This window comes from Mus caroli, unplaced genomic scaffold (assembly GCF_978045245.1).
Source record: "Mus caroli unplaced genomic scaffold, Mus_caroli_1 scaffold_2, whole genome shotgun sequence".
In the NCBI taxonomy this organism is placed as follows: domain Eukaryota; kingdom Metazoa; phylum Chordata; class Mammalia; order Rodentia; family Muridae; genus Mus; species Mus caroli.
In genome coordinates this window covers 52718371-52779528 of record NW_028227257.1, presented here as the reverse complement: position 1 = coordinate 52779528, position 61158 = coordinate 52718371, and the positions used below count along the sequence as shown (strand labels likewise).

Here is a 61158-nt window from a genome sequence, read left to right as displayed (position 1 = left end):
GTGTCTGCTCAGTCTGTTGTACGGTTGAGCTGAGCATGTCAACTTCAGGTTGGGAAAGAGAGTTTCCAGAGCACTGTGGCTGTCCTCAGATACTACTGTATCTGTACTGTATGTGGAAGTCTTAGATACTACTGTATCTGTACTGTATGTGGAAGTCTTAGATACTACTGTATCTGTACTGTATGTGGAAGTCTTAGATACTACTGTATCTGTGCTGTATGTGGAAGTCTCAGATACTACTGTATCTGTACTGTATGTGGAAGTCTTAGATACTACTGTATCTGTGCTGTATGTGGAAGTCTTAGATACTACTGTATGGTACTGTATGTGGAAGTCTTAGATACTACTGTATGGTACTGTATGTGGAAGTCTTAGATACTACTGTATCTGTACTGTATGTGGAAGTCTCAGATACTACTGTATGGTACTGTATGTGGAAGTCTTAGATACTACTGTATCTGTGCTGTATGTGGAAGTCTCAGATACTACTGTATCTGTACTGTATGTGGAAGTCTTAGATACTACTGTATCTGTACTGTATGTGGAAGTCTTAGATACTACTGTATCTGTGCTGTATGTGGAAGTCTTAGATACTACTGTATCTGTACTGTATGTGGAAGTCTTAGATACTACTGTATCTGTACTGTATGTGGAAGTCTTAGATACTACTGTATCTGTACTGTATGTGGAAGTCTTAGATACTACTGTATCTGTGCTGTATGTGGAAGTCTTAGATACTACTGTATGGTACTGTATGTGGAAGTCTTAGATACTACTGTATGGTACTGTATGTGGAAGTCTTAGATACTACTGTATCTGTACTGTATGTGGAAGTCTCAGATACTACTGTATGGTACTGTATGTGGAAGTCTTAGATACTACTGTATCTGTACTGTATGTGGAAGTCTTAGATACTACTGTATCTGTGCTGTATGTGGAAGTCTTAGATACTACTGTATGGTGCTGTATGTGGAAGTCTTAGATACTACTGTATCTGTACTGTATGGTGCTGTATGTGGAAGTCTTAGATACTACTGTATGGTGCTGTATGTGGAAGTCTTAGATACTACTGTATCTGTGCTGTATGTGGAAGTCTTAGATACTACTGTATGGTACTGTATGTGGAAGTCTTAGATACTACTGTATGGTACTGTATGTGGAAGTCTCAGATACTACTGTATGGTACTGTATGTGGAAGTCTCAGATACTACTGTATCTGTGCTGTATGTGGAAGTCTCAGATACTACTGTATGGTACTGTATGTGGAAGTCTTAGATACTACTGTATGGTACTGTATGTGGAAGTCTTAGATACTACTGTATCTGTGCTGTATGTGGAAGTCTTAGATACTACTGTATCTGTGCTGTATGTGGAAGTCTTAGATACTACTGTATGGTACTGTATGTGGAAGTCTTAGATACTACTGTATGGTACTGTATGTGGAAGTCTTAGATACTACTGTATGGTACTGTATGTGGAAGTCTTAGATACTACTGTATGGTACTGTATGTGGAAGTCTTAGATACTACTGTATCTGTGCTGTATGTGGAAGTCTTAGATACTACTGTATGGTACTGTATGTGGAAGTCTTAGATACTACTGTATCTGTACTGTATGTGGAAGTCTTAGATACTACTGTATCTGTGCTGTATGTGGAAGTCTTAGATACTACTGTATGGTACTGTATGTGGAAGTCTTAGATACTACTGTATGGTACTGTATGTGGAAGTCTTAGATACTACTGTATCTGTACTGTATGTGGAAGTCTTAGATACTACTGTATCTGTGCTGTATGTGGAAGTCTTAGATACTACTGTATCTGTGCTGTATGTGGAAGTCTTAGATACTACTGTATCTGTACTGTATGTGGAAGTCTCAGATACTACTGTATGGTGCTGTATGTGGAAGTCTTAGATACTACTGTATCTGTACTGTATGTGGAAGTCTTAGATACTACTGTATCTGTACTGTATGTGGAAGTCTTAGATACTACTGTATCTGTGCTGTATGTGGAAGTCTTAGATACTACTGTATCTGTACTGTATGTGGAAGTCTTAGATACTACTGTATGGTGCTGTATGTGGAAGTCTTAGATACTACTGTATCTGTACTGTATGTGGAAGTCTTAGATACTACTGTATCTGTGCTGTATGTGGAAGTCTTAGATACTACTGTATCTGTGCTGTATGTGGAAGTCTTAGATACTACTGTATCTGTACTGTATGTGGAAGTCTCAGATACTACTGTATGGTGCTGTATGTGGAAGTCTTAGATACTACTGTATGGTGCTGTATGTGGAAGTCTTAGATACTACTGTATCTGTACTGTATGTGGAAGTCTTAGATACTACTGTATGGTGCTGTATGTGGAAGTCTTAGATACTACTGTATCTGTACTGTATGTGGAAGTCTTAGATACTACTGTATCTGTGCTGTATGTGGAAGTCTTAGATACTACTGTATCTGTACTGTATGTGGAAGTCTTAGATACTACTGTATGGTGCTGTATGTGGAAGTCTTAGATACTACTGTATGGTGCTGTATGTGGAAGTTTGCTAAAGGCAGTGTAGGCTCCTCAGCTGTACCCATGCATCCTGTACTGTTAAAACCACTGCCCCTGGGCTGGTGAGATGGCTCAGTGGGTAAGAGCACCAGAATGCTCTTCCGAAGTCCAGAGTTCAAATCCCAGCAACCACATGGTGGCTCACAACCATCCGTAATGAGATCTGGCGCCCTCTTCTGGAGTGTCTGAAGACAGCTACAGTGTACTTACATATAATAAATAAATAAATCTTAAAAAAAAAAAAACACTGCCCCATCTTAGAGTCACAATCTGACTGATTTTGTAATGCCAGTGTATTGGTCATTTCAACAATGACCCACAAAATTCCACAGACCTCAAAATATCCATGCATTTGCTAGTTTCAATACCATTAAAGTTTGTTGAAACACGTTTTCAGAAATTCTGTTTTTTAAACATTTACCATCAGCAGTGAACACTATCAGTGAAAGGTTCAGTATGTTCATTTTTCAGGAACACAGCTAAATATACAAGCCTAAATGCTAATCTTCTAGTTCTGACTTTAAAAATACATGCCATGAATAGCTAACTTGGCTTGTAGCAACTGTCTAACTGTTTTTCCTCAAGACTATCTTCATTTCAGAGGGGCTAGGTGGGACTTTCTCATTTGTCAGTATCAGAAATGTTCTCAATGTCAATTTTAAGTCATGTTTGTTGTCTTGAGTGAAGCTGGCTCCATTCTCACTGTGAAGAAGATAGAGAAGACAGATAGCTACTTAACTGGTGCCATTCCTTGATCATGATACAGTGTTGACCCTGAATGGGTCCTAAGATTCCCAGGAATCTACAGACCACTAGTCAACACTATGTCTCCACTGTCTGCAAAAATCTAAGGTCACAGTTGTACAGTGTAAAAAATAAGTGAAGGCTCCAACTCACACCCAAACCTGTAAGCATCTCTCACTGTCTAATCAGCATTCTCCTAAAAGGCTAATTGGACACCTTAACTATTCTTGGCCCTGAAAAACACCAAAGATTTGATTTTTGGTTTTTCTATGGTCACTGTCTCCCTAGCTGTCTTGGAACTCACTTTGTAGATGTTTTATGTCCCTCACTGAAAACCTCCTCTTTATAGGAGTTCATTTCTTTTCATATCCTCAGAAGCCCACAGCATAATGTCTCAAGAGGCATGTGAGGGTTTCTAAGGAAAAGCAGAGGTGTCCTTTTACTATGAACAAACTTACATTTTTGGGGGGAAATTCCTCTGGTTTTGAATGTCTTTGTTTTTTGAGAAAAGGGTCTCATATCCCAGGCTGGCTTCAAACTTACTATGCAGCCAAGTATAGCCCGTCTTTGCTGATTGAGTGCTAGGAAAACACTACAGCTAGCTTGCATGTTTTAAATGCAAGAACTGCTCTAGAGTTGGGACGGTGGAGCCCATTCCAAATAGTTAAGTTACAAGAAACGATAAATGACCTTACTTATAAAACAGGAAGTGGAGCACAGATGGATTATGTCTATAAAGATCACAATTTCAAAAGCTCTTACTCATTCATATATATTGATTATAAATGTATTTTACCCCCAAAATGTAACACCATGCCCTAAATCAAGCAAAACTTTAATACAATATACTGCTGTTCTGTGGCTCTCTCCAATGGCTTCCTCATATCAAGGAAGGGAAACAGTGAATAGTCCTGAGCAAAATGAAGGTCAAGGATGCTTCAGGTCTTCTTGACGATTAGAAGTCTTAGGACATTTTCTGTGGGAATCAAGACTCCCAAGTCAAGCTATAGCTCAGAGACCTGCAGGCTGGTGATACTCCCAGAAGGCTACCTCCCCATCATCACTACAAGAGGCCAGGAGCCCTGGCTCCTTGGGATTCCAAGCCACACAGTTGACATCCTGGGAATGGGCCTGACGAAGATGGGCTGTCAGAGAGAAGGTAGGCTGCTGTGGGTCTGAGCCTGGGTCTTCCTCAAACACTCGGATGGCATCATCTCCACAAGCTGTAGCCAGGGCCCCTGTCAGCTGACACCTGAGAGAGGAACATACAAGTCAGGGGGTAGCCGATGACTCCTGCCTCTCCAACCTGGCAAATTACAGGTGTTCAACAGTCCCTGGCCTAGTTTCTTCCTAAACCTCAGGCCTCAGCTAAGTGTCTTAGAAAAGCTTTCCTAACTAAGATCCACCACATCTACAAAGGCTCTTCCTCCTACTCCCACCTGTTTACTCCAGCTATAGATGAGACTGAGTCATTTTCCCTGCCGGCACATGCAGTCAGTTGGCTATGTCACGGCATCCTTAAACCTCTCCTTTTTCTTTCTTTCTTCCTTTTCCTTTTTTTTTTTTTAAAGATCTATTTAATTTATGAGTGTTCTATCTGCATGGACACCTGTATATCAGAAGAGGGAATCAGAATTTATGATCATATCAGGATGATCCAAAGGTAGGTGAATCCTAAGGGCTGGTACTGCCAAAGCCTGGGATCTTATTCCAGACACAGTCAACATCCTGCTCCTACAACCCCAGGCCAGACACTTACAAGCCAGCATGGGAGGCTTAATATGGAGAAATGCAGAGCAGCACAGGCCGTGCCATCTCTAAAATCCCTGCTACGGGGATGGGATCAAGTCTTACCAAGCAACGTCGTAAATGGTCCTGGTGTGGAAGCCCGACAAAGTGCAGATGCATTTCCAGCTGGGGTCAGAGCCACTGCATGCCACCCCTGTGTGACAGACTTTTCTTAAACCCGAGACATCCTATGTGCTGAGTAGCTGCATTATTACAAAGGAGACCCTAACGTGCCCTTCCTCATCCCCGTGCCAATCAGAGTCCTTGTACCAACTGTGTTCCCACGCTGCTTATCTGCCTTGCACACGGGAACCTTCCAAGGAGAAAGGACCTGTTCCATTGCAGGCCAGACCTTACCAACTAAGCTGCCTTTTCAGGCCACCCACTAGCCGACCCAACCCATCGGCTTCACTCCTCCCTTCCAATCCTGTCTTGCCTCAAGGAATCCCACTCTTCACATTCAGTTTGGATATTCCTACCATTAGCCAGCTCATCAACTCATGCTGCTGGGTGTTCGTTTTTTGAGTCAGGATCTCACTATGCAGCCCTGGAACTCGGGTTGGCCTTCAACTCACAAAGATTCAGTTGCCTTACTCTCCAAGTACAGAGATTAAAGCCATGCACCACCATGGTCAGCTTTTTATTTATTTTTTTTAGAGACAGGGTTTCTTTGTATAGCCAGCCCACCCTGTCCTAGAACATGATGTAAACCAGGCTGGCCTCAAAGTGGCCACCTGCCTCTTGTCCCACAAAGCTATCCCTGGTTCTTTCAGTGCTTCTCTGGGGACTGACAAACTGAATCCAATTTGTGATTCATGGCAGACTGCATCTTTTAGATCATATATCTGGCAAACTAAAAACCTCTACGAAAAGGAGTTTCCTTTAACTCCTAGACCCTCACCTTGTTCATTGCCCGGTAGATACTGGCGCCAGATGCGTACAGTTCGGTCATCACTGCAAGATGCCAGCCGCTGGCCGCTGGGATCAAAGGCTATGCTCCAAACAGTGGACTCATGACCTTCGAGGGTGGCACAGCAGACCCAGTCATCCCCTTCTTCCTGGTATAGCTTCACTGTGTCATCATAGCTAGCAGAAGCTAAAAGCTGAAAGAGAAAGGGGACCCAGAATCTACCTGTATGGTCCAGGAGGTGCCTGGGGTTTGAATATGTTCAGCTCGGGGAGTGGCACTATTAGGAGGTGTGGCCTTGTTGGAGGGAATATGTCACTTCATGGGTAGACTTTGAGATCCTCTCCTAGCAGCCTGGATCAAGATGCAGAACTCTCAGCTCCCTCTCCAGCACCATGTCTGCCTGCACGCTGCCATGCTTCCTGCTATGATGAAAGTGGACTAAACCTCTGAATCTGTAAGCCAGACTCAATTAAATGTTTCCCTTTATAAGAGTTGTCTTGGTCATGGTGTCTCTTCACAACAATAAAACCCAAACTAAGATACAATGGTTCCCATATCAAACCCGGTCAGAGCAGGACAGTCCCAGCAATCCCTCTAAGAATGAGAGTGGTTCTGAAGAGTGGAGGAAGGCTGGGCACAGACCTCCATAGCAGGTTCTTTCCCACCCTGTCTCACTCTTACCTCCTGGCTCGGGTGCCACACCACGTGCTTAACGTCCTGTGTATGAGAGCTGAGGACACTGACACATTCATACTCATCCTCTTCATCAACTGTGGGAGGAACAAATTAGACCCAGAGATGACCAGTCAGAGACAAAGCTGAAAGCCAGCGAGCTGCTTTCCTGCTGTACCCAGAGGCACCTAGACTCACCTTCCCAGACCCACACGCTCTTATCTCTGCTGCAGGTAGCCAAGAGGTTGCCAGATGGGGCCCAAGCCACTGACTTGACCTCATTTTCATGGCCCTCAAGAGTGGTCACACACTGGAAAGGGAAAGGATATTGAGTTAATGGCAGCTAAGAGTCCTAGGCCCTAGTAAAATATCTAAGAGAGCAGTTTTGTTGTTGTTTGAGAAAGGGTTTCATTCTGTAGCAGGATGACCTTGGTGGACTTACGGCAATCCTCCTGCTTCAGTGTCCCAAATGCTGGCATTACAGTCATGAACTACCATACTCAGCTACCATTTCTATAGTGTAAAAATTAAGTTAAGGCTGTAACTGATATGACCAAGCCCTGGGGTGCAAACAGGTAATAAACTGCTCCCATCCACCCTGTTTACCTCAAAGTCATCCTGGTTCTTCTTCCAAATACAAGTGGTAGCATCAAAGCTGGCAGATGCCAGGTAATTTCCACACGGGGACCAGGCCACTTTCCTAACGGTGCGCTGATGGCCTTCAGAAAGGACAGACTTGCAAATCCAGCTGTCACCTGCAAGCAGAGAACAGGCTAGGCTTTGGAGAGCCATCGATGCCATTCACTAAGTAGTACTTTAAGTGGGACCTTGTTGCTGGGACAAAGTCAGTCACCATTATTACTACGATGCAACCGACAGCTTCCTCTGGAAGGGGTCCTGAAACTGTTAAACTGCTCTTCAGGCGACTTTCCTCATTTTTCTACCGCAGCAAATATCCCAGTTCCCGCAACATTTCCAGCCTCTGTTGACGCTGGCACACTCCTTCCCCGACACTTTTCAGAGTAGTGTTTTCCTCGGCACCAGGGCCACAAAGCCAAGCCAGGCCTTACCCTCGGTGCCCCAGATGCGAATTTTACGGTCGCCTCCGCAGGAAGCCAACAGGGTCCCCGAGGGGTTCCAGGCCAGGAACCAGCAGCGGGAATCCGGGTGCGCCGGGACTCGGCTCTGCAGTACCAGAGAATCTTTCATGGCGACTGTTTTAGGGTGAGGAAAGCACACCGAGAGAAGCAACGCGCCAAACGCGCTGGGCACTATAGAACCCTGAGACCGTCAGATGTACAGCTTCTGCAAAATATGTCGCCCTAGGAATTGACGTACCCGCTGTTGACGCCGCGTGACCTTCTGGGACTTGTAGTCACTCCCCTCATCCTCCGTAACTGGAAGCCTCGCGGGACAGTCCGGAACTACCAGTACCCTGATGCCCTGCGCAAGAACAAGCGGCGCGCGCACACAGTGACGCGCACGGAGGGCAGGGCGGAGGGCTGGAGAAGAAGGAGGCGGGGGTGGGGTGGGGTTGGAGGAAGCCGGAAGTGCATCGGCCAGGGTCCGTCTGGGCGTTGCGGGTTTGGGGCCTGGGATCGTTTGGCCCGGGCAGCTAAGAAGCCTGTGACCCGGCGGAGCGGCGCCATCCCAGCCCTGAGGCCTGCTGACCGGTGAGGAGCAGGGACTAGAGTAGGGAGGGTTACTGAGGCTTAGGTCGCACCCCAAAGTGCGGATTCCCGATCTCGGCGGCCCAGCCGCATCCTCCGCCCCTCAGCACCCCTCTGTCTGATAACCCTGGTCCAAGTCTCCTCCGGTCCCCTTGCCAGTAGCCGATCCCCTCCCCCGGCCCCCAGTACCTCCGCCCGTTCATCCTGGCATGTCTACAGCCAATGTAGTCCCCTGCCCTCTCCGAGCCCTGATCCAGCACCCCTCATCCAGAGCCCTCGGTCCCCGCCCCCCGAATTCCCGCAGTCCTTTGGTCTGTGCTCAGCCCTGGGTCCCACCCCGCAGTCTCTGGTGCGGGCCCTGACAGCTCTGGGCCAGCCGCCCATTGCATTGCTCTATACCTGGGTACAGACAGGCTCTGCGCGCCCCGCTGAGGTCGGCGGCCACCACCAACGACCGCAGAGCTACAGCGGGCAGCCCCGGGCATGTATGCCCCTGGAGGTGCCGGGCTGCCGGGAGGGCGCCGGCGGAGAAGCCCGGGAAGCAGCGCTCTTCCCAAGCAGCCGGAGCGGAGCCTGGCCTCGGCCCTGCCTGGCGCCCTGTCCATCACAGCGTTGTGCACTGCCCTCGCGGAGCCCGCTTGGTTGCACATCCATGGAGGCACCTGTTCCCGCCAGGAGCTGGGGGTCTCGGACGTGCTGGGCTATGTAAACCCGGATCTGCTAAAAGGTGAGAGCGCTGAGCTCCTGCTCTCTTGGCTTGAGGGGCGGTGCAGAACAGATATGAGGCTGGCTTAAGTATAGATAACCAGAGGAGTCATTTGTCAAAGGAAACAGCCCCATTCTTGCTTGGTGTCCATGCCCACCAGGTGGCTCTGTTTGGGGGTCTAGCCTCTCATTAATTTTGATGTTATTCAGCCAAGCACCTACTCCTCACCGTCATGCTAATCCAAACTGCTGCTATTTTAGGCTTCTGCCAGAGGTAGGTAGAAGAAAAAAGGGTGTTTGTCAGGTATTACAATTAGCCTCCCCTTTCTAACGGACATGTGAGATGCAGAAAAGTTGTTTGGGGCAGCTTGATCGATGGAGAAATCAGAACTGTTAATGTGACCAATTGTAAAAGACATTTTAGTATTCTGTGATAATTGGGCTTACAATAGAGGGGACTTGTGGCATCCCAGGTCATCAGATACCAGTTCTATTAACACCTTCAACAGTTGGAACTTGGTTTTCCATGCCTTTACAGGTATGCCTGATTAAGACGGTTGCTTTATTCATCAGCGGATTTCCCAGACTAGCAGGCAGAAGAAAGCATCTGGTCTGTTTATTGGATGAGATAGGAGTCTAGGGCTTAGAGGAGGGCCTGACTCAGGAGCCTCCTAGCTACTCCTCAGTTTCTAGGAGTGAGGAGAAAGGCTGTGCAGTATGAAAGCAGAAATGTCCTTCCTGATTTTTAACATAAAAGTGGTCAGTGGGACCCAATGGTCACATCTTGTTGCCTTCAAGTCCTTTGAACTAGCCTCAAAAGTCCTCACCTTTCTTCTTTGACACTCTTTAGTTCTAGTATGTTCCTGTTAGATATGTGCAAGGTGTCTCATGAAGGGCTCAGGCCCTAGGATTTGGTGCAAAGGTCAGCGCCCCCCTCTGCATTGAAATAAAAACCCTGCTGTAGGTCTAGGCTGAGAAGCCCTCTCCTGTCACTGGTGTTGTCTTTTGAGGTGAGTTCTTGAACAACTTGCTTCTCTTTGCATATTTGCACATTCAAGGCTTTAGGATGGTTTTTTTTATAGAAAACAGGATGAAAGCTTCTGGTTGAGATATTTTTTACCCTCTTCCTGAGTTTGGCTCTTTAAGACCAAGATTATACGCTGGATGGAGGTCTTCTTTAGCATATACCTGATGGCACAAAAGCTGTGGAGTTTGAATCTGGATGCCTTTCCATTTCTTTGTGCTCACCTTCATTCAGGCCTTGTGGATTTGATACCATGGTGTTTCTGTTTCAGGAGCTGAGTGTCACCACAAACTGGGAAAGAGTTTATGATGCTTGTCCTTTGCAAGTCATCCCTGGGATGGGAGGGTCATAGCATTCAAGTGGTGGAGAGAGGCAGTCTGATTTCATCCTTGTTTCAGAGATCCAGGAAGAAAAGAGAAGCGAGCTCTCCAGGCTTGCCCTGCAGGGTGGCATCACTGATACTGCCTCCTATCAGTGGATGCCAGAATCCTTAATTATGTTTATCTTTTGTTTTTCTTCATCTGTTGTAAAGAAGGATATCATGACACCCTGCCTGGGTGTACATTGCCATCAGAGGCATGTTAAAAGAAAGTCAGTTCTTGTGTAAGTCTTTGTTTGTTCACAGATATATTTGCCCTAAGAAATTATCCAGACCTTCTCAAACATGTTGTCTTAACCATTCCATTGCATTTGCTACATGTTTTGATCTCTTAGCCTGTGTGCAGTTTGCCTTCTCTGTCCACCTCCTTGGCCATGGAAGCCAGGATCACTTGGCTCCTGTCTATAAATAGGAGCATTGGCAGTGGGGCCTTGTGAGCCATTGCAGAAGGCAAGGAGTCTGGTCTCTTGGAGCTTTGGTCTTCTGCTCTCTACCTCTGTGTTTTGGGTGTCTAATAGACCTTCAGGTATGTGGTATCCTGTGTGACTGTTGATTTTTAGGCCGACCAGATAATCTACCCTGAGAGTCTGGAATAGTCCAGTTCCAGAAAGGAGTAGTAGAGCTGTGCTGGGCAAATATGGTATTTATTGATCCTTGCAGAGAGGCTCTCCCTGCCAGGACTCTGCAGGTAACAGAGTGAGGTGGGCTAGAAGGCTCCAATTCGAGCAGTACCAGGCATAGAGCTAAGCACACTTCACATTTGCCTTAATTTCTTATTCACAAATGCTCATGTTTAAGTAAATCTACTCAGAGACACAGCCTATCCAAGTGGTGACTCTGATGTCCACACTCTTATGTGCCCTCTGAGTTTCTTTTCCTTTCTGTTAGAACTATGTTCAATTTACCATTTACTGTTCATTGGTTTTTGTTTTGTGTGTGTGTGTGGGGGGGTTGTTTTGTTTTTGTTTTGTTTTGTTTTTTGCCAGTAAAGAAAAGCTTTTATTAGGACTGAGGAAATGCACACACACAACAAGGCACACACACAAAAAAAGGCCCTTTTCAAAGCACAAAGGAGGTTTGGGAAGCTGAAGCTGCTCCTGTTAGTTTTTATCACAAGCCCAGACAGAGCTGTGTTTTTTAGCCCCCACACTGTCTCTCAAGTTTCAACCTGGTGAACCTGAGGCAGAACCACTCACTCTTGCCATGTGACCAGATCCGTGAAGGCTTTAGGAAGAGCCAGCTCAGCAGATTCCTTTCTGAATCTTCTCACACAGCTTCTCTGGGCTTAGGTCCAGAGAAAGCTTAGAAATACCCAGACGCTTGGTGTCAGGAACAGAGACCCTGGAAGCCCTCTCTGCCTCTCTAGTGTGGCCAGCAAAGGGCAGCCCCACTACCAGCTTCAGGAGCACTTTTAGAGAATGAGGAAGCTTGGGATTTAATGTCAAGTGACTCAAGGCTGACAACAGCCACTGGAGAACCAAGGATCTTCCAGGGAGGGCCTGTGCACCTGATGGGTGGTGACAGATACTGTTGCCATCACCAGGCCCTTGGGGGATGTTCTCAGGTGGCTTGGCCAACAGCATTGACATCTGTAAGATGTCATCTGGACACTAGAGCAAGCTGTTGGTGGTCCATGTCAGGTTTGGCTGAAAGCCAAGAGTTGCAGTGAGGGGATGCCAAGCTGGGAGAAGGTGCTCAGAGGGACTGGGGCAGTGGCCATTCCTCTAGCCCACTTGAACCCCCTTGAAGGAGGAAAGGAAGAACAGTAGGAAGCTGGTCTGAAACCACCTTAGCTTTACTGCCTTCAGCACACATGGGTCAGGAGGAGGTCAGACACTGACAGGTAGACAGGAAGAGACAGAGCATTCAAAACAAATCCAGCCCTGTGACTCACCAATGACCTTGGCCAAAGTCAGTTCCTTAGGATCTTATTACATAGCAGCTGCCTTCTGCGATGACTAGAAGGGGTAGTCAAGCAGTGTTTACCAAAATAAACAGGCCAGAACACAACTGGAGGGAAGACACAGCATGCTGTGAAATGTAGTGTACCAAACTACTGGTTAAACGTAAAGTCAAGCCCCAGCCTCACACGGCCTTTCTCTCTTCCACAAGAAGTCAAGTGTGTCTACCTACCTGGCCTTTGGGGACTTTTGTGTCTCTGTCCAGATATACTCAGATGCCCTTGGAGCTGCAGAGGCTTAAACACCATATGAAGCCAGTTTTGTCTTAAGTCCCTGTATGATCCCTCAGTGATCCACACTTTTCATGCCTTTTTGTTACTGTTGCTGCTCCTGCTGCTGCTAGAGTGGGTTTGAGTCCTTACACCACTTTTTCATGAGCTCAGCAGCTGCTGTCTTGGACAGCATTCATACTAGTTAGTCCATCTGACCTTTTTTATTTTTCAATATACCTCCTTAGAGTTTGATTGATTATTTCCATCAAGGAAATAAGAAAAGCTGCCAGTGAGTGCTTAGCGGTTTCCAAGCAGCACAGTGCAGTGTCTGCGGGTCACTGTGTGATCTGGAGGAAGTCATCTAACCTTCTGGAGCCTCTGACTCCTCATTTGAGCTGTATGATGCAGTGTCTGGGGGTCACTGTGTGACCTGAAGGAAGTCATTTAATCTTCTGAAGCCTCTGACGCTTTATTTGAAGAATCACATGATGATTTCCAGGGTGGCAGTCAGGCTTAGCAAAGATAATGCTTGACCATCTGTGTGCACAGGCTCCTGTACCTTCAGCCATGTTTGCATTTGGGAAGGGCAGACGAAGGGGTGTCTTTCTTGAAGCTCTCTATCAATGTACATATCTTGTCTATTACAATAAAAGTGTTTTAAAATTGAAAAGCACGCCGGGCGGTGGTGGCGAACACCTTTAATCCCAGCACTTGGGAGGCAGAGGCAGGCGGATTTCTGAGTTCGAGGCCAGCCTGGTCTACAAAGTGAGCTCCAGGACAGCCAGGGCTAGGACAGAGAAACCCTGTCTCGAAAATCCAAAATAAATAAATAAATAAAATAAAGAATTGAAAAGCACATAGGTGTGGATACATATTTTTAAGGATAATAAAAAGAACATCCTGTATTCAGCCATCATCAAAAACTAGTCTTTAAAAGGTATTCTGCCCTCTTCTTTACACAGTGCCTGGTAAAACTGAGTAATGCAAGTGAACTGCTGCAAAGTGGCCTGTGACGTCAGCCCTTATACCCTGCCTCTGGCAGGGATTCTTGGTGGTACTAGAATACTTAAGTTTTGCCACAGTATTCCCACATGCCATGCAGACCCCCAAAAGAACTGTTCGGTTTTCAATAATGTTTAAATCAGAACCAGGAATCAGCCCTTCATTTTTCAAGCCTTTCTTCCTAGGCCCCTTTAGAATTTCCCTGAGTTTGAAGTAGGCAGTGCTAGATACAGTGATAGTTGATGCTGGCTTCTGGCAGAACTCATGGACAGGCAAGCTGCATGGCAGTAGGTAATCACCCAAGCTGGATGGTTGGTCCCAAACACATGCTCGGCAGTTATGATCATAACCGATAGCTCTGAAGGTAGCCAGATGGAGCCATCTGAGTCTTGTCTGGGCCTAGCCAGCATCTACCTGGAAAATTCTGAGTCTGAGGCTATAAACATATCAGTCACAAAATGCTCGGCATCTCCCGCTGCCCAAGATCCCATGATAGCCTGCATCTGCTGGGTTGAATCTTTTTTGTTGGCAATGGGTCTACCACTTAGCTCCTTGGACTTTCTTCCATCTGTCTACATTCTTGTGGTGTTTGGGAGCCAAGTGCATGATTGCAGCAGCACCTCGGCGATCAGGATGTATGTATACTAGAAATTGAAAATTGTTACCTTCAGATTCTGAATTTGACATTAAAGCTCAACAAAGGAGTCTGTAGCCTGTAAACTTGATCAGCTCAAAGGAAAACACTTGGCAATAAAACCCACCCTGCCTTTGGCTCCTTTTTGTATCAGCCTTATTCTCTTCTATGCTTCGGAAGCCATCACAGTTTGCATACCTTCAAAGGAGACTGACAGTATTATTTAATTGAAAAAAATTTAGAAAGGTATTTAAATGCTGTAAGGAGATACAAGTTGTTCTGTTTTGGTGCATGTTTGTCACCCTGGGGACTCCTGAATGTTGTCTCTCCTGTTTTAGCATTTTTCCTTGGTTTCCTCCCCTTTTTGGTAGCATATACGTGCTGTTGTTTCTGAATCTTCCAGGGCCTTGTGGTAAGACTTCCTAGCTTTTCCACGGCTGACTTGCATTTCAGCTGTCTAGTACTAACCGAATCTTCTCTCCCTCTTTTGTGGGGGCGCTTCTAGAAGTGGGGATTGAAACAGGGTCTTGTGAAGTTCAGGCTGGCCTCAGGTTTGTGAGTAAAAGAAACTGGCCTTGAACTCCAGAACCTCCTGGCAACACCTCCCAAGTGCTGTGATGACAAGGGTGAGCCAGTGGCCAGCTCAGCAGTATGGATTCACATCCTTGTTAGTCTTCACCACTGTCTAGTTCCAGAACCTCTTCATGATCCCAAGCTGAAAACCCACAGCTAACACACTGCTTCCCTTTCTCCAGCTCCTGGCAGCCATCAGCTCTCTGTGTCAATGACTCTGACTTCTTGGCATCTCCTGAACATAATCATATAATCTTTGGCCTTCTGTGTTTGACTTAGCTTACTTCACTACCTTAGTATTCCAAGTTCAATATCTGATTTGGAATGAAAAAGGAAGGAAGGAGTGAATAAGTGGAGGATGAGCAGTTACAGTTACAGAGGATGAGCAGTGGAGGATGAAACAGCTCTCTCTGGCTGTTTCAGCTCAGAAATCACCGTCTGGCCTAAAGCATCCTTTAGCAAAATAGCTTAATGTGCCAGTTTAATTGTCAGGATCTTGAAAAAAATGGCTTTAAGTTAGGTCTGGTGGCACACGCCTGTACTTCTAGTACTCGGGAGGCTGAGGCAAAGTTTGAAGCCAGCCTAGGCTGCACAATGAGACTATCTCAAAAGCAAAAGGGGTGTGGGAGTGGGCACTGTCAGTCTGGAGACAGTCGGGCATACAGGAAGTCCTTTGGTTGGTGCCATAAAGTTATGTGTGGTGGTGCATGCCTGTAATTCTAGCCCCTCAGAGGTTGAGACAGGAAGGTCACAAGTTCAAGGTCATCTCCCATCCCTGCTCAGCAAGGTTGAGGTCAGCCTTGGATACATGAGATCCTGCCTCACAATGGCTCAGTGGTTAAGAGTGCCGACTGCTCTTCCAAAGGTCCTGAGTTCAAATCCCAGCAACCACATGGTGGCTCACAACTATCTGTAACAAAACCTGATGCTCTCTTCTGGAGTGTCTGAAGACAGCTACAGTGTACTTACATATAATAAATAAATAAATAAATAAATAAATACATACATACATACATAGAAATTAACTAGGCTTGTTGGAAATGGACTTGAGGTGTACAGATAACTCCAGTTTTCAGCAGGGTGGCAGGAGCACATACTATGCACTCCAGGGCTTCTGTCTCCCAGAGAACCCGGGGGGATGGGAACCAAAATCCTTTCAGGTACATTGCTTGCCTCAGGGTGTTTTTTGGGATGAAGCCACCATTCTCTGTCCACAGATTTCTGCATGAACCCCCAGACAGTGCTGCTCCTGAGGGTCATCGCTGCTTTCTGCTTCCTGGGCATCCTGTGTAGTCTCTCTGCATTCCTTTTGGATGTCTTTGGGCCCAAGCATCCAGCTCTGAAGATTACTCGTCGGTATGCCTTTGCTCACATCCTCACTGGTAAGCCCAGGGTCTACTTACAGGGGAGAGGATCTGCCCTGAAGCAGGGTGGTACATGGGACTGTTTCTCTGTGGAAAGCTTGCCCGGTAAGCTTTAGCTTTTCAGGGCCTGGGGTGCCTTAGTGTTAGTGTCTATCATTTGTGAGTAACTTGCCCAGTATTAGAGGGAATGTTAGAACTCCACAGGAGTCTCATGACTCTAAAAATGACAATTTAAGTTGATAGGTATTCAGGGCTTGATGTAATCATGGAAGGAGTTGGGCTATCTGCCTGGAGTATGCCAGCAGAGTGTGTCTGGTGTGCATCGTCAACTTCTCCCCACTCCTTGCCAGGCCTCTTCCTCTGCTGCGTCCAGCCACTTTCCTCAGTCAGGCCTGGGCCGATGTGTTTTTTTGGCTTTTGATAGTGATTGACTTCAGTCCTGGCTCAATTTCTAAAACTTCACGATCTTGTCTGTTCCTTCTTGGTGCCCAGAACCATCCAGGAGCTTTATCTAGTTGTATTCTTTCTTCTTTTTCTTTTTTTGGGGTCATGGGGTGGTGCTGGAGACTGAACCCAGAGCCTTGTGTATGTTAAGCAAGCTGTCTACCATTGAACAGTAATTCTTAAGATAGACCCTATCTACTCAGGATGGGTCAGAGAACTGTCCATGGCAAAAGTCATATAGCTAAGAAAGCTCTTAGGGTCCTGGCTGGGCAAATCCTTTGAGACCTGGTGAGAGGTTATAATTCGCTCCTTAAGCATCCTATCTGCTGACCCTCATCTGTGCTGTCTCTCTGTCTCCCAGTCCTACAGTGTGCTACCGTCATTGGCTTTTCCTATTGGGCTTCTGAGCTCATCCTGGCCCAGCAGCAACAGCATAAGAAGTACCACGGCTCCCAAGTCTATGTCACCTTTGCTGTTAGCTTCTACTTAGTGGCAGGAGCTGGCGGAGCCTCAATCCTGGCTACTGCAGCTAACCTCCTGCGCCACTATCCAACAGAGGAAGAAGAACAAGCACTGGAGCTACTCTCTGAGATGGAGGAGAATGACCCCTACCCAGCAGAGTATGAGGTCATCAACCAATTCCAGCCACCCCCTGCCTATACACCCTAATGCCAGCCGGGGCTCTCTTCCTCAGCAGCCCTTCCCCCAGTGCCACAGCTCCTCTTACACCCAGAGGAGCCACTTCCCCCAGCAGGTCTCACCGGTAGGACCCTGACCATCTTCACCAAATCTTCCCCAGGAGACACTCTGCCTTTAGGTTTGTCCATGCGTCCCTGCTCTGCAGAGCCGGGACTCTGATTTCATATAATGTACTCTTTCCCCTCCCAGTACCCTCTGCTCCTTTCCTATTCACTAGCTCCTTCCAAGCAGGGATGGTCAGATACGTCTCCTCTCTCTGTGGGCCATGTCTCTGGGACTGGGACTTTCCTTGGGTTGCTGCTGGTAGTGGTCAGTCCCTGAGAGAGGTACCAACAGAGCACAAGGGGAAGGGACTATGCCATGCAAGTTCACTTTGCCAGGCCCAGCATTTGTGCCACTTGTGTATCTCTGGGCTGACCCTCATTCCTTCTAGAGTGCCCAGGCCCAGCTGTCCACATTGTGGATTCTCTGCACTTTAGTCTCCAGGCACTCCTCATACATGTTCTGGTTTTCTGGAGAGAAGGAATCACTGCTGGGGAGCAATGCAACTGTTCTCCTGCCCTGCCCTGGCTTCCTGTGGTTAGAACCAGGCAAGGAAGCAGAACCAGACAAGAGACTGCTCCTATAAAGGACCCCAGTGAAGGGGACTGAGTGCCCTAGCCCCTTCACCGTTTAATGTGAGTGGTTTTGAAAGGAAAAAACAAAACCAAGCAATAGCAGCCATACTCTTTCTAAAATAGGGATAAGGCTGTTGTTGTTCAGAAATGTAGCCCATCCCTTATGGCTCTGCAATATTTTGGACCATAGCACCCTCTGAGCCTATAGTCACGCCTTCCCAGTTTCCAACAGAATGCAGGCTTTCTGTCCTGGCTCCTTCTTCCAGGCAGCTGTGACTCCCTGGGGCCTTTCTGTGGAACTAGGGCCACATGGCCCCCACGGGGCTGAGAACTATGGCCTGCTGGCTGGCCAGCGTGGTGCTCCTCAGAACTATGGCACTGAGATGTAACCTGGCCTCAGTTCAGGGACAGGGGCCAAGCAGGGCAGGACCCTCCACTCTCCACATAGGTACTCCACCCAGAGGCCCACCAGGTTGGTGTCAGGGCCCTGTCAGATGTGCAGGCCTGGCTGTAGCCTTCAGAGTCAATGTGGCCCTAGACTGTGACTTGGGGCTACAGCTTGCTGCATGCCCCTCTTCCGTTTTGGAATGTATGCTGGTCTTGTGGTGTGCTACTGGGCTGTTACTCTAGGTATTCTGTTTGCCTTGGGTCCAGTTTTTTTTGGTGGGGGGAGGGGGTGTTGGGTTTTTTTTTTTCCCTGGTGATCTGGGGCACAAGGTAGGTAAGACCTGAGAGGCCTGCAGCATGGATCCAGGTAGGCAAGCTGTTCTTGTTCCGTTATGAGCATCTCTGGAGTAATAGTCTAGTGCTAGCTGAAGGGAAGATGAATTCCAATCTCTTCCCTCCCATAAGACAACAAACATTTTGAACAAGAATGGAGAATGAATACAGTTGTTGACCTGTGACTACAAGAAGACTGTCAACTCCCCATTCTTTGGCCAGAAAGAATGGTGAATATGTGGACAAATGCCTATGCAGATGAAGACCAAGTGTGCCCATAAGAAAGCATCTGCTTGGAGTTCCCTGCTGTAATGCCAAAGTGTGCCCCAGTATGACTCTCCCATTCTCCCAGACCCCTCTCGGAGGCAAGAAAGGCTGCCAAGTGATGCCTGAGCACAAAGTCAAGGAGCTAAATTAAGGCTACCTTTCTGTGAAGTTCTGAGCTCATCGTTGGCAGGTTGCTGAAGTGTGTAGCCAGCTCCCTCTAACATGGCACCTGAGGGAGCAGGCCAGAAGATTAGGCACCAAACATGCATGCCAAAGTGAATGAGGACTTGATCCTGTGGACCGTTCCTTGTGATTTGGAACCCACTTTTTACTAGCTTCCTGTTCCTGGGCCTTTCTTCCTCCTTTCCCTGCCATTCTGACACTGATAGTTTGTCATATAAATGTCCCTGGTTGTGTTTCCCCCCCAAGGGGAAAAATTAAAAGGCAAAACAAAAACCAGGAACTACAAATAAGAACGCAAATGCCAGTGGCTGCCTGTCATTTCTGTTACAATTCTCCAGATGTTTGTTTTCTTCCTCCCAGAGAAGCAGAAGGCATTCACTGACAAAGCTTGTAATAGGGAGCAAAGTGAGGAGGGACTTGGCATGCGCCTGCACCACGCACATTTGGATCCTTGGGAGCCTCCCACTCCTGGCACCTTTCACAGAGGAAGTTCTCAAAGCCCACAGCTAGATATAGTAGGTTGCTCTGCCCCAAATCTCAACTACAGACCTTGAGCCGCCTCTCTCTCTGCATGTCCTGATTAGCTGCAGAAGAGCTATTTCAGACCTCTGCTGGTACTTACTGGGGAGAAGCCTGAAAATAAAAATGAGCAAGACCTGCAGAGTCGCTCTTCCAGGCAGTTGATGGGTGATACCTTGATGGCTACCCACAGTCTTAGTTCATTCATTCTCAACCCATACACTGGACCCCAAGTGTATGAAAGCATTTAGGGCTCTCTTTGGGAAATATTCCATTCCTAGCAGGATGCATGTCTTTCCTGGAAACTGATAATCTTCTCAATACATGTTCGTTCGCACACTTATATGAAGGGTCCATTGGATTATGCACAAAATGAAATTATGAGCCCCATGAAAGAAATAGGGTGCCTGACAAGACCTCTCTCCTAGGATTGTCTTTCCTTAGCTCAGGAGATGGACTCAGCCACAAGGAAACAGTGAAATGAGTCGTCTCCTGGACACTTTGGGAAATCCTGTGCTAGAAATGGGAGGCTGGATCTAACCAGAAAAATTACCAACGTCTTCCAGGTGGGAAGCTGATGGAGCTGGGTTGGTGTGTGAGGACATTTCAGGGAGGGGCTGTTCCCTCTGAGGGAATGGCAGTAGTGGTCAGGTTGTAGTGTGAAGTGGGATGCTGAAGGCCTATCTGATATTTCTCAAAACAATGGGAAGCCATGGGAGGGTGCTAAAAAAAAAGATCCAGTTTTATGGTGATGTGGAGGGGCTATTGATATTAAGTAAAGTACCTGAGTGTGAAAATTGGGGGGACAGGTATACATCGTGTGGAGGACCCTCAGGCCTGGTAGAAGGAGAGAATGATCACTGCCAGGTGCTGGGTTAGAGAGCCCAGGAACTCCATCCTTGTCATATGCACTAGAAGATGGGATCAGCCTTGTAGCTCAAGTGTGCCTCAAAAGAGAGCTATGTTGGATAAGGATAGCAGAGAGAGGCCTCTGAAAACACAAAGTGGCTGTTGTATCTGGAGGAAAGGTCATTCTCTCTAGATGACTCCAAAATCTTCAGCTGGTTTCTTACTCAGAGGTACCTGGGCCAGGACAGTATGGAATACAAGGTTCTGTGGGGAGGGAAAAAAAGAACTAATAAACTTTATAGCCTTTGTTTTCAAATAGCCTGTAGTCTTCCTGTGCCTTTCTTGTGGGAGTACCATTGTAACTAGCTCAGGCAGAACATACAGAGAAGATGACTCCAATCTGGATGAGTGTGCTTGAAGTGAGACAAACTCTTTGGGGATATCAGTTCCTTATGAGCTGTGGGAATGCCAGACTTCAGTACTGGAAGAGGGGCTCTTTCTTCAGAAGAGACTCAGAGTAGACTGGCTTGTCCATTATACTGAGTGGAAAACCCAAGCCTGGTGAGGTGCCTTTTCCAAAGATGCTGAAGGGGAGGTAGAGGCCATCTCTGCCCAATCATGTGTCTGAGGGGTTAGTTAATAAAAGAACTTTCAAAGAGGCTGTTTCTGGTCTACTCTTTACATGGCTCTCTCAGAGTGCAGGACCTGTAGGTGTCTTCATTTGAACTATCTTGTCCTGACTATCCCTAAAAAATGGCAACCCGCTTCCTAAGAGAACACCTTGTGGGGAGGTAGACCATGTACCCCATATGTTTGTCTGTTCTGCTGCCTTCTTGGAGATGGCATCTCTAACTGCACTATTTTTGTGGGGGTTTTCTTTTGTAAAAACCTCAGGGTGATGGGTAGCCTTTTGTGTGAACAATATGGATGCCCCTTATTCTTCCCATAATTTGTCCCCTTACAGTCTAACATAAGGGCAAAGAAAATTTGCACATGCATACATACATATTTCTATTTTGTTGACAGGCTTAAGTGTTAATTTCACTAGGCCAGAAGGTCATACTTTTGGAGGGTTTTTGTTTTGTTTGGTTTTGGTTTTGGTTTTTTGAGACAGGGTTTCTCTGTATATCCCTGGCTGTCCTGGAACTCACTCTGTAGACCAGGCTGGCCTCGAACTCAGAAATCCACCTGCCTCTGCCTCCCGAGTGCTGGGATTAAAGGGGTGCGCCACCACCGCCCGGCCTCTTTGGTTCATTTTTGATGCAGGGTTTCGATGTGTAACAGCCCTGGCTATCCTGGAACTCAGTAAGTAGACCAAGTAGGTTTTGAATTCAGAAATCTCCCTGCCTTTACCTCTTGAGTGCTATGAATTAAAGGCATGCACCACCACCACCTGGCTTTTGGGAAGGGTTCCATATATTTTTCTGTTCTGTTGTTTATTACTATTTTTTAAAGCATTTCATGTAGTCCAGGTAGGCATCCTACTGGCTATAGAAGGGTTGACCATAAACTCCTGATCCATCTGCCTCCACTTCTGAGTGCTGGGATTATAGGCTATTTAAGTGGGTGGTACTGAGATCAAATCCAGGACTTTGTGCATGCTAGGCTGCTAGGCAAGCATTCTACCAACTGAGCTATGTTCTCCACCTTTTTTTTTTCCCTGTAGATAGGATGTTGCTAGTAAACTCTGGCTAGAAGTCACTTTGTAGACTAGACTGACTTCAAACTTACTGAGATTCACCCACCTAAGCCTACCCATGTTTGACTCTTTTATTTTTTGTTAATATTAACATCAGCAAATACTTGAACCCAAAGTGTTTTGTGGAGGATACTAAAATATTAACACATAGGCTAGGTATATAGCTGGTAGAATGCTTGCCTTTGCATGGACAAAGCCTTAGGTTTGAGTTACAGTACCACAAAGATGTTAACCCATTCAGTTCTTGCCCTGAAGGCTTAGACCAGCATCCAGGAAAGGGAAAACCTGATGAGATTGAAACCTGACAGTCCAGGAAAGCTCAACCCAGTATAGTGACTCAGCCCTGTGTCCCCAGCACTCAGAAAGGAGGCTGAGGCAGGAGGATTGCTATAAGTTTGAAAGCAGCCTGGGCTATATAGGTTTCCAGTACAATCTAGGCTATATGGTGAGGCAATATCAAAAGAGAAAAGATAAATAAAAAGGGAAGGCTTGGGGGCTGGTGAGATGGCTCAGTGGGTAAGAGCACCCGACTGCTCTTCCGAAGGTCAGGAGTTCAAATCCCAGCAACCACATGGTGGCTCACAACCATCTGTAACGAGATCTGGCGCCCTCTTCTGGAGTGTCTGAAGACAGCTACAGTTTACTTACATATAATAAATAAATAAATCTTAAAAAAAAAAAAAAAGGGAAGGCTTCTTGAAGGAAAGGGCACTTCAAGTTGGGACAAATGACTAAGCTTGGTGAGAGATGACAGGCTGGACCACAGTTGAAAGCCACTGTGTAGGTGCTGAAACTGAACTCTGGTCCTCGGCTCTGAAAGAACAGCAAGTGCTGTTAACCCTGAGCTATCCCTCTAGTCCTCTCTTTTTTTCTACTTAAGAGGGAGAGAGGACTGGAGAGATGGCTCAGCAGTTAAAAGCACTGGCTGCTCTTTCAGAGGTCCTGCGTTCAATTCCCAGAGACCACATGGTGGCTTACAACCACCTATAAGGGGATCTGATACCCTTTTCTGGCCTGCAAATGTATATGAAGCAGAACACTCATACATTAAATACATATATTTAAAAAGAATGGCGGGAGAGAAGGAGGTGAGTAAAGGTAGCCATTATTCCATATATCCTCTTTACAATGTACTTTAAAATGTATTGAGAGTATGTGTCAGGCTGGAGAGATGGCTCAGTGGTTAGGAGCACTGACTGCTCTTCCAGAGGTTCTGTATTCAACTCCCAGCAACCACGTGGTAGCTCACAACAATCTGTAATGCATTCAGTTCCCTCTTCTGATATATCTAAAGGCAGCTACACTGTACTCATATACATAAAATGAACAAATATATCTTTAAAAATTTTTTTTTAAAAAGAGTGTATGTGTCTGTGTGCAAGTAGCTGCCATGTGAGTGCAGGTACCCTTAGAGGCCTGAAGTCATATCCCCTGGAGCTGGAATTACTGGAGGTTTGCCACAGACCCTCTGGGTCCCTTTGCGTGGAACGAGTCTCTGGGGCAGGTGGGCAAGGCGTTGGCGAGTGACAGATAGACCAACATGCAAGATTGTGTAGAATCTGAATGTAATGTCACAAAGTGAACACCAGTCTAATATAGTACAAAAAATACAAAGGGTCAGAAGTCACAGCAGGCGAAGTACATTGAGGTTACCCTGATACAAAACAAAGGAATGACTTTCAAAAGGATTTACAGGAACCAGGTAGATGTTTACAGTAAAGATAAAGCAGTCCTGCCTAGGGTCAGCTTAGTGACAGGCAAGGATTTCACACTCTAGTGTTATACCTTTGAACCTTGTGAAGGCCAGCACCAGGAGGTTCTGCTCTTGGCAGGCCTCATGAATACTGCAATATCACAACACCCCTAATTCCTAGGCCTTGCTAAATTCTTATATGAGTGTAACTTTTAAATAGCTGGAGAATCTCCATTTGTCAGAAGAATTTACCAACTTGCTTCTAATATGCAATGTAGCCTGTACTGAAGATTTCTATCTCAGTGGGATTCCCTGGCTCTTTCATGGTAGTCCCTTGATTGGGTGCGATTTGCTACTGTCCTTAGTAGACCAGCTCTGAGCTACTGGCTCAGTCTTTTGTAATGCTTAATTAGTTACTGAATAGGTTAACTTCCTTACTGCATTCTTACAGGATTCTAAGCTCCCAGGCTTCTGGGACCTTGGAACACTGGGGAGACTTAACTATAACAGATTTTTTCCATACACCAGACTAACTCGGGAACAGGGTATGAGTATGTGGGTAAATAAGAATGCCGCCATCAATGGAAAGAGAGGCCCATTGGACTTGCAAACTTTATATGCCCCAATATAGGGGAATGCCAGGGCCAAAAGAATGGGAATGGGTGGGTAGGGAAGTGGGGGGCGCTATGGGGGACTTTTGGGATAGCATTGGAAATGTAATTGAGGAAAATATGTAATAAAAATATTAAAAATCAAAAAAAAAAAAAAAGAATGCCAAAGCTCCAGGAGGTGAGTTTCCTTGAAACTCTTTTCTTTCTTTCTTTTTTTTCTTTTTTAAAATTTTTAATATTTTTTATTACGTATTTTCTGGGATTTTGGTTTCTTTAAAAAATACAAAATTATTCTAAGAAGGTTCTTCCATTGTAACCCAGGTGTGGGATGTAAGGCTGCTTCAGATTGCCCATGGCAGCTGACATTTGGAATTCTGGGAACTTTTCAGCGAGTATATAAATTGGAGGGCCTTGAGAAATGTGGTAGGTGGTTGTTGGTCATTTAGGAAGGCTTGTTGTTGTTTGGTAGTAGCTGTGGTCAAAGAAGAAATGAAAAGAAAGAAATTAGATTCAGGGATCTCTTCTTCTTTCCTTCCCCCCCAGCCCCCATCCTTGTTTTCTCTCCTATCTAGTTTCAGAGAGTGAAACCTGTGGGGATAAAGAGTGGGAAAAAGAAGAACCCACAAACTAGCAAAGACCAGCTACAGATGTTCTTTCAGAGGATCCAGGTTCAGTTCCCCTCAGTTCCCAGACTCATATCAGGCCACTCTTAACCTCTGCCACGCCCTCCGGTCAAGTCTGCTTGGTGGCTCACAACCATCCGTAACAAGATCTGGCACCCTCTTCTGGAGTGTCTGAAGACAGCTACAGTGTACTTACATATAATAAATAAATAAATCTAAAAAAAAAAGTAAACCAACATGGACACTACCATACCTGGCAAGCACTATGTTTAAGGTGGGAGCTTATGGCTCCTTCCATGTGTCCCTTTGCTCCTGCTAGCTGGCCCAGATCTCAGAAATGGAGTGGATTATCAGTTACGTAGGTCATAATCTAATTGCAGCAATGGTTCCAAATGTGGTTTGGTTGTTGGAGCAAGTCAGTGCATCCCCTAATCAATGTGTGGTTAGTGATATGATTTGCCCTCCACAGCTTCTAGTCAAGACCATCAAGAACTGTTTATTCATGATCCTCCTGCCTCTACCTCCTGGTTCAGAGGTTAAGAGCACTGACTGCTGTCCCAAGGGACGTGGGTTCAATTCCCAGTACCCATGTGGCAGCTCATAACTGTCTGTAGGACATCCTAGGGGATTATACTCTCACACAGAAATAATGTAGGCAAAACACACAAAATAAAAATGAAAAACAAACAAACAGTTTGCTCCTTGCAACTGTCAGGACTGAAAGGTTCCTTCTCAACTCTTTTCAACCCCTGTACCTGTCACAGCCATATCTCCAAGATGCCTTGTTCTTCTCTGTCCCACACTGGTCTATCACACTGGTAACAGGCTGATTGGAATTAGCAACTATTCCAGCTACCTTGATGAGAGACTGAAAGGGGAACTTCCTCCACAAGACTTCTAGGGTCCTAATGGTCCAGGGCAGCGGTTCTCAACCTTCCGAGTGCTGCGACCCTTTTAATACAGTTCCTCAGGCTGTGGTGATCCCCAACCATAAAATTACTTTTGTTGCTACTTCATAACTGTAACTTTGCTACTGTTGTGAATTATAATGTAAATCTCTGTGTTTTCCTATGGTCTTAGTGAGCTCTGTGAAAGGGCCATTTTGACACACAGGTTAAGAACCACTGGTCGTAGTAGAGTGTAGTAAGCTATCCCTTTCTTTCACATTTTTATTATTTTTGTGTGAGGGTGGTACACGCACCATATGACGTTAGAGGATAACGTTCATGAGTCAGTTTTCTCCTTTCACCTTTTGGGTCCTGGGCATTGAATTCATGTCACTGGGCTTGGTAGGAGGTGTCCATAGCCAACAAGCCATCTGTTTTGTTTTGTTTGTTTTGTTTTTCAAGGGTTTCTGTGCAACCCTGGCTGTCCTGGAACTTGCTTTGTCGACCAGGCTGGCCTCAAACTTACATAGATTCACCTGCCTCTGCCTTCCAGGTTTTGGGACTAAAGTGCACTTTTGGACAACATCCGGCCTCTCCAAGTCATCTTGACGGCCTAATCTATCCCTTTCAAGGCAAAGGACAGGCTACCGTGGTCCACTCCTACCACTAAAAAAGAGGCACACTGCAAGTTATGGTTCTGAGTAGGTCCCCAAACAGAAGGTGGCATTCTCAAAAATCTGCCTGCCCAGCAAGCCACCTGGTCACTACTATTTCATATGCATGTGTGTTTTACCTGCAGGTATGTATGTGTACCGTGTGCATGTCTGCTTCCCAAGGAAGCCAGAGGAGGGTGTCAGATCCCCTGGATAGGGGTGACAGGTGTGAGCTACCATGTGGGTGCTGGGAACTGAACCTGGAAGAGCAGCCAGTGCTTTTATCTGCTGAGCCCCTCTCCAGTCTCTCACTTTGTGACTGTTTGTTTAATTTTGTGTCTGTATGAGAATATGCCACATGTGTACAAGTGCCCCAGAAACCATCAGATGGCATTAGATCTCCTGGAGCTGGAGTTACAGGTTGTAAGCCGCCTAATATGGTGAAAATGAACTCTGCAAGACCAGCAAGCATTCTTTTTTTTTTTTGGGGGGGGGTGTTTGTTTGTTTTTTGATATTTTCAAGACAGGGTTTCTCTGTGTAGCCCTGGCTGTCCTGGAACTCACTCTGTAGACCAGGCTGGCCTCAAACTCAGAAATCCGCCTGCCTCTGCCTCCCAAGTGCTGGGATTAAAGGTGTGCGCCACCATCACCTGGCAAATTATCCAGTCTTAATGAAGCCCTCGATGCTATGTTCTAGAGGTAAATACACTCACAATTTGCTAGTTGCAGTTTCTGTGTTCTCGTGACCTCAACTGTAAAAATCTTGACTCCTCATAACACTCTATTTTCCTAGAAAACATCAAAGCTGATGATGTGGGAGGTTTTCAGAGAAGACAGCTATGTCCTTTCAGAAGACAATTCCTACATCCTGCTTTATAAGGCAGATAGCAACCCCAAACCATTCATAGGCAAAGACCTCACCGGCTCAGGAAGCAGTTAGCAGTGAAGTACAACCCTCTCATTGCTCAAGAGGCCAGCACTATCTTCTATTGCTTACACATTTCTCTCAAGAAGAAATAAACACATTACCAATCTCTACACTAAATTCTGCCTGGATGGAGCAGGAGAAGCCTAAATTTCAGTCACCAGAAATTATCCTTCCCTTTGAACCTTTGGAGAAAAATTTGTTTTAGTACAAATATCTAAGATGGCACACACTAGTGAGGGTATCCGTAAAATTCTAAATCCTCTGTAAGGAAGTTTCTTGCTGACAGGCAGAGAGAGACTGCTGCTTCCTACTGGCAGCAGAGTAGACTAGAAAGGTCCTTCTAGAGTAGACTTTGTTCATTGTCCCATTCAATTCTCAGCTTCGAGGCTGTGCTCTCCAACAGCTTTGTTTTGCATCTTTTGCAACAGGGTCTCACACTGTATCCCAGAATGGCCTAGGACAGGAAGTAGTCCTCCTGAGTGCTGGGGTTGGTTACAGGCAGGAGCCACCACACCAGACCTCTCTGATGTTTTAAAATTCGTTCTGTGTGAAAAGGCATGAGTGGGCACTGCAGGAATGTGCCCAGCTCCAGATGGAATGGCAAGTCTCTCCAGTATAATTATGCACAAGTCCCCCTCCCCAGCCCCAGTTTCCTTGTTTAAAGAAACTGCTTTGGGAGCTATCTGCAGGTTCTCCTTGTTAGAAACGCTTAGGGTCAAAAAGTAAAAGACTGCCCCTCCAATTGAAGTGTCTAGACAAGGCAACCTAGGAAGTGCACTTGGTTTTTCTTCTAACTCAGATGGTAGCTGTGTCTTTTCCCATTGGCTGAGGGCCAAGCTCACGCTCTTGCTTTGTTCACCAGACTGGCCTCATACTCACAGAGAGCCAATCTGCCTTTGCCTCTGGAGTGCTGGTTAGGTTTGTGCCACTATGCCCTGCTAAGATTCTTTTTTTTTTTTTTTTTTGGTTTTTCGAGACAGGGTTTCTCTGTATAGCCCTGGCTGTCCTGGAACTCACTTTGTAGACCAGGATGGCCTCGAACTCAGAAATCCGCCTGCCTCTGCCTCCCAAGTGCTGGGATTAAAGGCGTGCGCCACCTCCGCCCGGCTGCTGCTAAGATTCTTAAGTTAAAAAAAAAAAAAAGAAGAAGAAGAAGAAGAAGAAACAATTTACTGTAAAGCTTCTTGTGTTAATAGCAAACATGGGAAGAGTAAGACCACTGACCCAAATCAGCATGGTTAAATTAATTCATGTATGAGGGCTCCCTCTCTCTAAGGTGGGGTTCCAGAGATCAGCCTTGGATGTGAGGAAGACAAGGCTTTTATAGGTCAGTGGTAGGGGGTTTCCAAATGGGGGATTTGGTGGGTAAAATGGGCCGGGTCACAGAGGCCCACTGTAAGCAGAACAAGTTAGGTTTACAAGGTCCCTAAAACAAAGGCACGGTTGCAAGGGTTGCAAGGGGGGCATAACAAGGTGGTCACAGGTGGCTGTATAGCCTTTTGAAATAGAGGTAGGGTTGCAAGATGGTTATACACAACTTTTTGAAACCAAGAAATGACTATGATTTTAGGAAGAGACAGTACAGAACTATTTGTGGTTAAGGTTATAGGTGGGGCATAGTTCAATCCTTGAGAAACAGGTTTAATCATAAAAAGGAGTGAACTGGCTTGTCTTTACTATCTATACGATGACTTTTAAGACTAAAATGGAGGCAGACTGATTCTTCACTTAAGGGGCGGCTATTATTTCCATCTTATAACTGGACAGAGAAGTTTTATTTATTTATTTATTTTTGAGACACACTGTTGCTCAGGCTGGCAATGCTCCTGCCTCAGCCTCTGGAGTGCTGGGATTACAGACATGAGCCACCCGGCCTGGCTTAGAATACTGATGTATCCTGAGACTCCATGTAGTAACCATTAGGTTACATACACGTGGCCAGACAGGTTTTGGGAAACCTGGTTACTCTCCTACCTTGTTGCCTCCTCCGAGTCAAGAGACTGCTCAGGCCTAACGCATTTTCAGAGAGCAACGGGTCATCCGCCCTCGAGTTCTCTGCAAGGTGTTCCTTGGCCCTAAGGATGGGCCACCGGTACTCTCTCGGAGCCGGAACCCAGAACCGCGTCCCTGCCGCAGATACTCAGGAGGGCTCCGGGAATCAGGGCAAGGGGACCAAGGAAGCTGCCCCTGGGCTGAGATAGGTGCGGGGTCACGCAGGGCGTGCACCGCCCTCCACCCAGCACAAGCCCGCCCCTCCTGGGAGTGTAGAGAACAGGGAAACAGGCGGGGCCTCTCAGCACAACGGAACGCCACCGCACCTGACCGTGCCTCTCCTCCGGACGGGGTGGGACGTCCCTAAATGGCTGCACCGCCGGGGTCCGAGGGTCACTCTCCAGGCGCCCTTGACAGGCCCTCCCGCCACGCCACCTAGCTTGCTAACAGGCAGCCCGGAGCAAGGGCGGAGGAGCACTTTGGCTTAGCCAATGAGCGCCCAGGGTTCTGAGATGCGTCCAATCAGAGTGCGGACAGGACAAACAGGTTAGGTTGCGCGCACTCGGCGCGAGAGGCGGACACGGGCGCACGGGGCCGCTTCTGCTGTGGCCTGGGACGGCCACCGCTCTGCTTCCCGCGCCCCGGCCGCGGGGGCCCCGCGAGTTCCCGCCGTACACACAGACGGGCGGGCCGTCGGGACCGAGAGGGCCTCGTGCAGAGGCGCTCTCCTCGGAAGCCACTCTACCTCAGCCGCTTCTGCAAAAAGGCATGAGGGACGGCTCCTGGCTTCTGGAGCGTGAGGTGGCCTCGGGGTCAACCCGTTAAGGGGACTGCGCGGACGGCCCGGCACGCCTTCCCCCAGCCCTTCCTCTCCCGGGCCCAGCGGCAGGCGCGGGAATCCACAGAGGCCGACATGTTCCCGAGGAGGCCGCCGGCCACCCTGGCCGCCTGGCTGGCGGGCGCGCGGGGCGGGGGCCTGCTGGCCGCGCTGGCCAATCAGTGCCGCTTCGTGACGGGCCTGCGCGTGCGGCGAGCGCAGCAGATCGCGCAGCTCTACGGCCGCCTGTATTCCGAGAGCTCGCGCTGCGCCCTGCTCGGACGCTTCTGGCGCCGGCTGCGCGGCCGCCCCGGCCATGCCTCTGTTTTGATGGCGGCGCTCTCCGGTGTTTTCGTATGGGACGAGGAGAGGATCCAGGAGGAGGAGTTGCAGAGGTGAGCCTCTTGGCTGCAGCTGGCGTTCCTGTTCGGTAGAGAGGGGTGGGCCTGGGCGGGAGGTTGGTGGGCACCTTGGGGCTTGAGCTGTTGACAGTGCCGGTTTGCACAGTGGTCTTTTGAGTACGATGCAGTAGATTGAACCCATTTTAGCACTCCGTGTTACTGCCCCCATGCCTGTTAAATCCACTTGTCAGGTTAAAAATAACCACAAGAGAGACGACTTCGAATGGGTAGTATGACACTAAAGAAAATATTCCAAAACCAAATTAGATATCTGAGGTATACAGGTGATTTTTCGGGTAATCAATGTACCCAGAAAAGTGCAAATTCAAAATAGGGCTTAAAATAAGCCCAAGGGTGTGTGTGATGTAGCATGCCATTTATAAAATGACTGCGATCCAGATGGAACTCGGGCTTTGCGCGGACAGCCCACTGTCATTGTGACTTGTGTCTTGGCACATTCAAGAAGCTGGGAGGGATCTTGTCTGTTTGCACAAAGCAGTGGCCTGGATATTCTAACCTGTAAGAGTTAGGTTAGGGTTTTGTTGTTGTTGTTGTTTTGTTTTGTTTTTGTTTGTTTTTTTTTTACTGCTTTAGAACTCTTCGAATACTGTACCATTAGGTTTTGTCTGTGGAAAAGCCCATTGGCATTGATTTATTTTTGTTAACCTGTAGTTCTGAGACTTTATATTTTTTAGATAATCTTAGAAGGAAAGTGCTTTTACATTACAATGTTTCTATATTCCTTTTAAACAGTCTCAAATTGTGCTTCTTACCCCTCCACCCCACACCCTCCATTCTAAACCGTAGTTTCAGGAACCAACACCAGCTTCTTCTAGATATTTCTTAGGGAGAGAACCTGTTTTACATTTTTTTGGTTTTGATCTTAACGTTACAAATGAGAGCAGAGCAGAGCATGGTGGCTCATACCTTAAACCTACCTACCTCATACCTTTGGGAAGTAGAAGGAGGCAGAGTTCAAGGCCTGCCTGGTCTACAAAGAGAGTTTCAGGACTACACAGAGAAATCCTGTATTGAAAAACAAACAAGGCCAGGCAGTGGTGGCCCATGCCTTTAATCCCAGCACTTGGGAGGCAGAGGCAGGTGGATTTCTGAGTTCAAGGCCAGCCTGGTCTACAGAGTGAGTTCCAGGACAGCCAGGGCTACACAGAGAAACCCTGTCTCGAAAAACCAAAACCAAACAAACAAAAACTGAGAATAGAGTAAAGTTTATATTGTGACCTATTTGCTATTAATATCCATATGGTAAGTTTCAAATTGTGCAATACTGATTTGAAAACTTGTCTCATGCTAGAAAAAAAGAACTGGGACTATCTTCCTAGTAAGAAAAATGTCTTTTAACATGGTCGAGGGTGTTGAGGGTAGTATGGCTGCAGAAAAAAAAAGAAGACTTTTTGTTTTGTTTTGTTGTTGGGGGGGGGTGTTTGTTTTTTGTTTTTTGGCTTTTCGAGACAGGGTTTCTCTGTGTAGCCCTGACTGTCCTGGAACTCACTTTGTAGCCCAGGCTGGCCTCAAACTCAGAAATCCGTCTGCCTCTGCCCCCCAGGTGCTGGGATTAAAGGCGTGCGCCACCACTGCCAGCAAAAGAAGACTTTAAAACAACATATTAAAGTCATAACCACAGGCAGTCCTTTTACGCAAACGTTAAAGCATGAAAGCTGTTTGGTAATTTTTTTTTCCCAGAGCTGAGGACCAAACCCAGGGCCTTGTGCTTGCTAGGCAAGCGCTCTACCCCTGGGCTAAATCCCCAACCCCTGTTTGGTAATTCTGAGTGTTCTTTTCTGTTCAGTCTTTTGTGCTCCCTCTCCCTCAGATTTTTGAGGTAGGACCTGTCCATTATTTGGCCAGGTTAGCCTTGAACTTGTAGTTCTCCTGCCTTGGCCTCCCCAGTGCTGGGATTTCAGTTGTGTACCATGACACTGTAGTTTCTTGTTGGAGAGGAAGCTAGGATGCAGGTGTGTGCAGTCAAGCTGGAGCTGCAGAGTGTGCTTTTCTCAAGGGCTCCGCATTCCATGCAGTGAGAAGATTATAGTTTTGCTTTTTAGCCTTTTGGTGCTTAAGAACATTTCACAGGCTGGGTGTGGTGGCGCTTGCCTTTAACCAAACACTCAGGGGGCAGAGGCAGGAAGATCGCTGAGTTTGAGCCAACCTGGTCTACATAGTAAGATCTTAAAAAGCCAGAACTACATAGAGAGACTATGTCTCAAAAGAAAAGAGTGTATGAATGTACATGTATCAAGTACAATCTAACTAATCTTATTTAACCTTACAAAATAATTTTGAATAATTGGTGCATTAGCTATAGAAATAATTTTGTTAGTCTCCCCCACCCCCCTGCAAGTCAGGTTCTTACTCTATAGCCTAGGCTGGCTGGAAACTCATTATATAACTTACACTAGCCTCAAACTAGGACCACTCCCTCTGAGTGCTGGGATTACAGGCAAGAGAAATTAGATCTTTCTCAGTTTATATTTTTATTACATTTATTTATGTGGTGAGTGTTGCTTTTGAACACTACAACCTTTGGCGATCAAAGAACAATCTGTAGTTGTTTCTTCTGGCATGTGGGAACCTGGGATCAAACTCAGGCCCTCAGGCTTAGAGGCAAATGTGTGGTGGTTCTCTCCCCTCCCCTCAACATCTCTCAATACCTGTCTAGAATTTTTATCCAGTTGGCTTCTTTTTTATTTGTTTGTTATTGTTTTTGTTTTTGTTTTTGTTTTCCGAGACAGGGTTTCTCTGCATAGCCCTGGCTGTCCTGGAACTCACTCTGTAGACCAGGCTGGCCTCGAACTCAGAAATCCTGCCTCTCCCTCCCAAGTGCTGGGATTAATGGCGTGCGCCACCACCGCCCGGCCCAGTTGGCTTCTTAAGCAAAATAATTTTGCTGACTATTATTGGTGCTAGCTGGTGTTCTGTGAGACTGGGAAAAATCCCATGGAAAAGTACAGCTCTGCGTGTGTGTGTGTGTGTGTGTGTGTAAGTTACAGAAACAAAAAGAGGAAGGATGTTAGGAAATATGAAAATATAGGGGGAAAATGTTCCATTGACCTCATTTTTTAAAAAAGTTAAGCTTACAGCTCTGAAAGTTTGAGGAATTCTATTTAATGAGTAATTAGGTCTAGTAAATTTTCACAAAGAAAATTGGCCATTTCCCTTTTTCTGTTTTTTTTTTTGGGGGGGGGGCATTTAGAATGCATTAAACTTTTCAGTGTATTGCTAGCTAGTGAAAAATCTGTCTGGCTTAAAGGAACTTAATGGCCACAGTCAGTTTGGTGTCTCCTACAGACAAAGCCTTAAGTTATCAAAACAACATAAATGGACCTTGAGATTTGTTGGATTTGTTTTCGTTATTTTACCATTAACTAACTGCTCCAAAAATGCCATGAACTAGTTTATGTCTTATTTCAAGATATGTCTCAAATCAGTAGTAGCTGAAAAAACTCTAATCTTATTTTTGTTTGTTTGTTTGGCTTTTGCTTTTGTTCTTAAATTTTATTTAATTTTATTCTGAGACAAAGTCTCACTATGTAGCTCTGGCTGTCCTGGAATTCACTATGTAGACTAGGGTGGTCTGGAAATCAGAGAGAGATCCACCTGCCTCTGACTCCTAAGTCCTGGGATTAAAGGCATGCTCCACTATGCCCAGCCAAAATTCCCTAGTTTGGACAGTAGTGTGGAATTGGAGGAGCTTTGGTTTGGTGAAGCAGTTGTTGTTTGCACCGCTTGCTGGGGTGGCCTTACCAGGATTATTTGGAAGCCTGGATCACATTCTGTGGTAAGTGCAGCACCCTGGCTGAGTCCCATATTGGCATGCTTACCCTGTTTCCATTGTGTGTCTTCAGTTTCTTCAGTACATGCCTCTCTCAGATACTGTTTTGGAGAACGGAAAGCATCTCTGTCTCCCCTTCATCCTTTACTAATCTAATCAGCTCATTTTGTTACTATTTCAGGAATAATCTCGTTTGCCCTTTTCTCTTTGATTAAGTCTCCTTACATGGGAAGATTTAGACACTTATCCTGTCTCAACAAGATTAGATACCATAGGAGAGAGGTGTTTCCTTTCTCCACATGCTGTCTATGATATTGTTTATGCTCTTGTGTGCTTTGTCAGTCTTAATAGCATTTAGAAGTTGAAATCTTTCAGGGGTAGCAATAGCCAAGTCCTCCTCCATCATTTGTATTGTGCTTTTCCAAGAGTACATGTGTGGGGGGTGCTGTGACTGGCTTTGAACTTACTATATGGGTAAACCTTGTGCCCCTAGAGTACCTGCATGCTGGACAAGCACTCTTACTTAGTTGAGCTGCATCACTAGCCTGAGCCCCTGGTGTTAGTAAGACATTTAACTAGGGGAAACAGATTTCTGCTTCTTGTCATATTCAGGAATGGTGCTTGTTATTTAAGAATGCATTACTAATGCCCAGCTGTGATGGCACATGCCTTTAATCCCAGCACTTGGGAAACAGCACTTAGGCAGATCTCTTGAGTAATGAGACCAGCCTGGTCTACAGAGTGAGATATAGGACAGTCAAGGCTACACAGAGAAACCCTGTTTCAAAAAAAGTAAAGAAAAGAAAGAAAATGAGTACTTTTCTAAAGCCATTTGCACATGTCTTTTAAATCCCAAAATTCTGGAAACACAGGCAGGTAAAAGATCTCTGTAAGATAGATGCCAGCCTGGCAGTCTGGTCTACATTGCAAGTTCCATGACAGCCAAGGTTCTGTAGAAAGACCGAGTCTCAAAAGGAGATGGCGGTGGGGGAAGAATGCTTTAATTAGTCCTGTACAGGGCCCATGCTTGTTGCTAAGTCATGCCTGGAGTTCTCTGGGGAATTAGTGCTGTGATTGTGCTTTTGTTTCTTCTGCAAGATCTAATTGCCTACCATTAATAAAATATTGCCCATATTTCTTTTCTTGGGCCGATACAGGGCTAGCATTGAATTCTGTTTTGTAGTTTCCAATTTAAAACTTTCAAAAATGATAAAACTTTTGTTTGTTTTCTGAGACAAGGTACAGGGTTTCTTGGTGTAGCTCTGGCTGCACATGTAAGCAAACACCACCGCCCAGCTTGATGAAACTATTTTTATCAGAACATCTGTACTGGTCAAGGTTCTTGAGTACAAATGCTAAAATGATCTTTGTTAACTCAAACTGAAAGGAATTAACTGGATGTGTCCTTGTTAGCTGACTGTTCAGAGCATTGACAAGAATGCTATAGAGTACAGGCTGGCCAAGAGAACAGTCAAGGCTTGCTATAGGGATAATCTTCATAGAGCAGCCTTGTGGGCATTTTCACTTACATTTGTTACTCTAGACTCTCTCCCTGTGAGCAATCTGTAAACCTTCTGAGCCTTTGCCCCTCCTAGCTAGGAGTTCTAAACATACCTAAATTAGCTGTGCTTAAATAGGAGAGGTAGAGTATGAGCTTGCACCCACCTATTTGGATTCCCCGTAAATAGGGAGGGGACTTCAGGAAGTCGAAATGACAAATATCTGCCAATATAAATATTTTTTGCCTAAATCTAAAGTTTAAAATCTAGTAACTTTGAATTCTTTTTTTTTTTTTTCTTTTTTCTTTTTTTGGTTTTTCGAGACAGGGTTTCTCTGTATAGCCCTAGCTTGTCCTGGAACTCACTTTGTAGACCAGGTTGGCCTCGAACTCAAAATCCACCTGCCTCTGCCTCCCGAGTGCTGGGATTAAAGGCGTGCGCCACCATGCCCGGCCTTTTTTTTTTTAAAGATTTATTTATTTATTTATTTATTTATTTATTATGTGTAAGTACACTGTAGCTGTCTTCAGACACCCCAGAAGAGGGCATCAGATCTCATTACAGATGGTTGTGAGCCACCATGTGGTTGCTGGGATTTGAACTCACAACCTTCAGAAGAGCAGTTGGCACTCTTAACCGCTGAGCCATCTCTCTAGCCCTGTAACTTTGAATTCTAAAAGTAATAGGAACCTTCAAGAAAAGATGTCTTGCTGGATGGTGGTGGCAACACACCTTTATTTCCAGCACTAGGGAGGCAGAAGCAGGAGTATTGTTGAATTCAAGGCCAGCCTGAGCTACATAGTGAGTTCCAGAACAGCCAGAACTACACAGAGATATCCTGTCTCAAAAAAAAAAAAAGGTGGGGGGGGGGAGGAGAAGAGGCAGAGGTAGGTGTGTGTCTTACCTTTAATAATTTGAATTACTGATGTCTGCTTCTATATTTTTATTCAGCTTATTCATTAAACATTTCTTGACTATTTACTACTTACCAAGAGTTGGAACTGTAGCTAAAAGAGATTCATAGTTTAGCAAAGGAGGCAGATGTAAAGATACATTTTTCTTTTTTAAAGATTTATTTATTATTATATCTAAGTATACTGTAACTGTCTTCAGATGCACCAGAAGAGGGTCTCTGATCTCATTACAGATGGTTGTGAGCCACCATATGGTTTCTGGGAATTGAACTCAGGACCTTCGGAAGAGCAGTCAGTGCTCTTAACCACTGAGCCATCTCTCTGGCCCTGTAGAGATACATTATTATAGCATACTATGATTTATCTCTGTAGAGAATAAAATAAAATTTATGTCATTAACTTTGTAGAAGTTACTCTTATTTTAGTATGTCAGTAATTGTGGTTTTCCTTGGTCTTTTGTTATACAACACTGAGGATTAAACCCAGGGCTTATAAATACTACACAAACACTATATTTATTACCAGGTACATCCTCAGACTCTGGATTCGTTTTTTTTTTTTTTTTTTTAGACAGGATCTCACTAACTCAAGCTGGCCTCAAACTCTCCATCCTTCTCACTACCCTCTAAATGCTGTATGGCAGGTCAGGCATGTGTGTGTGCGTGGCTACACCCAGGGCTGGCCTCACTTTTGAGTTGTATCCTTTTATGTATATGCAGCCTACTCAATCAGCAGGTTTTCTTTTCTGTTTACTATTTAAAGTTATTTACAAGCCATGTTTTGTTTTATTTATTTTCTTTGACAATTTCATTCATTTATATAGTAGTGTATCTTTTTTTTTTTTTTTTGAGACAGGGTTTCTCTGTGTAGCCCTGGCTGTCCTGGCACTCACTTTGTAGACCAGGCTGGCCTCGAACTCAGAAATTCGCCTGCCTCTGCCTCCCTAGTGCTGGGATTAAAGGCGTGCGCCACCACGCCCGGCTTCAGTAGTGTATCTGGATCATATCTATTATCTATTCCTGACTCTCCTGTCCTATCCTGTCTAGACCCTCAGAGAAGCCACTTGTGCCTTCATGCTCTCTTTTCCTTCAGAATGCACATAGAAGAGTAGGCGCTGCTTTAATGTGCATGGTTGTGACATCACGGCAACTCCAGGACACAATGATTCCCCTTCCTCCAGCAAGCATAAACTGTCAGTAACTCCTCAGCTAGGGGTGGGGCTTCATGAGCTCCTACATTATCCATGCTGGAATGTTGCCTGGCTTGATCTTGTGCAGGTTACCACAGCTGTTGTGAGTTCATGACTACAGTAGCCACATCATGTTGAAAACAGTGTTTCTTAAGCCTTGTGTTAGAAATAAGTCAAGGATGGCAAAGAAAGAGACTACCACTGAACTGAACTGTCTCAGCAAGACAAGATTACTCTTCTAGAGGATGCACTGCTCATCAAAGCATAAGAGCAGGCAGCTGGGACAGGAAGTACGCTTGGTTTTTGTAGTTTTAACACAAATTAGCAACTGTCTCTTTTCCGCATTCATTGATTGGGGTCACACCTCACTCTTTTGAGATTGTGTGTGTGTGTGTGTGTGTGTGTGTGTGTGTGTGTGTGTGTGTGTTTGTCCGGAATGGGAAAGGGTTTGGTGAACCAAGGAGAAAGGAATCACTACTCTGATAGGAATTGTGGGGTCACTGATCCAGGCTATTAGGTTCTTGAAATGCAGCAGGAACCCTTGTGTACTGGGTGGAGAAGAACCAAGATCTTTGCATATAGGTGGGGAAGATGAGAAAAGACTAGTGATAGAGGTGTCTCCGTTAAGGCTGAGCACTCAAATTGTTTCTCTCAGCACTTTGAGTCTCTACATTATATGCTACCCACTGGGAAAAATATTTCTCTGATCATGACAGAGAGAATACCACTCTGTGGGTATAAACATAAATATTGATCATTTAGCAAAACAGTAGTGGTTAATTCCCCCTAGGGCCTATGACCTCCCCGGCCGGCTTGGGGCCTTTGACCAGTTTTGTAGTAACACATTAAAAAAAAAAAGTTTCAGATATAAAAGGTTTAAAGAATAAGAGATATTAAATATAATGTAACTTGTTGGGCTTTTCTATGTCTGCCCCAGTTACTGAATGCTGTCATGGAAGCTTATTTATGCATTAACGCCTAGGCCCTCAAGCGAGCCTCATTCTCAACTAGCTCGTAGTTATTCCATTTATGCTAATCTAAGTTCTGCTGGTTACCTCTCTTCTGTTTCATATGTCCAGTCTTCCCACCCCTAGCCCCTGACTCTTTCCCAGCATTTTTCTTTCTCTGCTGAGTGTTCCACTGTCTATTCTACCTTTTGCTATAGGCCATTGACTTTTTTTTTTTAAAGAATTATTTATTTTATGTGTATAAGTACATTGTAACTGTCTTCAGACACACCAGAACAGGACATCTGATCACTTTACAGATGGTTGTGAGCCACCATGTGGTTGCTAGGTATTGAACTCAGGACCTTTGGAAGATAGTCAGTGAACCATCTCTCCAGCCCCAGACTGTTGGCTTTTTATTTTAGCCAATCAGAAGATGCCTTAGGCAGGCAAGAAAGGACGGAGACATATTTTCACAACAGTGCATATAAACATTTTCCTACAATGTAATATTATATTTAAGAAATGAAAGCAGGCGTAGATGCCTTTGGAAGGCTGCAGTGGGAGGATCAAGAGTTTGAGGCCAGCCTAATGAAACCCTGTCTTAAAAAAAAACAAGCAACACCATCAACAACCCTCCCCCCACACACACACATAAAAACTACAATGGAAATTCCTCTGTACTTTTTTTGTGAAATTTTCTTACCTCCATGGATATGTCCATAATTCCAGTTTGTTGGTTATTATACCAATATATATCTGTACTTATTGATCACCAAGTAATACATAACCATACTATGTAGTACCACATTTTAGGAATTTTATAGCCCTTTGGGCCGAAGTACCAAAACACTAAATCCAGCAACATACAAAAGAGATTCTGTGCCATGAACAAAATTAATTTAATATGCTACATTAAATGAATAAAATACAGGAGTTCAGATATAACTCACTTGGTAGAGGGAGCATGCAAAAAGCTATCACCATATAACCAGGTATGATGGCACAGTCCTGTATATCCCAATATTCTGGAAGTGGAGATATTATGATAAGTTTATTTTTGTTTTGTTTTGTTTTCAAGACAGGGTTTCTCTGTGTAGCCCCTGACTGTACAGGAACTCACTGGAGACCAGGCTGGCATTGAACTCAGAGATTTAGTTGCCTCTGTCTCCACTTTCCAAGTGCTGGGATTCAAGATCTTCACCACCTAGAGCCGAGCGTGGTGGTGCACGCCTTTGATCCCAGCACTTGAGAGGCAGAGGCAGGCGGATTTCTGAGTTTGAGGCCAGCCTGGTCTACAAAGTGACCCTGTCTCTAAAAACCAAAAAAAAAAAAAAAAAAAACCAACCAAACAAAAACAAACCACTTCACCATCACTACCACCACCCAGCTGGAAGATAAATTTAAGGCCACCTTAGATGCACATTGAGGCTAGGCTGAGCTACATGATACTATCTTAAAGAAAAAGAAGGGTCTGGAGAGATGGCTCAGTGGTTAAGAGCACATGCCTCTCTTAGAGGTCCAGTATTCAGTTTCCAGCATCTACTTTGGGTACCTCATATACCCTGAAACTTGCTCCAGGAGATCTAGGCCTCTGTGAAAACTGCACACACACACACACACACACACACACACACACACACACACACAGGGTCTCCACTATGTAATGGTCTTAAACTCAGAGGTCTGTCTGACTCTCTAGAGTACTGGGGAAAAAAATTTAAAAAAACCTTAGGTAGCATTTGTTTAATTCTAACCTCATTTCATAATTAAAAAAAAAAATCACAGGGAGTGGAGAGATGATTTGGTGGTTAATACCACTGTTGATATTCCAGAAGATCTGGGTTCAAGTCCCAGCACCCACATGATGGCTAACAACCATCTATAACTCCCATTCCAGGGAATCCAGTGCCACCTTTTAGCCTCTGAGGGTGCCAGGCACTCAAGTGGTACACAGATAAAAGTATGAACAAAAGCACCCCCATATATTACCTTTACAAAAAAATCACACTCAACTGATTGGGAATTGAAGGGAAATTCCTTAAATTTATAAAGGTTATCTAAAAATAGCTTACAACCTACTGAGAAAATGAAACTTCCTCTAAGGTCAGCAGCAAAACAAGCCACTGCTCTCAGTCCCTCTGAGCAATGTTCTAGAGTTTATAGCAGGGATATTGGGGAAGAGAGAGATGAAAGGTACCCAGACTGGACAGGAATAAGTATAACTACAGCAAATACTGTTGTTGTTGTTGTTTTTAATTACTTGTTGTTTTTGTTTGTTTGTTTGTTTTTAAGATTTATTTATTTCATGTATGTGAGTACATTGTTGCTGTCTTCAGACACACCAGAAGAGGGCATTGGATCCCCATTACAGAAGGTTGTGAGCCACTATGTGGTTGCTGGGAATTGAACTCAGGACCTCTAGAAGAGCAATCAGTGCTCTTAACCGCAGAGCCATCTCTCCAGCCCTGTATTATCAGTTTAAATACTTAGGAATTTCTGAAAATCATTAAATGTTGAAAACTATTAGCATTAATAAGATTGCAGGTTAAACAAATCAGTAAACAATGAGTAATCTGAAAATGAACAGAATTTCATTTACAACATCAAAGAGAATAAAATTTTTAATAAATTTAAGAATGAAGCACAAGACTTTTTAGAACTTTGAAACTTAGTAGAACTCTGAAACACATTGAGGCTGGGCATGGTGGTGTACACCTTTAATCGCAGCACTTGGGAAGTAGAGGCAGAAAGATCTAAGTTCAGGGCTAGCCTGGTTTACATAGAATTTAAGGCTAGCCTGTGAGCACAATATACCTTGTCTCAAAAACAAAACATTATTGAGTGTTTAAAAAGCAAATGGGGCCAGAGATTTAGTGCCTCTAACAGCACGGGCTTGATCCCCAGACACAGCATTTTTAAAAGCTAGATGTGTCCATACTTATAGCCCCCAAATTCCTACTGGCAGTTGGGAGGCAGAGCAGGAGAATTGGCTGAAAGCTCAGGAGAGAGAACTAGCCTGGTACCCTACCTCAGGAACAGGGTGGAGGGAGAAAACTGATTCTAAAAGTTGTCCTCTTACTTCTACACATGCGGTGATATATGCACACCTGTAAGATCAATTTAAAGAGACAAATGCAGTGGGACACCTGTAACCCCTTGGGAAGCTGAGGCAAAGGGATTACTAGAGCCCAGGATTAGGAGTTCAAGGCCAGCAGGCAGCATAGTAAGACATTGTCTTAAAACAAAAACAAGAAATCTGGCCAGTGGTGGCACATAATTTTAATCCCAGCAGGAGACAGGCAGATCTCTGAGTTCAGCCTGGTCTACTGAGCAAGTTTCAGGACAATCAGGGAGGGCTACACAGAAAAACCCTGTCTCAGAAACCAAACCAAACCAAACCAACAAAAAGTAGTTTGAGAGTTCCTCAAAAAAGTAAATGTAGGGATTGGGACTGTAACTCAGCTGGTAAGAGTGCTTGCCTAGTGTGTATGAAGCCTTAGTGTCTATCTCTAGTCCCCTTGGTAGGGGGGTAAGCATAAAGCTACCATTGTTACCATAAGCTAGCAGATTTATTCTTAGGACTCTACCCAAGGAAGTGAAAGCACATCTACATAGAAACTGTTATTATTCATGGTAGCCCCAAAGTGGAAACAACACAGATGCCCGGTTGTCTGCTAAACGTGTATATGATGGAATGTTGTTCAGCTATGAAAAGAATAAAATCCAACATGGATGAAATTTAGAAATATGCCAGGTGATGGGAGCCAGATGAAGGGGACATATGTATAATTCCATTTTTGTTGGCTTGTTTCACTTTTTTGAGACAAGGTCTTGATATATAACTCTGGCTGTCCTCAAGCTCCCTATGTAGACCAGGCTGGCCTTATAAAGATCTACCTACCTCTATCTCCCTTGCCACCATACCAAGCCACAATTCCATTTATTTGAAATGTTGGGAAAAAAAGACAGACTTGTGGCTGGCAGGTTTGGGGAGTGAGGGAACTGCCTGAAAGTATATACTCAACTTTTCAAATAGTCTAAAAAACACTGAATTATAAACTGCAAAGGGTAAGTCTTATGCTATGCACATTATATTTCAATTTGAAAACAAGGAAGAAAACTAATACACACAGAAGACAGTCCACTAAAAAGGAGAGTAGAAAGTCTTACCTAGTGGTGTATGCTATAATCCCAGTACTCAGGTGGCTGAGGCAAGAAGATGGAGGTGTAGTACAAGGTCAACTGGCCTACATAGTGAGATCCTGTGTCACAGGAAGGATGGGATTGTCAAGGGACACATCTACAAACCTTGGTGGTTAATATTTGAAGATGGCTCCGCTTCCCAGTCTTCCTTGATACATGTTATCTGTCTCACTTTGCTGCCCACAGCATGATTTCTAGTTTCTGACCTGCTTTAAGTCCTCTTACTCCTGGACTTGAAATGCAGTTAGGTGACAGGATTAAGGATCCTATTCATGTATACAATGTGCATGAAAAATAAAAATACCCAAATAAATTTTTTTTTTAATTTTGTAAGTTATTTCAGGCTATGTGCTAGGTCTTGAACACTTTTAAAGGTGTTTTTCACAGCTAACTTTAGGAAAGTACTATTATTTTGTGCATTTTATAGATTTAGAAATGGTGACTGGTTAATTATTCTAATTACAAGTGTTAGGCTAGTATTCAAGCTTAACAATTCAGTTTTTATTCACTGAGGCAGCATGCTATTTCCAGCCACACCTGTCTTTTTGCAGGTCTTTGGATACTTCATTTCATGGACACCATGCTTATTTCTGTCTTTCCAGGTCCATTAATGAGATGAAACGGTTGGAAGAAATGTCAAATATATTTCAGAGCTCTGGAGTTGAGAATCACCCTCCCGAACCAAAGTCCCCAGCAGGAGGGAATGAAAAGTCAAAAGACAAGGAAGAACCGTGGGAAATGGTGATGGACAAGAAACACTTCAAGCTGTGGCGCCGCCCAATTACAGGCACCCACCTTTACCAGTACCGAGGTGAGCCCTGCCCTGCTGCCTTTGACAGGTGTCCATGGTGCCCACACAGGGTGCTTTGTTCCTTTTGCTTCCTAAACGATTCTATCCTGGCCCTACTGAAGAAAATTAGCCAAATTTCGTTTGTTTTCCTGTCCCAGACGGCAAGCTTTTCATGTTCTTCCTTGGTACATGTCCTTCCTGCCTTGCTCTGCTGCTTCCTAGCTCTCCCTACCCCTCTTGTCGTTCTAGTTTTTGGAACATACACAGATGTGACTCCCCGACAGTTCTTCAATGTTCAGGTGAGTTCATTTTCTCTCCAGGTTTGGAATTTTTTGGCTCCATGAATGTCTTTGTAATCTCAGTACTTGGAAGGTGAGGCAGGAGACTTGCTGTGAGTTAGAGGCAAGCCTGGGTTGTATAACAAATACAAGACTAGTCAGAAATACATATCAAGTTAAAACAAATTAAATGAATTAAAAACAATATATGTTTGGATGTGATGGCACATACCCTTAATTCTAGCACTTAGGAAGCAGAGGCAGGTGGATGAATCTCTATGAATTTGAGGCCTGCCTGGGCTACACATCTAGTGCCAGGACAGCAGAGCTATATAGAGTGACTCTGTCCCAAAAACAATAAAAGTGAAACAAAAGTGAGAGGAGAAGGTGAGATCTCCCAAAGTGCCACATAGAACTTTCTTTCCTGATACTTCCATTTTCTTTTTATGTTTGTTTGTTTTTGTTTTTGTTTGTTTTGTTTTTTGAGACAGGGTTTCTCTGTATAGCCCTGGCTGTCCTGGAACTCACTCTGTAGACCAGGCTGGCCTCAAACTCAGAAATCCACCTGCCTCTGCCTTCCAAGTGCTGGGATTAAAGGCATACACCACCACCGCCCGGGATACTTTCATTTTCAAATTTTAATTGTTTAATTTTAAAAATTAGGTAACAGCTGAATGTGGTGGCATGCACCTTTAATCCTGATACTTGGTTTATGTGGGGAGCTCCAGGACATCCAGGACTATAGAAAGAGACCCTGTCTGAAATTAAATACAAGTATACAAAGTATTAGGCTTTATGGCCTTTTTCAGACATAATTTGGTTTTGCTGGTCTTCCTCCCCCTGTTGCCTTCTTCCTTCTCCCCGTCCTCTCCATGTATATCTCTTCCATCAGTAACCCCGGCCAACTTCCCTATCACGTGTGTTCTATTGTCCTCCCCTCTGATCACTACTGTTTCTTTATTCCTGGACTACTCTCTGGTTTTATGACTTATGTCTGTGCTCACACCCTCATATATAAGATCTGCATATGAGAATGTGACATTGTCTTTCTGAGTCTGTTACCTTGCTTAATGTAATTTCCAGATGTATCATCTTCCTGAATGTTTTATAATTTCATTCTTCTTTTGGCTGAATAAAATTCCATTGTATACAAGTACCACATGTTTACTATCCATTCATTTGGTGTAATTTCCGTCCTTTTGGGACTGGTGCCGCAGTAATCATCTATAGTGAGATAAAGAGTGTACAGGTTATATGCCCAGGAGCATGGCTGGGTCATATGGTAGCTCTGTTTTTATTTTTTCTGATAAATCTCCATACTGATTTTCATAATCTACTAACATCAGTATGTAATTCCACTAGTAATGTGTAAGTGTTCCTCTTTCCCCTGCCGTCAATTTTTGTGATTTTGCCAAGCTCTCAATAACTAGTTTGCTGATTATAATACCCACTAAAGCCAAGCCTGTTGGAATAGACTTGTGTAGCAGTGAGTTCAGCTACCCTGCTTTGGTCCCCAGTGGGTTGTGTGCTTCCAGCCAGGAGCTATCTGGATTCAAGAATGGAACTATCGGGCTGGAGAGATGGCTCAGTGGTTAAGAGAACTGGCTGCTCTTCCAGAGGGCCTGAGTTCAATTCCCAGCAACCACATGGTGGCTCACAACAATCTGTAATGGGATCTAATGCCCTTTTCTGGTGTGCCTGAAGACAACGACGGTGTACTCAAATAATATACATATAATAAATAAATAAATCTTTAGTTTTTTCGAGACAGGGTTTCTCTGTATAGCCCTGGCTGTCCTGGAACTCACACTGTAGACCAGGCTGGCCTTGAACTCAGAAATCCGCCTGCCTCTGCCTCCTGAGTGCTGGGATTAAAGGCGCGCGCCACCACGCCCAGCAAATAAATCTTTAAAAACAAAAAAGAATGGAACTATCTTCCTCCTTTCCCCCCTTTCTCATACACCAGTTCATTTTAAAATGCCTTGACTACCTTAAAGGCTAGGCACTCCTAAACCTTCCCCTGCTACCCCAGGTCCGATTATGGAAGTGGCTAGTGGTCACCCACCCGAATTCTCACATGGCTGGTTGGTTTTCTCTCCTGCAGCTCCTACATCCCATCCTTCTCTCCCGAGTCATGCCAATTCTCTGTCTTCTCTTTCCCAGTTCCTAGCCCTCACAAATCCAAAGATCCCACATCATCTCCCTTTGCCCAGCCATTGACTGCTGGCATCTTTATTGATCAATCAAAAACCAACTGGGGACAAGGACCTTCAGTGTTTGGACACTCAGATTACCAATTAAATCAGAGCATTAGAACCAATCCCCAGCAGGCCTGTAATCCCAGCTCTTTGGGAGGCTGAAGCCTTCCTGGTATGTAGTGTATTCAAGACCAGCCTGATCAACTTAGTGAGACTGTCTTAAGTAAAAACAAGACTAGGGAAATGGAACATTTGCATAGTATGTACAGGGTGTGCTGGGTTGAATCTGCAGAATTGTAACAATGGTATACCCACTAAGGATATACCTGGCACTTTGACCTGGGCTCTGGTTTTGTCAGTGCTGTTTGGTTTTTATGCATACGATGTCTGTATTTGAAGTTCCTTAGTTCCTTGATATGAAAGAAAATGAGAAATTCTCCCCCTTTTTTGTGGTTTTTAGAGCTTTTTATTGTAGAAAGGCAGGGGGAAGGAGAGTAGAAAGAGAGAGGCCGGCCATGGCCACATGGAGATGGGGGGTGGGGGGAGAGAGACAGGGAGGACTAGAGAGGAGAGTAGGAAAGGTGAAAGCTTAAAGAGTGAGAAATGCTTCTTGAATTTCTTTTTCTGTTGAAAATAATTTAGAATTATCATATCTTTACATGTTATCTGTTGTATTTTCCCCGGACATTTCCTTTTCTTCTTTTTACGTTTAATCGTTTCTAAGAGGGTGCGGGTCCGTGCGTGGAGGGACAACTCTGTAGAGTCACTTCTCTTCCACCTTTCTGTGGGGTCTGTGTATTGAATTCAGGTTGTTAGGCTTACATAGTCAGGCACTATTTTAGTTTCAGTCTGTTGCTGTGACTGACCAAAAGCAATTTAGGAAGAGAGTTTATTTTAGTTTATAGGTATAGTCAGTAACTGAGAGAAGTTGGGACAGGAACTTGAAACAAAAACTATGGAAGAGACTGCTTATTTGCTCTTTTCTCTTCTTTTCTTTTCTCATGCATATTGCTACATAAAAGCCAATCTGAAAGGTGACATACTATATGATTTCAGTGTAGATCATTCTAGACACTTGTCAAAACCAGCACAATGTCTAGCACACGCACTGAACTCTATACCATGGTCAATGATATATCAGTACTGGGTAGGCAGTGGTACAGGCGTGTAATCCCAACACTTAGGATCACCACAAGTTATAGCTAGCCTTGTCCACCTAGTAAATTTCAGGTCAGCTGTAGTTACTACATGGTAAAGCCTTACTTAATTGGTTTTTGGTTTTTGGTTTTTTGAGACAGGGTTTCTCTGTGTAGCCCTGGCTGTAGACCAGGCTGGCCTCAAACTCAGAAATCCACCTGCCTCTGCTTCCCGAGTGCTGGGATTAAAGGCGTGCGCCACCACTGCCTGGCTTACTTTTCGATTTCCTAATTTGAAACTGCTTTCCACACCAAAAAAAAAAAAAAAAATCTATGAAAAAAAGTACAGAAAAATAAACCCATTAAAATAAAATCACTTAGATAGCTAAGCATTTAAAAAGTCCAGCACAAGGCCATCAGGAGATGCCAGAGATGTTACGAGTCAGCAGGGTGTCAGCAGGTGCTTGCTGATTTGTATGTGGACTCTTGACTGTCCTGGTAGAGAGGAGGGGAAACTTTTGAAGACTGATGTCCAGTCTTTTTAGTTTTAAGCTATTATAGGGAATACAGAATGTTTCTTTTTACTTCTTCCATTCTCTTCAGATCAGAATAAAACCTTGACATTGTCTAAGGTGCCGTATTTGGGAGTGCAGTTGTTAGAGTTCTTTGCACAGTTTCTCTCTTTTAAATTTTCTCATGATCTTCTTACTTTTTTGAACACATTTAGGACAAAGCATATTATCTTCCACTCCTAGGATGGGAAAACATAGGCTGCTATCAGGAAAGATAAATCAACTTTTGGAAAGTGTCTGGAACCCTGGTCTAATTGGTATAAAATTGCAGGCAAACCCAGTCTGTCTGTCTGTCCTGTCTGCAGGAGCTGTGTACCATGGACATAGCCTGCTTTTTCATATAGTCCAGGACCACCTTTATAATGGGACTTTCTCCAGCCCACCAGTGGTATAAATAATAACACGAGAATTTTATTACAGTTTAAAACTTAGGCTTTTTGCTAGGGCAGTTTTTCAGCTAGCTTATCTAACTTAACCTAACTATCTAGCTGATGACCCGCTACATGGCTAGCTCTTTATCTTTCTCTCCGCTGTGGTTCACGTCTGTTCCCTCCATGTACACTTTCAAATCTCCCACGATTGCTTTCTTTTCCCAGTTACACCACCTCTCTCTGTCTCTGTCTCTCCCCTTCCCAAGTCCCACCCCCTACTTCCTGCCCAGCCATTGGCCATTAGCTCTTTATTACAACTAGTCAGTGCAGCAAACTTCTGATAAATTCTAGATTGCCTCTAGGCAGAGAGAACTGTCTGACCTTCAAGTATCTGAGTAGGAGACTGGTGATGTACCATAGAAATGACAGTACCAATTTCCTGCCAGCATTTAGCTCTCAATTAACCATTGAAAATACAGAGACATACCTTCATAGAGTGTAAAAAAGGTTACCCCAACACTTTTCCATGGAATGGTACTGTCCATAGTGGATAGTGGTCTGGATCCACCTGTATTAATTCATAATCAAGACTGTCCTGGGGCTGGTGAGATGGCTCAGCGGTAAGAGCGCCGACTGCTCTTCCAAAGGTCCCGAGTTCAAATCCCAGCAATTACATGGTGTTTCACAATCATCTGTAATGAAATCTGATGCCCTCTTCTGGAGTGTCTGAACACAGCTACAGTGTACTTATGTATAATAATAAGACTGTCCTCCTTAGACGGGCTCCCACTGCAGATTATCTGGACATCCTTTGCTCAGGTGACTCCAGGTTGTCAATAGGTGGCAAACATTTTTTACCCACTGATACATCTCACCACCCCCATTCCACAGACATTTTTAATTAATTAATTGTTTTTACTTTGCATCCCAATTGCAGCTTCCTATTTTTCCCAGTCCTTCCCTAAACATTTTTTAATAATTAATTTAATTTTATGCACATTGTGTGAGGGTGTTAGATCCCCGTGGAACTGGAGTTACAAACAGATGTGAGCTGCCATTTGGGTGTTGGGAATTGAACCTGGGTCCTCTAGAAGAGCAGCCATTGTACTTAGCCACTGAGCCATCTCTCCAGTATCTCCATAGACGTTTCTATTGCATAGCTTTTGTGTATGTGCATATATTTACACACATGATAATGAGAATTGAACATAGACAAAACTTGCTAGACAAGTAATCTAACCACTGAGCTGTACCTTCAGTCTTTTGGGGTCTTTTGTTTTTGAGACAGGTCTCCCTATGTAAGTTCAGTCTTGAACTTTTGATCCTTGTCTCTGCTTCTTGAATTGCTGACATTTACAGGTATGTGTGCCACCAGAGTCTTGTTGCATTTTTAAGACTTCTTTGAAGGGGGCTGAAGGAAGTGGCTGAGTGATTGAGATCACTGTTTGCTCTTCTGGGGAACCCAGGTTCCCAGCACCCACATGGCAGCTCACAGCTGTCTATAATTCCAGTCTTAGGGAGTCCAACATCATCTGACTTCCATGGGCATCAGGCAAGCATGCAGGCAAAACACCATACACATGAAAGTTATAAAAAAAGATTCCCTTGGGGGATTGGGGGAATCATTCAGTGGGTAAGGCTGCTTGCTGATTAAGCTTGAGTTCAGATCCCTGTATCACCCATGTAGAAACTGTGTGGCAGCATATGTCTGTAAGTAATCCTAGCACTGGTTAGGTGGGACCAAGATGAATCCCCAGGGATTGCTGGCCAGCCAGTCTAGTCAAACCAGTATGCCTCAGGTTCAGTGATAAATAAAGTGGAGAGTGATAGAAGACATCCAACATTGACTTCTGGCCTATACATGCACAGGCGCGTACATGAACATTTACACTCATACACACAGACACAGAAACCCCCTCAGTACAAGTGAGAATCTTACAGTATGTGAGAACCATCTAATAAACAGCCATGCCTCTCACAGGTTGGTACTGTTAAGTCAAATTACTATTTCTCCATATTGTGTCTAAGTCAGAGATCAACCTTCCAGAGAGAGAAACTTCTGCATCTGTTTTGGATCTTCTCTTTTGCAGCTGGATACAGAGTACAGGAAAAAATGGGATGCCCTTGTGATCAAGCTAGAGGTGATTGAGAGAGATGCTGTTAGTGGTTCTGAGGTTCTTCATTGGGTAACCCATTTTCCTGTGAGTATTTTTACTTGAGTTTTATTCCTGCCAAGTCTGTGATGCAGAACACTAATTTTGCCTCACTTCCTTTTTTAGTATCCAATGTACTCTCGCGATTATGTTTATGTTCGGCGGTATAGTGTGGATCAGGAAAACAATGTGATGGTCTTGGTGTCACGGTATGTATAACTGCTGGAGTACTTGTTAAGTTCCACTCGCTGTGCCTAACCCGTTTGTACCTTGGCTCTTGCCCTTATGAGTGCCCTGCAGACTTCCTAGCAGCCAGTGCCCATCCATCCCTACTCGGAATTAGCTGTGAACCACCAGGGAGACTTTGCAGGGTGGGAGTGGGTATTAAGGGTAGAACCTAGAGCCTTACTAATGCTAAGAAGCATGGTACTGCTGAGTTATTGCCCTAAACAAGTGATTCTCAACCTTTTTAATGCTGTAACCCTTTAATATAGTTCCTCATGTTGTGACCCTTAACCATAAAATTATTTTGTTGTTACTTCTTAATTGTAATTTTGCTACTATTATCAATTGTAATGTAAATATCTGTGTTTTCCAATGGTCTTAGATGACCCTTGTGAAAGGATCATTTGACTCCTTCCCATTCCAAAAGGGGTTGAGACCACAGCACCTGTCTTAGTCAGGGTTTCTATTCCTGCACAAACGTCATGACCAAGAAGCAAGTTGGGGAGGAAAGGGTTTATTCAGCTTACATCTCCACACTGCTGTTCATCACTAAAGGAAGTCAGACTGGAACTCAAGCAGGTCAGGAAGCAGAAGCTGATGCACAAGCCATGGAGGGATGTTCTTTACTGGCTTGCCTCCCCTGGCTTGCTCAGCCTGCTCTCTTATAGAACCAAGACTACCAGCCCAGAGATGGTCCCACCCACAAGGGGCCTTTCCCCCTTGATCACTAATTGAGAAAATGCCTTACAGCTGGATCTCATGGAGGCATCTCCCAACTGAAGCTCCTTTCTCTGTGATAACTCCAGCTGTGTCAAGTTGACACCCCAAACCAGCCAGTACAGCACCTAAATCTAAGTTTTAATTAAATGTTTTGAATTTCTTAATATAGGTAGAACTAGAAATACAGCCTGTGAGCCAGACATTACAATATCAAAGAAACTTTCATATTTCATGAATACAACGTGGGTTGTATTCATTCATTTCATTAACTGCTTGGTTTTGAGACAGGGTTCTACAGTTGTGCCTACTCCCCAGCCCCACTTATCCTCACTTTACCATTGATCAGTGCCAGAATAATCATCCCCCTCTCCCCTTACAGTGCGGTGGAACACCCCAGTGTGCCAGAGTCTCCAGAGTTTGTCAGGGTCAGATCTTACGAATCCCAAATGGTTATCCGTCCTCACAAGTCGTTTGATGAGGTGAGTTTTACCTCATGAGAGATGAATGTTGAAGCTTTGAAATGTCTTTCAAGGAACGCCTTTGTCTGAACTGGTGAGAGGCGCTTTGCCAGAGTGTGTGCCTTAGTCAGCTGGAACTTGTAAGGTGTATTGAGGGCCCTGGTCTCACTTTCTTGATTGTTTCAGGGGTGGCTGAAAAATGTATGGCATGTGGGCTGGAGAGACGGCTCAGTGATTCAGAGCACTTGTGCTAGGCAGTGGTGGCACACACCATTAATCCCAGAACATACAAGGTAAATACTCAAACATAAAATGAAAACTGGGATGAGGTATGCATTAGAATGAGCTGGCACTTGTTTGATACATTGTGAGCGCTAGTGTCACTTCCTACTTGTTTCAAAGATGTCTAGAAAATGTAACTCCTTAAAAATAAAGATTTAAATAAATAAATCTTTAAAGGAAATAATTTCTGAATTTTATAGAATTCTAAAGGTCACAAATGACTTCATTGTTGTTTTCTGGTTTTTTTTTTTTGAGACAGTCTCATTACATAGCCCAGGCCAGGCTGCCTTGAAACTTGCTGTGTAGTCCAAGCTGACATCAAACCCACAGGTCTCCTGCCTTAGGCTCCTGAGTGTTACAAATGTTCATGGATACATTCATTTCTCTCTGCTCCTGACTGGATATAGTGTAACCAACACTCTCAGGCTCCTGCCTGTGGGGAATGAGATAATTAAACATCAAGAGACCAGTGAGAATGAAATAGTTTTAAATATACCAGTCTGCCCGTGTAGAGAAGAGAAGATGGTGTGCTGATTTGATTCCATGTCTTTTTTTTTGTTTTTTTGTTTTTTTTTTTTTTGGTTTTTTGAGACAGGGTTTCTCTGTGTAGCCCTGGCTGTCCTGGAACTCACTCTGTAGACCAGGCTGGCCTCGAACTCAGAAATCCACCTGCCTCTGCCTCCCAAGTGCTGGGATTAAAGGCGTGCACCACCACGCCCGGCCTGATTCCATGTTTTTTAAGTTCCTGGATCACAAGAAATTCCTGCCCTCTTATCCAGTAGTCTGGGGTTTGGTCCCTTCCCATATTCTCCATCCTGTTGGTTTAGGATGCAGAGTCTTAGCCAGTGAATAATTTGGGGCTTTTTTCTGATCATGGGATTTTACCACTTGGGAAGGGGCAGGCAACCTGTAACTTCGCAATTCTCAGTTCTGAAACAAACAGGTACCAGCTAGAGCTAAGAAAGGCCTACGATGTCCTGCTTATTCAGACTGAACTCTGAGCAGATCTAATACTGAAAACATACCATAATTATATTTTACAATTTCCATCTTTTCTTTTACTTATGGTCTTTTTAGATTTGCTTTAATTTTTGCTGTTGTTAATTTTCCACTTTGGGATTTTGAGATAATTGATTTTTAAATTAAATTAAGTGTGTATGGGCATTTTGCCTGCTTGTATATTTGTGTACTATGCGTATGTTGTGCCCTTGGAGACTAGAAGAGTGTGTCAGATTCTTTAGAAATAGAATTGTAAATAGTTATGAGCCACCATGAGTGTTAGGAATTGAACCCCTGTCTTTGCTAGAGCAGAAAGTGCTCTCATCTGCTGAGCCATCTCTCTCGTCCCACAGATGGAAGAGCTTAAAAGTTGTATTCGCAGGAGCTTGCTTGGTCTGGTCATATTCCTAACGTGTGGCTTTTACCTCTTTGTGCATAGTTCTACAGTGCTCAGTATGAATTTCTACTAGGGTATCATTCACTTATTCCCTAAGTACTGGGAATTGAACTCAAAGCCTCCTATTTGAGGCAAAGGATCTACCATTGTGGCGCAATACCAGTCAGGGCACTTTATCTTCATAATCAGAAGCTCCTGAGGGCAAGGACTGGAGCTAACATGTTTGTTATGTAGCACCTAGCAAAGTGCCAGACACGGCAGGCATTCAAATGTATGCTAAGAAATGAACAGCAACTTAACAGTACATTTTGAGCAGGATGAGGAGGTGGGTTGCTGTTAAGATGATCAGTCCAGAGCCTTCATGCCTCTGCTTTTGAAGTATAGCTAGAGCATTTATTTGTTCTTTATTCCCTTCATATAGATCACAACTGTTTCAGGCTTCTCTTACGGGCATTATTTTGTTTGCTTTGTAACCTAGTCTCCTGCCTCTGCCTGCCAGGTGCTGGGACTACAGATATGTGCCACCATACCCAGCAGTATCAGGGCACTTTAACCACCTCAATAATCCTGAGTCCTTTTGGTGTTAGGTATGAGAGGGCTGAGCCAAAAAACAGTAGGTGTGGTGTGCCGGTAGTGGTGGCGCACGCCTTTAATCCCAGCACTCGGGAGGCAGAGGCAGGTGGATTTCTGAGTCTGAGACCAGCCTGGTCTACAGAGTAAGTTCCAGAACAGCCAGGGCTACACAGAGAAACCCTGTCTCGAAAAACAAAAACAAACAAACAAAAACAACAGTAGGTGTATAGGCCTGGTGGTTAGATTTTTCTTTCTCACGTCTGTCTAAGCTGGCCATCTGTAAAATGGAAGAGGGTGGTACACTGCAGAGCTGCAAGGACCTAAGAGAGCTCCGCTGCACAATGTTCTCTAAACAGTTATTATTAGCACTAAGAGCAGAAAGGCAAGATGAAATCTTTAAGTTGTAAACGTTGGGGAACTGTATTGGGTCCTCAGGGCTACCCCATGTTTGAAGATTTGCTGGAGCAAATATTGTAGACCTAGCTAAAATTTAGGACAGTGACATTAGTAAGGACACATGGCCAGATTATAAAAGAAAAAAGACACAGAATAATCTTGAGTCCACCTGAGGCTTCCTTCTCTAACACCAAAATACAACAATGTGTGTTTAATGTTTTGGCTAGAAAACCTCCATTTACCATGTAAGTTCTGGATGCCCGTGGAGACTTATCTTCCATAGAGGCTGCTGATAGTTCTCATGATGGGCACAGGAAGCTTCCCTATTAGTTTAATCTTTTACTGGGGTCAAGAAAGTAGCCAAAAAACAGTAGGTGTGGTGTGCCGGTAGTGGTGGCGCACGCCTTTGATCCCAGCACTCGGGAGGCAGTGTGTGTGCTTTTCTATGTATGGAGGATATCGTGTTTCTTCTGGTACCCGATGCAGAGGTTGCTGTGGTCCTTATCTTTGCTACTTTTCTTTTCCAGAATGGCTTTGACTACTTACTGACATACAGTGACAATCCACAGACCGTGTTCCCTCGATACTGTGTCAGTTGGATGGTTTCTAGTGGTAAGTAGGGATATGTATAGCGGGCGGGCTTGAATCTGAGCTGAACAAATTTTTTTTGGTTTGTTTTTTGGTTTGTTTTGTTTGGTTTTGCCTTAATGGCAACAGGAGGGTTGATACTTTTTGTAGTCATGTTGGGAGAAATTTGAAAAAAATCTTCCTATTTCATTCTAGCCTCTGAGTGGGATTTGAAGGTGTAAGAAAAACAGGGGTTCTAGAAAGAATTTTTTTTTTTTAAAACCCAGAGGAGAGTTTTTAGAACTCAGCTTGATGCCTTACATATAGATGGTGTACATTGGTGTATTTTTTGTTCAGTATTGTTAAATGTCTAGGTTGATAATGCGCACCTGTAATCTCAATAGTGGGCGCAGGAGCTGAGACGGGAGGATCAAGGCCTAGGTGACAAAAGTGATAAAACCAAAATGTTTGTTTGTTTGTTTGTTTTTGTTTTTTGAGACAGGGTTTCTCTGTGTAGCCCTGGCTGTCCTGGAACTCAATCTGTAGACCAGGCTGGCCTCAAACTCAGAAATCCGCCTGCCCCTGCCTCCCGAGTACTGGGATTAAAGGCGTGCGCCACCACGCCCGGCAAAACCAAGATATTCAAGGCATAAGATCTGGCAAAGAAAACTTGGCTGTAGGCCAAGTTCCTCAGGGGAGGAAAGGGCTCCTCCCTAACACAGGCTGCACACGGAGCCACAGTCACACCCACTTCTAGCACTTTGATTAGAAAGTGTTCTCTCGTGAGCTTCATTGTTGTTTGGATTTTTCTTTTGTTTTTTAGTTTTGCATAATACAGGCTGGCTTTATTCTCTTGACCCTTCTACTTGAACCCCCCCAAGTTACTGGTGTAAGATGCCATGCATGACTCCTCATACACTTTTACTTTCTTCTGGGGCTCTGAGTAGTTCCTTATCCCTCAGCACAAGAATGGGAAGTTAGGTGTTTATTGTTTGCCTACCTATTCTTTAAATAGGCTTTGGTTTTGAGCCTATCACTGGCCTTTTTGGCAGCTGTCCTAGTTTGTTTCTGTTACTCTAATGAACACCATGACCAAAAAAATCAACTTGTTGGAAAAAATTTATTTCATCTTAGCGCTTTTGTCCATCATGAAAGGAAGTCAGGGCAGGAACCTTGTGGCAGCAACTGAAGTAGAGGCCATAGAGGATCACTACTTACTGGCTTGCTCTCCACGGTTTGCTCTGCCTGCTATTTTGTGCAGGCTAGGACCACCTGACTAAGTGTGGTACCACACATTGTGGGTGGGCACCCTTATATCAGTCATTAATCAAGATAATGCCCTCACATACTTTCCTAGAGGACAGGGTTTTTTTGTTTGTTTGTTTGTTTTTTAGTTTTTTTGGTTTTTTTTTTTTTTTTAGTTTTTTTGAGGTAGGATTTCTCTATGTAATTTTGGCTGTCTTGGAACTCATTCTGTAGACCAGGTTGCCCTTGAACTCAAAGAGATCCACCATGCCTGTCCATGCCCATCCAACTTGTAGAGACTAGTCTTATAAAGGCATTTTCTCACCCGGGGTTACCTCCTCCCAGATTATGCTAGCTTGGGTCAGGCTGACAAAAAAACTAACCAGTATGACAGCTTGACTAGATTCTGCTGTGTCCCAATAGGCATGCCAGATTTCTTGGAGAAGCTGCACATGGCCACTCTGAAAGCCAAGAACATGGAGATCAAAGTGAAGGACTACATCTCGGCTAAGCCTCTGGAAATGAGCAGTGAGGCCAAGGCCACTGCTCCATCCCCTGAGCGGAAGAATGAGGGTAGCTGTGGCCCCGCTCGGATTGAGTATGCTTAAAGGCCTTTGGGATAAGGAAAGACAGGCACTTCCAGCCCTGCCTTGCTCCTTCAGCTCTGCTGCAGGACAGGGACAAGTCACACATGTTAGAAGACATCTGCTGTAACTGTCAGTGCAAGAGGATTTAGAACTGGAGTTAGATTTCATCTGGAGCCCTATTGCTCTTTACCAAACAGAGGATCATGACATTGTGGAGTTGTCATGTTCTCAGGCCAGCAGTTGTGAAATCCAGTATCATGCTGACCTACTCTGGAACAACCTCTCACGTTAGGCCAGAAGGGGATGACTCCTATCCGCCTCCTACGAGAAGCTTCCTTGCTGACATTCCAAATGCCACTGTTGGTTATGCAATGCTCTGGATATCCTTCAGTTCTGTAGGTCACTTGGAGAGTGGTTGGCCCCAGGTTCTCACTAAGTGGTTTTTTGGAGTGCTCTTGGTAACAGTCCTGTGGTGGTGTGAACAATTCTGGCTGAGCTAAGTGCCTTGTCCTCACCTTGCTTTATCTTTAAAGACATGAAGTTTGTACCAAGGGATCCTTCCCCCTGCAGACTACCATGACATTGACTCATCTGGTGGAGGCAGCTTTCATCTTAAATGGCCTTTCTGTTTTCATAGGCTGTGCTCACTGTGTCATGGCCTCTGCTGTAGCCTTAGCCCATTTGCTGGGAGCACCAGAGACAAACTCCTCTAGATGGTAGCTTCCTAAATGATGTCATCAGTGTTTTGATAGGATCAGTGGAAGTGTGCACAAAACATCTTACTTAAAAATAACTAGATTTCATTTTAACCCTTGTAGCAAATGGAGTTAGGTGGTTGAGCACAACTCTTCCCTTGGTCTTGTTTGTTTTGGCACTATTTTCCCACTGCAGATTGACTGCGCTGTCCTGGAAGGATAAAGGTGGTAGATGGTGGTTGTGCCGTTTCCTCAGTTTTTAAAACTGTAAGCTGACATATGGGCCAACAGATGGAGTCTTGCCCAATACCAGTATGGTAGGGATGGGGCTTATGTGACCCTCTTGGTCTTGTAAAGCATTTCTCTCCAGAGCTGACATAGAAGTAATAGACACAGTTTGGATAAGATCACAACCAGATGCTAGGTGCCTGGCCTTGCTGGTTTCTTTATGGTGATAGGGATCAAGTCTCACATCCTTCTCTCTCTTTCCCTGGAGTTAATAGAGCTGACATTTTCTTTTCTTGCTTGCTACCTACCCTGCTGTGGTGTTAGAGGAGACTAAACCCAAGGTGAACGTAACCTTTAACCTTCTGTTGCCTATTCAGTTCTGTGCCAAGGAAACTACTAACTCCCCAGTGTTTCTGTCTTTTCGGTTGTTGGCAGAGCAGAGAGTGGCATTGAGAAGCCCCAGTGTCTCTCAGTGAGCATTTTTCCCTTCTTCCCAGTACCTGACAGGAAAAGAAAAAACCTTTATTTGACTTTAACATCTGTAGTTGACTGCCTGTGAATCTGTGAGCAAGTGTAAGCATGTATGTGCGCGTGCGTGTGCTGGGGCTCAGGGACTGAGCAGTTATGTTTACCCTTTGTTTTGTGATTTGACTCTGTACAGTTATTTGTGTCATCATAATGAGTTTGCTCTTAACTGTGACATTTTTATCAAATGTGTGAATAAATGCATAAAGATTGGTACAGAAGAGTGTTCATTTCTGGCCACATGGTGGGAAACTGTGCTCCTTGTCATCCTGATCACAGACATAGCATGGGTCGTCTGTCAGTGGGCCTTATTCTTTCTTGGCAGACAATGGGTGACACAAAGGTGACACCTTGCATAGACTGTGACCCCTAAGTGGCTAGCTTGGGAGCTAAAGGTAAAATGCCTGTCTCTAGTATCTTGATCTAGAAAAAGGTTTAGTCAAGGGAATCTATGTCAGGTCTTCTATAGACAGGCTTTGTAGAAGATGTGCCTTAGGGTTTTATTGCTGTGAAGAGACATCATGACCAAGGCAACTCTTTTTATTTTTTTTTTTTAATTTTTTTTTTAAAGATTTTATTTATTATATATAAGTGCACTGTAGCTGTCTTCAGACACTCCAGAAGAGGGCGCCAGATCTCGTTGTGGATGGTTGTGAGCCACCATGTGGTTGCTGGGATTTGAACTCTGGACCTTCAGAAGAGCAGTCGGGTGCTCTTACCCACTGAGCCATCTCACCAGCCCCCAAGGCAACTCTTATAAAGGCAAACATTTAATTGGGGCTAGTTTACAGTTTCAGAGATTTAATCTATTATCATCATGGTAAGAAGCATGGCAATGTGTAGGCAGATATGTGAAGCTGGAGATGAGAGTTCTTGATCCAAAGGCAGCCAGGAGGAGACTGAATTCCACATTGGGAAGACCTTGAGTGTAGGAGACCTCAAAGCCCCACCCACCCTCCCATCCAATGGTAACACTAATTCCAACAAGACCACACCTCCTAATAGTGCTACTCCCTGTGGGCCAAGCATTCAAACACATGAGTCTGTGGGGGCCAAATCTATTCAAACCACCACATTCCACTCCCTGGCCCCCACAGGCTTGTAGTCATAACATAATACAAAATGCATTTAGTCCAACTTCAAAAGCCCCCATAGCCTGTCACAGTCTCAACAATGATTAAAAATCCAGAATCTTCTAAGATTCATGCAGTCATGTAACTGTAATCCCCTATAAAATCAAAATAACAAAGCAGATCACATACTTTCAACATATGGCACAGGATATATGTTACCATTCCAAAACACCATAGAAAGGAAATATTGGACCAAAGAAACACCAAAATCTAGCTGGGCAAACCTCAAACTCTGCATCACTGTGTCTGATGTCAATATGCTTTTCAGATCTCCAGTTCCTTCAGCTTGGTTGATTGCAGCACAATTCTTTCTCTTTGGCTGGTTCCACTCCCTGTTAGCAGCTTTCCTCAGCAAGTATTGCACAGCTCTGGCATCTCTAACATCTTAGGGTCTCTAAGGCAACTTCTTCAACTTCACAGTTTCTGGAATCCCCACATGATCTGGGCTCCTCCAGAGGGCTTGCATCACTTCTCCAGCTCTGTCCTCCGTAGTGCTCTAGGCCCTGGCTGACCACTGTCGCTCTTGCTGGTTCTTCAGTAATGGGCAGTAATATGGAAGTATAAACGGAATTAACCCTCTGCTCTCCAACTTGCTTTTGGTCATGTTTTTTTTAACCATAGCAATGGTAACCCTAGCCAGACGTGTGTACTTGTGCATGTGTGTATGTCTGTCCATCCTTAAATTGAAGGGCCATGGCATAAGAATCCAGACATGACTCCATAGACCACAAGCACTCAGCTGTAATTCAAATGATGATGGCTGGGAGTGACGCGTTAGTGTGAGCTTTTTACTTTGAAAGAATGTTTAGAATTACTATGTGTCCCATGGGATGTAGCTCAGTGGCAGAGTGCTTGTCCAGCACGAATGAAGCCTTGGGTGTGATCCTCAGTTTTGTACAGTACTAATTCCAGGTTACAAGTGGGTCAGAAGTTCAAGGTCACCCTTGGCTGCATGGTAAGTCAAAGGCCAGCCTGGGATACAGGACACTTTGTTATGTTGTTACTCATTGTGACAAAATAGAAAAAAACATTTTGAGACCAGAAGAGGGCTCATTCTGCCTTACAGCTCCACCGGATACATTTTGCCAAGACAAGGAAGGCATGATGGCAGGAACAGGAGGCTTGCTGCCCTGGCTGCCTCCCAGTCAAAGCACACAGTGAATGGGAAGTGGGGCTGGCTTTTTAAACCTCAAGGCCCTCCCTCAATGACTCACTTCCTCCAATGGGTTTTTGCCCCCCTAAAGATACCACAGCCTTCCCAAACAGCACCACCAACTGGAACC

General features: G+C 44.7%; 3 protein-coding genes across 4 annotated transcripts; 2 read left to right on the top strand and 1 right to left on the bottom strand.

Moving 5' to 3' along the window:
* Nucleotides 1–4125: 4125 nt before the first annotated feature.
* Ciao1 (cytosolic iron-sulfur assembly component 1) lies at nucleotides 4126–8037 on the bottom strand. The gene is made up of 7 exons (XM_021151146.3): nucleotides 7747–8037; nucleotides 7283–7431; nucleotides 6875–6986; nucleotides 6686–6774; nucleotides 5996–6197; nucleotides 5161–5248; nucleotides 4126–4558 (listed from the first exon to the last, which is right to left on the bottom strand). Exons 1-7 carry the CDS (start codon nucleotides 7883–7885, stop codon nucleotides 4318–4320), a joined length of 1020 nt encoding a protein of 339 aa, XP_021006805.1. The 5' UTR covers nucleotides 7886–8037; the 3' UTR covers nucleotides 4126–4317.
* A 156-nt stretch (nucleotides 8038–8193) lies between these two features.
* On the top strand, nucleotides 8194–20816 carry Tmem127 (transmembrane protein 127). Of its 2 annotated transcripts, XM_021153899.2 has the most exons (4): nucleotides 8194–8349; nucleotides 8756–9073; nucleotides 16054–16218; nucleotides 17006–20816. In XM_021153899.2, the coding sequence occupies exons 2-4, from the start codon at nucleotides 8830–8832 to the stop codon at nucleotides 17311–17313; spliced, it is 717 nt and encodes a 238-aa protein (XP_021009558.1). In that variant the 5' UTR covers nucleotides 8194–8349; nucleotides 8756–8829; the 3' UTR covers nucleotides 17314–20816. The 2 variants fall into 2 exon arrangements, with proteins under 2 accessions (XP_021009558.1, XP_085690511.1); XM_085834385.1 differs by lacking the exon at nucleotides 8756–9073.
* A 9320-nt stretch (nucleotides 20817–30136) lies between these two features.
* On the top strand, nucleotides 30137–58963 carry Stard7 (StAR related lipid transfer domain containing 7). Its single transcript, XM_021155481.3, has 8 exons — nucleotides 30137–30796; nucleotides 43950–44158; nucleotides 44387–44436; nucleotides 50783–50893; nucleotides 50972–51054; nucleotides 52170–52269; nucleotides 55423–55507; nucleotides 57131–58963. The coding sequence occupies exons 1-8, from the start codon at nucleotides 30498–30500 to the stop codon at nucleotides 57313–57315; spliced, it is 1122 nt and encodes a 373-aa protein (XP_021011140.1). The 5' UTR covers nucleotides 30137–30497; the 3' UTR covers nucleotides 57316–58963.
* Nucleotides 58964–61158: the final 2195 nt, after the last annotated feature.

Bases quoted from the DNA above. Each gene is read 5' to 3' on its own strand.
- Ciao1 (XM_021151146.3), bottom strand. From the start codon at position 7,885: ATGAAAGATTCTCTGGTACTGCAGAGCCGAGTCCCGGCGCACCCGGAT. The intron at 6,987-7,282 runs GTAAACAGGGTG...TTCCCTTTCCAG, and splicing joins AGAACCAGGATGACTTTGAG to TGTGTGACCACTCTTGAGGG. The intron at 6,775-6,874 runs GTGAGTCTAGGT...TTCCTCCCACAG, and splicing joins GAGCGTGTGGGTCTGGGAAG to TTGATGAAGAGGATGAGTAT.
- Tmem127 (XM_021153899.2), top strand. From the start codon at position 8,830: ATGTATGCCCCTGGAGGTGCCGGGCTGCCGGGAGGGCGCCGGCGGAGA. The intron at 9,074-16,053 runs GTGAGAGCGCTG...CTCTGTCCACAG, and splicing joins AAACCCGGATCTGCTAAAAG to ATTTCTGCATGAACCCCCAG. The intron at 16,219-17,005 runs GTAAGCCCAGGG...TCTGTCTCCCAG, and splicing joins CTTTGCTCACATCCTCACTG to TCCTACAGTGTGCTACCGTC.
- Stard7 (XM_021155481.3), top strand. From the start codon at position 30,498: ATGTTCCCGAGGAGGCCGCCGGCCACCCTGGCCGCCTGGCTGGCGGGC. The intron at 30,797-43,949 runs GTGAGCCTCTTG...CTGTCTTTCCAG, and splicing joins CAGGAGGAGGAGTTGCAGAG to GTCCATTAATGAGATGAAAC. The intron at 44,437-50,782 runs GTGAGTTCATTT...TCTCTTTTGCAG, and splicing joins GACAGTTCTTCAATGTTCAG to CTGGATACAGAGTACAGGAA.